Below are 72,089 nucleotides of genomic sequence, written 5' to 3'. Positions count from 1 at the left end.
AGAACTGTAAAGTTTGAGTTTATACATCAACCTAAAATAAGAGATATTAATTCAGTTAAAAGAAATAACATTACTATAATAAACCAAATAGATTTAAAGAAAAAACAAATTAATTTCATTAATAAAGAAATACATTATAAAAGAATAGATGAGCAATTACAATCTAAAAAGATACAAAATATAATTAAGGGTATACAAGATAACTTTATTAAAGATCTTTGTTCAGACCAGCCTAACGCTTTCTGGAAAAGAAAAATACATACGGTGTCTTTACCTTATGAACCCAACTTTAAAGAAACCAATATACCTACTAAAGCGAGACCTATACACATGAGTGAACAACAATTAAACTATTGTAAAAAAGAAATACAAGAATACTTAGATAAAGGACTAATTAGGCATAGTAAATCCCCTTGGAGTTGCTCAGCTTTCTATGTAGTTAACGCCGCTGAATTAGAAAGAGGAAGTCCTCGCCTTGTTATAAATTATAAACCCTTAAACACTGCTTTACAATGGATTAGATATCCTATTCCTAATAAAAGAAATTTAATTAATAGATTACAAAATAAAAGTGTCTTTTCTAAATTCGACCTTAAATCTGGATATTATCAGATTCAATTAAAAGAAGAAGATAAATATAAAACCGGCTTTGTAGTACCATTTGGACATTTCGAATGGAATGTTATGCCCTTAGGATTAAAAAATGCACCCTCAGAATTTCAAAATACCATGAATGACATATTTAATAAATATTCTGATTTTGTTATAGTCTATTTGGATGACATATTAGTCTTTTCCGACTCAATTAATCAACATATATATCACATGAATAAATTCTTCGAAATTATTAAATCTAATGGATTGGCCTTGTCAGAAAAGAAATTAAAAATTTTTCAATCAAAGATTAGATTCTTAGGATTTGATATAAGTCAAGGAACGTACACTCCTATTAGTCGATCTTTAGAATTTGTCAGTAAATTTCCTAATAAAATCACTGATAAAACTCAATTACAAAGATTTTTAGGATGTCTTAATTATGTGTCTGATTTCATACCAAATCTTAGAGTCATTTGCGCCCCCTTGTTCAAAAGACTTAAGAAAAACCCTCCATCTTGGGATGATACCATGACTACTAGTATTATTAATCTTAAGAAAATTGTTAAAAAATTACCTTGTCTAGGAATTCCTTGTCCTACGGCCAGCCTGATAGTAGAAACTGATGCTTCAGATCTAGGATTTGGAGGAATATTAAAACAAGTTTTACCAGGGTCAGAAAAAGAACAGGTTGTTAGATTTTATTCCGGAACTTGGACTGGACCGCAAATAAATTACAGTACTATTAAAAAGGAAATTTTAGCTATTGTTTTATGCATTATGAAATTTCAAGATGATTTATTTTCAAAATCATTTGTTTTAAAAACTGATTGTAAATCAGCAAAAAGTGTTTTACAAAAGGATGTTAAAAATTTAGTTTCAAAACATATTTTTGCCCGATGGCAGGCATTACTTGCATGTTTTGATTTTGAAATTATGCATATTGAAGGAATAAAAAACTCTTTACCAGATTTCTTAACGAGAGAATTCTTGCAGGGAAAAATATGAGTTCAAATGACAAAACCTCCAGAAAAGATTCTTATGGCCCTCCATTACCCATTACAGAAAAACAGATTGTAGTAGGATCCTCTCCTACCTACATATCAAAAATTTCTTCTCCTAGTTCCTCCTCCGGAACTAGAGCCCAAGCTGTGATGGTTTCACCATCCCAGTTTAATCAGAGAATTACGGCCTCTCAGAGGTCAACCGGTTCCCCATTAGCTTATTATTCTCCTCCTCCTTTGGAGAGAACTACATTTATTACTAAAGAAATTGCACTGCCAATTATTCCCCTGGAATCTCATTACTGCCCAGAAGGGTCATCTTTACTGCAAATTACTTCGAAAATCTTTCCACCAGGCTTTTGGTTTCTACCAAAAGATTTATTAAAAACTAGAGAATATTATGAATTCATTTTAGTTGATTCAGACTCTATTATTCTGACTCATCAAAAAGAGAATTCATCTATTAAATTTTCAAAATTCAAAATTAACAAAGTCTTATCTCCATCTGACTGGGGAATGGCTCCTTATACTAAAAAAATCCTTTTCTAGGGTTTTTTCTCCACAACATTACAATTACTTTGACTACATGGATGCCTGGAGCTCATTCTTACATTTACTACCTTTTGAACACACCTGGTTCATCTGGTTTAACAAGAATATCTCATTATCCTTTCCAAACTGGTTCGTACAATGGTTTGAAGTTTATGGTCTTAATAAAACCATATTACCTGATTATGCTTTAGCAGCCTATGAACGATTTTCACAAACCACTACTTGCCCTAAGCATAAAAGTCTGTTGGCATTTTGTGCTGTTTTTGGAATTACTTGGATTACTGCATGGTCCTTTGCCACCCAGCAAATTTGGCCTGAATGTACGGGACAAGAATTAGTGAAGAAAATAAGAATTAAATGGTGGGTTAAATTTAATCCAGCCCTTTTAAATACCTAGGTATTAGATGATTGGTTTAAAGCTAACCCCAGCAAATGTAGAGGAGTTTCTATATCAGATGAATCCGCATTTCTAGCTACCAAATCAAAATTAATTGCTTCATTATCCTCCACATCAGATCCCAATAAATTTTTAGAAAAATTACATGAGGCAATGTCCACTGTTTCGGCAAGCGACAGTGAATCAGCTACAGAAGAACAATTACAAGACAATGAAGACGACTGTTATGAAATTATTGATTAAAAGTGGATCACAATTATCTCTGCGGATATTACTTTTCCTTTATTAAAGTTAGTTGTCGTTTTGTATTAATTAAAGGTCATGTCGACCATTATTTTTACTTTTACTATTAAGGCCTTTTGTCTTTGTCGGCCACCTTATTTGCTTTTACTATAGGCCATTTATCTTTGTCGGCCATATTAAATCCGGTGTATTATTTTTGAAGTCCGGACTTCAAGCTTTTGCTATAAGTAGGCAAGCCTTTCATATGTTTAGGCATTCGAAGTTTTGCAAGCATTTTCTCTGCTAGCATTCTAAGATCCCTGAGCTTTGAAACTCTTGTAAGTTTTATTAAGTTTTATAACTTTTGTAAGCTTTAAGTTTTATGAAATAAAACCATGTTTATAAGTTTCAGTATCCATGTTATTAATTTTGTACCTAGAAATTATTTTTGTTTTACAATTGAAACAAACTCTCTGATTACAAGTATTGAACGCATGCATATTTCTATTGTTATTTTCCCAGAAGAACAAAGAGCCGTTTCTTATTTAAGCTTTCCGCAGTAACTGGTATCAGAGCCTGATACTGTTTGAAATTAGTTTAAATTCTTTAAAACTATTTTAGTTTTCTTACAAGTTTTATTTTCTTTTAACTCTTTGTAACCCTGAACTTTATCCTTGTTGTATCTTAGTGTGTGGTCCAGGTAGTAAGACCTAAGGGTAGGCAGTGAAACCGTTGGTTTAGCACACTATAGAAACAAAATAGGAACAAACTATAAGGGGGAGAGAGAGAGAGAGAAGAGAGAACTTTAAGAATTCTAGTTTGTTTAGAAAGAATTTGAATTATGTCTCAAATTTTAAGGGCTTTGAGTCAGTTAGGATCCAGTGGTAGAAGAAGTACCAGTAGTAGGACCTTATGTCCTGCATCATCTAGTAATCCTAACATAGACGAATTAAATCAAGATGAATATCAAAATAATGAATTAGAAATTCAAGAAATAGAAAACAAATTAGCTAACTGGTCTTTACCAGAAATAAAATTAAAAGAAATATATAAATTTAGTACTTTTGAATTTAATGCTCAAAAGATTATTCGTACTATTGAGTCGGCAACTTCAGTTATTAATAAGTACGAAGTAATTAAATTATTAAATAAAGAATTAATAGATAAACATTTAAAAGATGGATATAAATATATTCACTTAGGATTAATTCAAGTAGCTGTAAAACCATTACATCGACTAGGATTAAATACTCCTTTACTCTTAGTATTACGTGATACTAGAATTAAAGATTTTCATGAATCAGTAATAGCTACTTTAGAGTCAAATTTAAATAGTGGACCAGCATACTTTAACTGTCATCCTAATTTTAGTATGAGTTTATCTAACCCTTTTACTACCCACTCATTAGCCATTTGTGTAGTAACTCAGGGAGAAACCTTCATCCCAGGAGTTGCTAACCTCGATGTTATAAGTCGAATTACTTATAAGGTATCTAAGGTTAATTATGACTTTAAATCATTAAAAGCAACCCCTAAGAATGAAACTTGTATTATAGAAGCTAATCTAAATAAATCCATGGTAGTTACCCCTAAGATATTAACTGCTTCTGAAATAATAGAAAAGTTACCCGAGGAATGGGTTATACAAAATGTTGTTAAAAATGAAAACCCAGAATCTAGATCTATTAGTCATACTATTCAAGATATAGATGGATCTGTTATTATTAGAATGAATAGAAGCCAGTCACATAGATATTACGGAACTAGTAGTATTAGTTCATCTTCAAGCACGCAGCCCTCAGCGTCTAAAAGGTCTGTAGATTCAACTATTAGAGTAGGATTGTCAGGTGTCAATTTCCAACCTGCAGTTCCAATTCCTTTATACCAACAACCAAGGCCTAGATCTCCATCTAGATCACCTTCACCTACTAGATCTCAAGTCTGTAATACATTAACAAGAGAAGAACCCTTTGAGATAGATAAAAATTGGATTAAAATTAATTTTATGGGAGAACATAATAAACAAAAAAGAGATTGGTATTTCTCTACGTTTAATAAAGAATTGACAGATTATTATTTAAAAGAATTCTATGATTTTTTGACACATCATGAGATTAATATAAATTTCTTTACTTGGTTTGAACTATATTGTTTAGAATACGAAATACCTAATCCTTATGCTGATAAAATGTTTTTAGATACAAATACTAGAATGACCACGCAGTGGAAAACAACTAATAAACAAATAATTAGTTCAATACATCCACCTTTAGAACCTATTTTAATAAAGGTTGAAAATATGGAATTAGAAGCAGCCCCATTTAAAACAATTAAACATCCTGATGAACCACCTGCTCTTACAACTAGAAAAGATTTTTATCATATACATACTCAGCTAAATTACACAAATCAGACATTAAGTACCATAGCAACCCAATTAGGAAGAATTGAAGAAACCTTTCCTATTCCTCAAAAGGAAATTAAAACTGAACTTGATCCTAAAAGACCTATATATAAATATGAAGTCCCTTCAAAAAATATAGCAAACAAAATGAAATTAGGACCAGAAAAGTCAGAAGAGAAGATTAACCAATTAATTGAAAAATTAAGTAAAATGAATCTAGCCTCTACCTCCTCAATCAATATGCTTTCTCAAGAATATGAAAATAGTATTAATAAACTAGGTCCAGGTCCTAGGCCTAGAACTAGAAATTTTTATCCTCGACCTTCATTTGCAGATGTGCAATTTGAAGAAAGATTTAATTTTGTTGAAAACTCTTATACCGGTCATGCTATATCAGAATGGAATATAGATGGCGCATCTGAACAACATGTTTTGGATGTAATTCAACAAATGACAATGGCGGCAACCGCATTAAAAATTAAAAATAATTCAGATAAGCAAACTAAAGACATGTTAGTTATGGGTTTTACTGGGCAATTAAAGGGTTGGTGGGATAACATTATGTCCCCCTATATATATATATATATATATATATATATATATATATATATATATATATATAGGGGGCATATATATCACATGAGAATGACAATTATATGTGAGAATGATAAGAATAAATAGGAGCCATTAGATTGAAATACATGGCTGAGATTAAAACCCCTAAATTAAACATGTTCATGTTGGAACAAAATGTGCTTAACAATGAACCTTAAAAAGTTTTGATGATAACAAGGTATTAAAAATTGTAAATTGGACTAGCTAATATTTGTTCAAGTGTACAGGACCATAATTATAAAGTTACATCATCATTGGTTCTGAATGAGCAAATAAAGAGCAAAGGAAATGAAGCTTAGATGATTCTGAAGGCAAAGCGCTCCTGAAGTCAAGCTGCTCCTGAAGAAATAGCGCTCCTGAAGTAAGCTGCTCCTGAAGAATAGTGCTTCTGAAGACAAGAGGTCCAGAAGCCACATCATCAGAAGCTGCATCATCAGAAGCTGCAGAAGTCATGTCATCAGAAGCTGCATCATCAGAAGCTGCCTCATCAGAAGCTATTTCACCAGAAGCTGAATCTCAACTGGATTTGCAAAAGATTCAAGAATTGAAGAATTATCAATGCAAAAGCTATCCATTGGATTCGAAAACACAAACAAAGGATTAGTGGAATTTTGCAACGGTCATTTCAAAGGTGTTTGAAGGCTTGTGCTTGCATTTTGGACGAAAGCGTTGACATTGTACTTTGTACGAATTGTACAACCACGTTCTCCACTACTCTGTTTTGTGTCCACGCTACAAGACAAGAAAACAGCTCCAGAATACAGCTTCGCCTGCATAGATGTTCCTTTGGATAAGGAATGGATTTCAAATTTGTTCTTCATAGGACAACAACCAAATCAGGCAAAAGATCATTGGTGAAAGATCAAGCTTCAACAACGACTCTTTGGAGTGCTGGCAATTTCACAACGTCTCTTTCACACCTCTATATAAAGGAGTGAAGAATTAGAGTTTTGGTAATGCAAGAACGCTAAACGAAAGACTCACAAGATTTTCACAAGTACCAAACCTCTGCTGAAATTGTTCTGCATTCACTTAGAATTTCTGTGTCTCAAAGTCATATCTTAGAAATTCTTAAGTTCATTGAGTCTGTATCTGATTTGTATTGTGAGCACCTCTGATTGTATATCAAGTGTTCAACCTTAAACAATTTTCTGTGTAATTTTGTTTAGTTAGGAAGTCTCTTGCAGTTGTGCTTGAGCAGGAAGTCTCTTGATTGTGTTCTTGAGCAAAGGAAGTCTCTTGATTGTGTTCTTGAGCAAAGGAAGTCTCTAGCTTGTGTGCTTGAGCAAAGGAAGTCTCTTGCTTGTGTGCTTGAGCATTTGTAATCAGATATTACTCATAGTGAAATCTCCTTGGAAGTGCAAGGGGGACTGGACTACTTCCGGATTGTGGAAGGAACCAGTATAATTGCTTTGTGTCGTTCTTCTTCTCTCTCTCTGTTTTATTCCGCTGCATTTAGATTCTGATTATCACTTCAGAAGCTGTCTCACCTAGCTTCTGATCAGTGTGTTCAGTTTTTAGGAGAAACGAAGAATTTTTCAAAACACAATTCAACCCCCCTTCTTGTGTTTTTCTCACCTTCAGTTCACACGCTGCTTCTTCTTCTCTTTCCCTATCTCCCCAAATTCCATTGTCCTTCCTTTCTTTTGTTCTACAATTTTTACGGTGAATCTTCCTCCATTTTCCTTCAAAACTGTCTTCATCAGTGGCTACAACAAATTCATTTTCATTGAATACAATCTCAACAAATCAACATTGAATAAGCTACCAGATGAAAAATAAAGAAAGGGTTACATTGAAACTCAAAAAATGAAAATCTACAATTTCAAAAAAAGAAAATAAGATAGAACCCATAATCACACAGTAGATCAATTTCTCTGGTAAAAATAGATGATACTCGCCATGTGTCGAAGCTGGTGGTGGTGGAAGGTGGCGACGGCGACGGAGACCCTTTACGCCGGAACTGCTGGGGCGTCGCAAACTGGGGGTTGAAGGTCGGGGCTGCCGGAAGAGATGGTTTAAGGTCGGGGGAAGAAGAAGCAGCGTTTGAAGGAAGAAAAAACCAGAGAATTGGAACGCGCGTGAGAAACTGAGTGAGAATCAGTCAGCGTGTGGACATGTTTAATTTGGGGGTTTTAATCTCAGCCATGTATTTTAATCTAATGGCTCCTATTTATTCTTATCATTCTCATATATAATTGTCATTCTCACGTGATATGCTCCCCTATATATATATATATATATATATATATATATATATATATATATAATTTTGTTTGGAGACAGGGCAAAAAAAAAAATTATGTGAAATGAAGGCGGCTGAATTTTTGCCTTCCCACCTATCCCACTTCGAATTATAAGCATTCAATTCATCAAAATTAATTATGTTGTTTACCCTGTAGTCTTCCAATGGATGTTAATAACTAAAGAAGTGCATTGTATCATAATTTCAATCATCATCCAAAAGGCTTCCTTCTTAGATTACGTTCCAACTTCTAATACACTTTCCAACATTGCCCCTTCAATGTTTCAAATAAGCTCCTAACATATATAAATATATGGACGAATATAATTACACATACACTAAGAATGCTTCCCACTCTTCCTTTTGACGTCATTCCAGAAATTCTGTGTAGACTACCCGTGAAGCTCATGCTTCAACTCCGATGTGTCTGCAATTCATGGAATTCTCTAATTTTTTAACCCAATTTCGTTAAGAAGCATCTTCGTCTATCTACCACACAAAACTTCCACTTCCTAAGAAACACATGTTACCCATACAACTACACTCTCGTATCTTACCCTCTCTATTCAGTTTTCACCGACATAACCACTGAGTTCACGCAAAACCTCCACTGCCTACCAAAAACCGGTAACCCCAATTTTGTTGGCTCTTGCAATGGAATTTTGTGTATTGCAGATTATATGAAAGGCTTAGTTATATTGTTGAACCCTTCCATTAGAAAGTTGAAGGAATTGCCCCTTTTTGAAAAGCCAAAAGTGATTCCTTATGTTCGTACAACGTTTGGCTTTGGCTGTGATTCTTCTACAGATATCTACAAGGTAGTTGTCATTTTTTCCTTCCTTGAAAATTATTCGGTTCTCAAAACTGAAGTAAAGGTTCATACTTTGGGTACCGATCTTTGAAGAAACATTCAAGAGTGTCCTTTTGGTGGTGTTCCTAAATGGGAGCCATGTGGACAATTCTTGAATGGAACGATTAACTGGTTGTTCGTAAATGAACAGGGCAGGAAATATCCAGGCTTTATTGTTTCTTTTGATTTGGCTAATGAGTCTTGTCAAAAAATTTCACCTCCTAGCTTTGAAGAAGTAGGGCATGACTTGTCAGCTTTGACTGTTCTGAGGGATTGCTTGTGCCTGACCTCAGGTGATGATATTTGGATTATGAAGGAATTTGGAAATAAAGAGTCTTGGACTAAACTTTTCACTATTCCTTACATGCGAGGACCTACTAATTCTTATGTAAGTACAAAGGCAATATATGGGTTTGCTACAATAGACCCACTCATTTTCATGAAGGTCTATTTTAGCAACCAACACCTTTTCACTTGGACCAAAAGACCATGTTTTTGTTTTTGGGGAAAATTAAAACTGAAGGGCATAAATGTAATTTTAATTTAATTTTGTGTATAATGTTTTCTTTTGTTACGTAGGTCTAAATCAAACACTTATTATTTGACAAAAATAAAGAGTAAATGGACAAGTTAGGCCAAACCTACACATCTATCAACAAACAAAAAATTCAACAAAACAAATTAAAATCAAAATAATCCTCATTGTTTATTTGCAATTGTTTAAATTATCATTATTATCATTAATTATTTTTATTAGGGTCATTTTTAATATTAGTGCTGAGCCTCCAATTTTATTGGAACGGCCCTGTAAAGGATATACATAGTTTAGGTGGGGTACTTTTTCTTCTAATTGTGTCCTTAATTTAAACTATTGTGATTACTATTATCCTTTTTTATAATATTATTTAAAATTTAAATTAAAAATTAATTAAATCTAATTACCATCGGAACAATCTCACTATAATAGAAACAATATCTTATCGAAAAAAGAAAATAATCTGCACTTTAGGAAACTTATTTTGATCTATTTATCAAAACTTTTTCCGTGTGGCTTACAGTAAAAAAATTATAACCAATGCACTAATGTTTATATACAATTAAGCGCAACAAAGAGCTGATAAACGCTCACCTTTTTGCTCGTAAGAAGATAGAAAAATCCGCGAACACTTAATAAAGTTAGACTACATACAATGGTATGATGTGAAGTAGGAAATTATTATACGGTTATAAAAAATCAGTTGTGTTAATTGAAAATCAGAATATAGTCATGTGTAACATGTATTTATGTATCTTTTTATCTCTTTGCATTTTTATTTCAAAGAGTCTAGTGGCAATATTCGCACACATTAAGTGTGAACAAGATAGATATTGTTGGTTTGAACTCGCACTCCACCCTACCAAAACATAAAAAAATAAACCATAAAAAAAAACATCAAAGACGAATAAATGTAACATTACCCGCATAGCCAATAGTATATTGCTTTAAGTGAATATTTATGATTGCGTAGCATTGCTTCCTTAGCCAGCCCACCAAGAATGATTGTAAATGCAAAACCTACAAAAGAATGCATGCCAGCTTCAATTGTATCATCAATATTATCTTCAAAAGTTGTTACATTCTTCTTAGATGACAATCCCGTCAAACTCCACATAAATGTAGGTGTGAGCATGTATACGCCTGACCATTTTAATATATACTTGATCCTTTCCATAATGCTTTCCTTTTTCAATTCAATATGTAAGTGAGATCAGTGGAACATATATAATTTGCTTAAGCTTCACAACATAACCTTACCTTTATATAAGAGTGACAATCACTGTCACTCTAGTAGTCAACAAATTGATGGATAACATGTTGAAAATTAGACCTCAAAGAAAGATACATGCATCACACTTATGGGGTATTTTAAACAATTGGTTGTATGGTGTTAGCAAGGAGAGATGTAGGCAAGGTCCTCCTAGAGATTTTAAGTGTTATGCGCAAAGTATGATATAGCTGTCATGTTTTTTTTATAAGTTACACATGCATGCATGCATGCTCATACATGCGTGCACACACATTCATATAAGTGTCTCGCTATCTCTCCCTATTGTGTGTGTGCGCGCGCGTGCGTGTGCGTGTGATCATCAACCAGTAGAGTCCAACAACTTGGTGCTTTAAAAAATATGAAACTATAAACATGCTTAAGTTCGTCACTTCCCAATGTAATGGTTATCGTTGAAAAATGAATATTTATTATTACTATTATTATATGTGTGTGTGTGTGTTTTTTTCAGCCTAATAACATGTGTATACAACAATCTTCATCTTTTAGGATATTTTGAAGATATATATATATATATATATATATATATATATATATATATATATATATATATATATATATACACACACACACACACACACACACACATCCTTGTGAGCTTAGCTCAGTTGGTAGGGACAATCATAATATATCTAAGGTTCGAGGTTCAAACCTCGGCCACCAAAAAAATAATATATATATATATATATATATATATATATATATATTATTTTTACCTATACATAAAGGAGATACATAGTTTAGGTGGGGTACTTTTTCTTCTAATTGTGTCCTTAATTTAAACTATTGTGATTACTATTATCCTTTTTTATAATATTATTTAAAATTTAAATTAAAAATTAATTAAATCTAATTATAATCAGAACAATCTCACTATAATAGAAACAATATTTAATCGAAAAAAGAAAATAATCTACACTTTAGGAAACTTATTTTGATCCATTTATCAAAACTTTTTGCGTGTGGCATACAGTAAAAAAATTATAACCAATGCACTAATGTTGATATACAATTATGCGCAACAAAGACCTGATAAACGCTCACCTTTTTGCTAGTAAAAAGATATAAAAATCCTCGAACACTTAATAAAGTTAGACTACATACAATGGTATCATGTGAAGTAGGAAGTTATTATACGGTTATAAAAAATCAGTTGTGTTAATTGAAAATCAGAATATAGTCATGTGTAACATGTATTTATGTATCTTTTTCTCTCTTTGCATTTTTATTTGAAAGAGTACAAGTATCCCTATAAGAAAAGAAAAAATGATGCGTACAAGTATCTCACATCTCACAAAAACAATATAACTTATCTCTCAAAAAATCATGGAATTCAAAACCTATACGTATCCCTATAAGAAAAGAAAAAATGATACGTACAAGTATCTTACATCTCACAAAAACAATATATAACTTAATCTCTCAAAAAATTATGGAATTCAAAACCTATATGTATCCCTATAAGAAAAGAAAAAATGATACGTACAAGTATCTTACATCTCACAAAAACAATATAACTTAATCTCTCAAAAAATCATGGAATCAAAACCTATATGTATCCCTATAAGAAAAGAAAAAATGATACGTACAAGTATCTTAGATCTCACAAAAACAATATAACTTATCTCTCAAAAAATCATGGAATTCAAAACCCATACGTATCCCTATAAGAAAAGAAAAAATGATACGTACAAGTATCTTACATCTCACAAAAACAATATAACTTATCTCTCAAAAAATCATGGAATTCAAAACCTATACGTATCCCTGTTGCGTCATTTTTCGGAGATCAAGGCTATTTGATTAGCTTTTTGACTCACTAAATTTATTTCACGACTGAACATTTAATTTTTTTAAGAAAAGGGGAAAAAGTTCAAACTACCCCATTTTGAAAAGATTTAGGGTTCGGGGGTTAGTTACATAAAGGGAAGGTATTAGCACCCTTTATGTCCGTAGTACTCTACGGGAACCTCTTGGTTTCATTTAATTAATGTGCTATAACTTGCTTGTTTTGAAAAAAATATGGAGTTTGAAATGATAAAAAAGAAAGACCTAATTATCTACATTTTATTGATTTGGAAGGACATGGTCCTCTGCCTACGTACCCGTGAGGGATCAAAACCTCGTAGTTCGGGGTAGAAAATGACGTTTGATTGGTTGAGTGTTTTTTATTAGTTTTGAAAAAGGTTTTGAAATGAAAAGGCCAAGTGGCAAAATAAGTTTGTTTGTATTTTTTATGTTAAAAGGAAATAGACTTATGATAAAATTAAATTGATTGATGTTTGACTTAAGAAAATAAAATAAAAAGGACGGTCACTTGATTTAGGATCAAGGTTTATTATAGAAAAATATTTTTGTGAGTTTTGTAATATTTGCATGTTTTTGTTGTTTTTAAATGATAATTAAACTAAAATTGAAACTAACGGAGCAGGAAAAATAAAAACGTAGGCACTTTGTGGTGACGTTGGATCACCACAAAGACCATTAACCTAAAACTATAAAGCATAAAAATAAAGCATACACACACACGCACGCACACATGCACCTAAAGCTATTACATTAAGCCTATTATACATTCTAAAGTCTGCGGAAAAGGTAAATAACAGAAAAATAAATATGCATGATTTACATTAACCCTATATTTACATTCTAATATCCATGTAATAAAAATAAATGACGGAAGATAAATATGTAATAGGTGGAATAATAAAGATGCATGAGAATTAAAAAAATAAAATGCTAAGGAAAAGAAAAAAAATGCATGAAGAAGAAATAAAAAAAAGAAATGCAAAGGGGTCACCAATTCTCTTTATGATTGAATCTCTTTAACTTTGGAGAGCAGCCACGACCTTGCAATTGGAATGGAATAGAAAAGCCACTGCAAACACCTACAACAAGCTGTTAACGATGGATTCTCTAGATAAAAGAAGCGGTTGCTACCTGAAACAATTCAAAGCAATATGATATCGATAACAGTGCATCCACGCAGCAGTTTATGCATATGTATATATGTGGAACACGGCAGTCAAAAGTAACAACAGCAATAGTGGTGCTCAAATTGTAATATGGAACTAGAAAATTGAAAAAAAAATTGCCTCCAACAAGAATTCTAAAAAGTATATTATATTATGGTAGCTGGAAGGTTTGGAGCAGTGACGTAGTAGCAATGAAATAAAATAGGAGGCAATCAATTGAAAATAAAGCAGCGCTAAAGGGACTCAAATGAAATAAGGTGAATAGTAATCGTATGAAGTAGCAATTAAATTCAAATGAGTGTTGACGGCTGAATGGAAAAAATTACAGGTTCAAAATATTATACGATGGTTAGCAAATTTAAATTCGATGAATTGGAATCAAACCATGAACAATAGCGATAAAAATGAAGGAATCAATGCAAAACTTAAAATTGAAACCAAGTTAAATATTCTTCAGAACTCTCTTGTAAAGTGCGGTGGCTAGGGTTTTGAAATATTTTGTGTGTTGCAGCTTTATGCGTGTTTTTTTTCTTGGCTGTGCAGCTTTGGTTTTATAGTGTCAAGGTTTTGATTTAGGGTTTGTTAAAGAGTAGCAAAAAGTGTGGCTTGGAGAGGAGGAAAGCAGCTGTGTTCCTGCAGATGAGGCAAAGCTGTTTTTTTTGGATTGGAATGAATGAAACGTACAGGCTGTGTTTGGACTGAATTTGATTGAACCTGGACTATTTTTTGACTTAAACACTTTATAATAAAAATAAGTAAATAAAATGAAAGGTAAAAAATACCAAGAGATAAATATGCATATTTTTGGGTTTTTTTTTTATGGACATAATAACAAAATAAATAAAAACAAAATAAAATAAGAAATAAAAATGAGATAAATCAATATATATACATATATTTAAAAAGAAAAAGAAATTAGAGTCAATTAATTAAAGAAATTAAATAGAAGATGGAAATTAAAGTTAATTAAAAAAGTGAGGAGAGGGCCCGACTTGGAACCAAAATGAGGTATTTTAAAATACCTCTCTGCCGAAATTTTCACTGAAAAGTCAAAGACTGATCAGGGTTAAACGACGTATGAATGTAGGGTCCATCGACACGTGTCAGTGATATCTTAGGTCAAAAATTGGGGTATGACAATCTCTATAAGAAAAGAAAAAAAAGATACGTACAAGTATCTTTCATCTCACAAAAACAATATAACTTATCTCTAAAAAAATCATGGAATTCAAAACCGATTAACACAAAAAACCGTAATGTTTTTTTTGCATAAAAATAGCATACCTGAGACAACCTCTTCAGCTACTTTAGCCTGTTGTTTTACCAAAACTTCCTTGGCATTTATCTCTGTGTTTGCTGCTGACAGTTTTTCATTTAATTCATTGATCTCATCCTCAAGTGTTTGAACCTTTTCTTCATATGCCTTCACTTGATCCTAGGGTAGAGCTAGAGCACCAGTCGGGTTCGGTCGGATTCGGACCGGAAATATCATTCCGACCAACAACCGATGAGCAGAAGCTGACACCCATTTCCGTCCGTTTTTCATTTCGGTTTCATCGGATTTCGGTTCTATCGGTTGACGGGTGAGTCGGTCGGATCTAAACGGGGTGAGAGATAAAGAAGAAGAAGAAGAAGAAGAAGAAGAAGAAGAAGAAGAAGAAGAAGAAGAAGAAGAAGAAGAAGAAGAAGAAGAAGAAGAAGAAGAAGAAGAGGAAGAGGGAGAGGAAGAGGAAGAGGAAGAGGAAGAGGAAGAGGAAGAGGAAGAGGAAGAAGAGGAAGAAGAAGAAGAAGAAGAAGAAGAAAAAGAAGAAGAAGAAGAAGAAGAAGAAGAAGAAGAAGAAGAAGTGTGAGAAAATAAACGAAATATTTCTGGCCATTAAGTTTTTTTTTTTATTTTCTCACACTTCTTCTTCTTCTTCTTCTTCTTCTTCTTCTTCTTCTTCTTCTTCTTCTTCTTCTTCTTCTTCTTCTTTGAGCTTTTTTGTTGTGCTGGAAAATTTAATGTGAACATGGTCCATGAGAGCTGGTTTTAATATGGAATGGGCACTAGCAATTGTAAAAATAAAAGAGGAGAGATACGGTTGTTAATTTTTCTTTTTATTTCCATCAATTTAACAATTTTTCCAATATTAATATTAATAATGGAGAAGTAACTGGTTGTAGGTAAAGTGAGGTTCAGCTTTATTGAGTAGTGTGCGTAATTGTATGTCTCGATACAAATTGGAGCTGACATAATAAGAGAAATGATATTTGAACATCCATTTAGTGACAACTTTTGCAACAACTTTCTCTCTCATACTCACATTACTTTTTACTTTATCTCTCTATTGTTATGGTTTCAGTGTCAATACCACTTTTTTCTTTGTAAAATACTCCCTTCTCATATTAGATGACCTAGTTGACTCCGACACACGTACCAATGCATATGTTTTATCTTTGATATCTTCAATTCTCTACTAAAAAAAAATTATGAAAATTTAATATTTTAAAAATATTCATCGAGACGAATCCAACAACATCTTACATGATATTATTTATCTTTCTGAATTAGTAGAAAAATATGGTCAAAGTATGTTAAGTCAATAATGTATATTGTCAACTAGGTCATTTATTGAGGGACGGAGGGAGTAAAGTTTTCAAATAAGTTGTCACCAAATTGGTTGTTCAAATAACACTCCTCCTGACATAAAACTGTGAGTTGGTGTAGCCTTTATCAATAGAGATGTACAAGAAGTTTAACTCATGCCTACACAATGCTTCGGTCGGTTCTGAACACCGATGGGTTAGAGTCTTGTGACCCGCACTCGACTGTTTAAAACTGTGTATACTCGACTTTCTTCACAATTTTTACCCAACCACCGACTAGACTCGCCCGTTTCAGCAAAGTGTTTGTCTGTTAATGCGGTTTTCGGGCGGGTCACCCATCTTTGCTCAGCCCTACTTGATCCTCCAAACCCGTCAGATGCATGGTTTATAAGAAGCCGAACTAAAGTCATATTTAATAAAAAAAAGATGTGAATATGACTCTACAAAGATTTGGACATAGTTCGGCTTCTTATAAACATCCTGCTTGCATAAGCAAAACCAACAGCGCAGAGAATGTATGAATTCTTAGTGTTTAAATCCACAGTCTTTCGTTCATGATTTCATATAAATTTTAAATTTGGCGCTTGAAAATTCATACACAAAAAAGAACCAAAAAGATAAAAATGCCGTCAAAAAAGATAAAAGAGGACGAGTGTAATTTTTCTTTTTTATATTAATATTATTATTTAAAGCTTAAAATTTTAGACCCCCTGACTCAAGGTTCTGGCAACGCCACTGCGTAACTCTCATCCTACATGAAAGTATATTTTCAAGATCATATTTTTTAACTAAATATGAGAGGGTTGGGTTTGTTGTGTTGGGTTTGAAATATAATAAATATAATTATAATATAGAATATTTTACCTTTAAATACATAAATATACAATATTTTACATGAGGTTTTCAATTTTATTCATTATTATTTTACGTCAGAAATTATTTTTATGGATGCCAACAAGATTAACTACATCAACTATCACAAGGGAGTGGTTGGTTGATCTTGTAAAAGTTGGGAGATTGATTGGATATGATAATACCGTATGGTTTGGACTAGTTGTTGCTCCACGTGATGGAGCTCCATAAGTATCTAGTTCAAGATTCAAGGATTAAGATTTGTAAGCCCTCGGTGATGGAATGACCATGTGCCACCAAATTAGTTGATTCATCCTTCTTGGTGTGCTTGAACAATTTAGATTTTTTTTAAGTTGTTTTATGTTATAATAAATTATATAAACATAATAATTATATAAAGGGGGAGTGAAACATTTTGACAAAATGGCTTTGTATTTGACAACTGTGGTTCGGTGCATAGTCATACAGATTGGTTGGGATAGTAATAATTTTCTGCCATGCCATAAATGCAATTGGTTGGGGCATGGCTCTTTCACGAGTATAAATAGAATGCCCTTGTACCATTGTTCGATACACCATTTTAGATAGGGGTGGCAAAACGGGTCTGACCCGCCGGGCCGACCCGTTTGGCCCGCTATTTTTGGCGGGCTGAGTCGAAGTTTTGAACTCTTTTTCGATAGTTGGCTCGGCTCGTCTCGTCTCGTTAAAATACGGGGCGGGCACGGGACGGGGCGGGCCGCCCCGCTTAACTCGTTGGAAACGGGACGGGCACGGGGCGTGGCGGGGGCGGCCCGCTTAACTCGTGTTTCAATTTGTTATTTTAAGTCTTATTTTATGTTTTTGAATTTATTTTGGTTGTTAGATATATTTTGAGACTTATTTTATGCTTTTGAATTTATCTTGGTTGTTGAGTTTATTTATTTTGAGACTTATTTTATAATTTGGTTATTGGATTTATTTTATGATTTGTTTTATGTTGCGCATTTGCCTTATTTTGCTATTGGTTATGATGTTGAATTCGACAATTTGATAATTATCTTGTTTTTGACAAATTTACTTGCTACCTATTCTTTTATATTTTTTTACGATAAAAACAACATAGTTTTTTTTTGTAACAATTAAGTTGTAAAAAAAAAAATTTAAAAAGTTTTTGTTTGGCGGGCCGGCCCGCCAACTCGCATGCCCGCCACTAAATGGGGCGGGGTGAGATTTTGGACTCGGTCACAAAATTTGACTCGGCTCGTCTCGTCTCGTTTTTAGCGGGCTTAAACGGGGCGGGCCTAAATGGGGCGGACCGGCCCGCTTTGCCATCCCTAATTTTAGAGAAATCAAAATATATCATCCTACTTCCTTCTCTCTTGATTTACTTAGTTTGGTAAAGTGGTAATTTATATAATCTTATTAGTTCATTAATATCATAAAATAAGTATTTGAAATATCTAAATCTTTAACACGTTATCAGCACGATTGTTTCTACCAGAAGTTTACACTACTGCTAGATATAATCATGTCAAATGTTAAGCATCAATTCAAAATTTTAAACATAACTGGAGACAACTACATAACTTGGAACAACAACTTAATTGAGTATCTTGCATGTGAGGGACTCGACAAGATTCTTGAAGGAGACGATTTGGGAAATGTGCCAGAGGAATTGGCAAAGAAAAAATCGAAAGTAAATAGGATAATTAAGCACCACCTTGATGATGGATTACAAACAGAGTACTCAAATGCAAAAGATCCCAAGATCTTGTGGGACAAGCTTAAGGCAAGATTTGGGCATCAGAAGAAAGTCTTACTGCCCTCGTTGATGGATCAATGGAACAAATTAAGGTTCCAAGATTATAAAAGTGTTGTTGCATATAACTCTACCATGCACCAAATTATAGCACAATTAGAATTTTGTGGCATAACTATAACTGAAGAGGAAAAGTTGGAGAAAACATTCTCAACTTTCCATGCATCTCAGGTGTTGTTGCAACAACAATATAGAATGAGGGGATTTACTAAATACTCTGATTTGGTTGCAGCCCTTCTAGTGGCTAAACAGAATAACGAGCTTCTCATAAAAAACCATCAGTTGTGTCCTACAGGAACAATGGCATATCCTGAAATAAATGCCACAACTTTTAATCAAGGGCGTGGTGGTTATAGTCGCCAAAGAGGACGTGGTGGGCATGCTCGTTTTGGTGGTCGAGGCAGAAATCATGGTCGAAACCATTTTCGTGGTGGAGGCCGTGGAAGAGGTTATATGAATTATAGGCCTTTCAGATATGACCAAACCAACAAGAATCATCAAGGTAAGGGTAATTACATCCAAGAAGGTCCCTCTAGAAATCATGATGATCGTTGTTATAGATGCGGAAAGAAAGGTCATTGGTCCAAAGCATGTAGGACACCAGAGTATCTTTGTAAAAGATACAAGGAATCTGTAGGTGGAAAGGAAAGGAAGTAAATTTTAATGAAATTGAACCAAAGAATGATACTACCTGCCTTGAGGCTTCTGATTTCATAGAAGAAGAAATTAATATGGATTAATTAATTAGTTAAAATTTATATATGTATTTGAATAATGTGTGTTGTGTTTGAATTACTTGTATATTTTTAATATGTACTTAATTAAGAATTTGCATGTTGTGTGACTTGTGTAATACGTAATATTTTCATGATCTAAACAAATAATATTGTTAAATATGTTGTATTGTTTTACCCTCTCTTTTTCTTTAATCTTATTTTTATTTTAAGGTTAGAAATGGATCATAGCAAAGACATTAGCATTCCAGACAGTGGAACTACCCATACAATCCTCAAAAGTAAGAAATATTTCACCAAAATATTTCCTACTAAAGGTGTAATAAACACAATATCAGGTCCAGCAGATTTAATTGAAGGAACATGTAATGCTATGTTCATGTTACCAAATGGGACAAAGTTTGTCATTAATAATGTTCTACGCTCTCCGAAATCAAAGAGAAATTTGTTGAGTTTTAATGACATATATAGGCAAGGATATGATACTGAAACTACAACTGAAGGTAATATGAAATACATTAATATTACTACTAATATTTTGGGAAAGAATAAAATTTTAGAAAAATTACCAAAATTGCCTTCTGGATTACACTATACATATATACATGAAATTGAATGTAATTTAGTAGTAAAAGAAGATCCCAAAACTAGGACTTTATGGCATGACCGTTTAGGTCACCCTGGTTCAACAATGATGCTTAAAATAGTTGAAGGTACCCATGGTCATCCATTGAAAGTTTTAAAGCTTACAAGAAAAGATAGACCATGTGAAGCTTGTTCTCTTGGCAAATGAATAACAAAACATTCACCAGGTAAGATTCAGACAGAATCACCTGCATTCCTTGAAAGAATCCAAGGAGATATATGTGGACCTATCCATCCACCGTCAGGACCATTCATGTACTTTATGGTATTAATTGATGCATCAAGTAGATGGTCATATGTTTGTTTACTGTCAAGTCGTGATATGGCCTTTGCAAAATTTCTTGCACAAATAATTAAACTAAGAGCGCAATTTCCTGATTATACTATAAAGAAAATTAGACTTGACAATGCCGGTGAATTTCCATCTGAATCATTTAATAATTATTGCATGACAATTGGAATTACTGTTGAACATCATGTTCCTCATGTACATACACAAAATGGTTTAGCTGAGTCATTAATCAAACGTCTTTACATGCTGCAGCACTCATACGTCTAAGGCCAAGTGCTGATAATAAAAATACCCCTTATCAACTTGCAATTGGTAAGGAACCAAATATCTCTCATTTAAGGATTTTTGGTTGTGCAGTATATGTACCAATAGCTCCACCACAAAGAACAAAAATGGGACCTCAAAGAAGGTCAGGAATACATGTGGGGTATGAATCACCATCAATTATTAGATATCTTGAACCTTTAACAAGTGATGTTTTTCAGGCAAGATTTGCTAATTGTCATTTTGACGAAACAAAATTTCCAACACTAGGGGGGAAAATAAACCATTGGAAAATGAAATAACATGGCATGTACCACATTTATTACATTTGGACCCATATAATAAATCATGGGAAGAAAATGTAAAGAAAATAGTACACTTACAAGATTTAGCAAATCAACTGCCAGATTCATTTACTGATTTGAAAAAGGTGACAAAGTCACATGTACCAGTTGTAAATGTCCCAGCTCAGATTGAGATTTTGAAACTAAATGATGTAGCAAGTACATCTAAGGCACGCTTAAAGCGTGGCCGACCTATAGGTTCCAAAGACAAAAATCCCCGAAAAAGAAAAGGAACAGAAAGAGGGAATATGATTGAAAGTGATCTTGAAAAGACACTAGATAATGATAAATCTGAAAATGAAAAGTGTGCTCTCGAAAAAGCATAAGATGATGAGAATGAGATCATTGACAATGAAACTGAAAACAAGAATGATCTCGAGATTTCAATTAATTATGTTAATACAGGAAATTTGTGGAGCCGAAAAGACATAAATATTGATGAAATATTTTCATTCTCCATTGCATGTGAAATTACAAATGAAAATGATGATCCCGAACCCAGAACTGTTAATGAATTTCAAAATAGACATGATTGGAAAAATTGGAAAGATGCAATAGATACTGAATTAAATTCTCTTAAAAATCGAAAAGTATTTGGGCCTATTGTGGTTATACCTGAAGGTGTGAAACCTGTTGGTTATAAGTGGGTTTTTGTAAGAAAACGAAATGAGAAAAATGAAATTGTAAGATACAAGGCCCGTCTTGTTGCACAAGGTTTTTTCCAACGACCAGGAATTGATTATGAGGTAACATATTCTCCTGTTATGGATACCATTACTTTTCGTTATTTAATTGGTTTGTCAGTATTTAATAATCTTGATATGTATCTTATGGATGTTGTTACTGCTTATTTATATGGCTCACTTGATAATGACATATACATGAAAGTACCGGAAGGACTTAAGATGCTTGATACATCAAAACCAAGAGAAATGTATGCAATTAAGTTGCAAAGATCATTATATGGATTAAAACAATCCGGGCGCATGTGGTACAATAGGCTAAGTGAATATTTGCTTAAAGAAGGCTACGAGAATAATCCAATTTGCCCTTGTGTTTTTATAAGAAAAACAATATTTGGTTTTGTAATAATTGCTGTTTATGTTGATGATTTAAATATCATTGGAACTACTAAAGAAATTGAAGAAGCAAGAGAGTACTTAAAGAAAGAATTTGAAATGAAAGATATGGGGAAAACTAGGTTCTGCCTTGGTTTACAAATTGAGTATACTAAAAATGGTATATTAGTACATCAATCAAATTATACAGAAAGAGTATTAAAAAGGTTTAACATGGACAAGACAAACCCTTTGAGTACTCCAATGATGGGAAGAACACTTAACGTTGAAAAGGATCCCTTTAGACCTAAGGAAGATAATGAAAAGGATCTTGGCTCTGAAGTGCCATATCTAAGTGTCATTGGGGCACTCATGTACCTTGCTAACTGTACAAGACCTGATATAGCTTTTGCAGTGAATTTACTGGCGAAATCCAGTTCATGTCCTACAAATAGACATTGGAAAGGAATAAAACATATATTTCGATATATACGAGGTACATCTGATCTTGGTTTGTTTTATTCTAACAATACAAAACCAGTTTTGCTTAGCTATGCAGATGCATGATATTTGTCAGATCCACATAATGCTAAATCACAAACCGGATATGTGTTCACATATGGTGGCACTGCAATATCATGGAGATCTCAAAAGCAAACACTTGTAGCAACTTCTTCAAATCACGCTGAAGTAATAGCCCTTCATGAAGCAAGCAAAGAATGTAGATGGTTAAATTCGGTTTTACGACATATCCAAGGAGCATCCGGTTTAACAGTTGATAAGAATCCAACAATCTTGTATGAAGACAATGCTGCATGTGTTACTCAAATGAAAGAAGGTTACATCAAAAGTGATAGAACCAAACATATCCCCCCTAAGTTCTTCTCATTCACACAAGAACTTGAAAGAAACAAAGAAGTGGATATTCAATATATGTGGCAGACCTCTTCACAAAGGCACTCCCTACATCAATTTTCAAGAAGCACATACAAAATATTGGAATATGTCAGCTTCGAGATCTTTAAAGAAGAACAACATATGTTTAGTTGGGGGGGAGCATATTGTTGTACTCTTTTTCCCTTATTAAGGTTTTTATCCCAATGGGTTTTTCCTAATAAGGTTTTTAACGAGGCAACATATGTTCCAATCAAATTATCCTCAGCAAGACTCCAATGGAGCATTGTGATAGATATTTCAAAGGAGGAGTGTTATGATAAATTATATAAACATAATAATTATATAAAGGGGGAGTGAAACATTTTGACAAATGGCTTTGTATTTGGCAATTGTGGTTCGGTGCATAGTCATACAGATTGGTTGAGACAGTAATAATTTTCTACCATGCCATAAATGTAATTGGTTGGGGCATGGCTCTTTCACTAGTATAAATAGAATGCCCTTGTACCATTGTTCGATACACCATTTTAGAGAAATCAAAATATATCATCCTACTTCCTTCTCTCTTGATTTACTTAGTTTGATAAAGTGGTAATTTATATAATCTTATTAGTCCATTAATATCATAAATAAGTATTTGAAATATCTATAACATTTTACAATTTCTAAAGTTTTTTTTTTGAGAGGCTTTCTAACAAAGTTATCGCTTATGGATTGTGGTATAAATATAATAAATATAATAACATATAATATTTCAGTTGATTCTTTCTTTGTGGTGATTGGGAAAATTTAGTTTTTTTATTATTTGAATTTTATTGACGATCATTTCAACTTGCAATGATTTTGGTGTTTATAATAAGTCTCCTGCAACACTCTTTCTTACCTATACTAGATTTGATCCTTTTTTTTTTTTTTTTAATAATGGTGTTTGATCTTTTTTTTTTTTCTTTTCTTTTTTGATAATGGTGTTATTGGTATTGACAAGAGAAAGTTTTTAGGCACCGTGGAAGAATTCTTTTGCTTTACTCCCTCCGTTCTTCAATAGATGACCTAGTTGACTTCGACACACGTATCAATGCATATGTTTTATCTTTGATATCTTCAATTCTCTACTAAAAAAAATTATGAAAATTTAATATTTTAAAAATATTCACCGAGACGAATCCAACATCTTACATGATATTATTTATCTTTATGAATTAATAGAAAAATATGGTCAAAATATGTCAAGTCAATAATGTATATTGTCAACTAGGTCATCTATTGAGGGACGGAGAGAGTAATTCTTTGAATGGTTTTTGTCCTACTTGTAGGCTTGAGTTTGCCAACTCCTCTAGTTAGTGTCAGTGTTGTTAGACTTGAGTTGGACGACTTCTCTATTTGTATAGAATTCATTGTTTTAATTATCCTTATTCTAAAAATCGATTTCTCCTTATGAATTGTGAATTTCTCATCCATTATGATGACCATTACTATAGTTGACTTGTTCATTTTATTATTTTTACATTCAACTTTGAACGATTGAGATAATGATAGGTGTGGTTGAATACAAGGATGGAGAAAAAGAATCTCAATTAAGTTTGAGTGTGTGAAATCTTCTAACTAAGAATGTCATGGCACCAAAGAAGATGAAAAGGGTGGCGACGACTAAAACTTAGACGATTACGGTGATGAGTGGCTGATTAATTATGTTGTAAATTAGGCCTCATAGAAAGAAGTTGGCAGCTCGCTGGTGTGGGATTTCAAAAAAATTGGGTGTATGGTGTTCGTAGGGAGAGTTGTAAGCAAGACCATCCTAGAGATTTCGTGTGCCATGTGTGCGCCTGCATCCCCACACACGCCTGTGTGTGTACACACACATATATTGAGCCTTAACAAATACTCCCTCCGTCTCACAATAATTGTCACTTTACCATTTTTTTCTTTTTCTCAAAATAATTGTCACTTTAGAATACCAATGCAACATTTATTATTTTTTTTCCATTAATATACCCTTATTTATTGAATTTCATATAACTTAACTACTCCACTAACTACAATTAATAAGAGTGTTTTAGTAAATGACACTAATTTTACTATCAAAATCAACCCAACTAATCATTTCCTTAATAACCGTGCACAAACCTTAAACGACTATAATTTAGAGACGGAGGAAGTAGAACTCAATAATTTGGTGCCCTTAAAATATGAGGCCCTATGAGGCTGCACACCATAAACATTGTAAGGGTCACCACATCCCAATGCAACGGTGGTTATCGTTGGAAATTTATAAAAAATCTTGTTATTATTTAATGTAGCCCTTGTTAATATAATACTTTCGCTTTTCATCCATGTAAATAATCTTGTTTTTCTTTTCATCTCTTGTGAGTGGTATTCATTTGGATGTCGATGTCACATTCAATGCCATACAATAATGCTGATGTGTGACATCAATGGCTCATGTAACAATTATCCAATGCAGTGTTAGCATGTGGCTTAGGCATCCTACATTGAAATATATTTTTCATATCATCTTTTTTAACTAAAAGTCGATGTCTTAACAACAAAAAGGAAGACATTTGATTCTATAGGGATGTAAAGTTTTTTTTTCACGGTGTGACTAAACATATATTTAATGAAGGATGATATTGAAGGGTACAATACATGTGTAAAATGTCGAAGAAATTGAATATAAATATCATGAGATTGATGAAACCATAATTCAAATATATATATATAGCTCTAATACCACCTTGTTATTCCAAAAGAAAGAGGAAGAAGAACTCATCCTAGAATATTATCTTGGGAAAATGTTAAAAAATGTTACAACTAAAAGAAAAAACATTATCGAGTTGGTCAACCCAAAAAATTTGTCAACTACCCAAGGTTAAATAAATAACATACTAGATTATCTTTTATTAAATTATAACTAATAATACTTGTTGCTAGGACTGAGCAACGGTCGGGTTCGGGCAGATTCGGGGTAGAAAACGTCGTAGTAGATGAAACCGAAGACACCAAATTAAGAACCAAATTCGACCGTTTAAGGGCTCGGTTTGGGCGGTTTTCGGTTTGACGGTTAGTCGATTTACACGGTTCGGTTTGCTCGGTTATGGGTTTTCAGCAAAAGAGAAAAAACAGAAGAAAAAGCAGTGAAAGAGAGACCAAGAGAAGAAGAGGTGAGCAGATTAATTCAATTAACAACAAACTAGAAGCAATTAACCTTCTCACATACAAAGATCATGAACAAAGACTGTTCAATCGAACCAGTTATGAAAAAGGGCTGAGATGTTCTGTTTAGGAGAGAGTAACAAAAGGAGATACGGGGAGAGAGGGAGGGATACAGAAGTTTTGAGTGTTTGCAGTTTGCATCACACACAACATAGAAAGTCAGAGACAAAGTAGTATGATACTGTGATTTAAGGTTTGAATTTTGTAGAGAGAGAGATGAAAACGGCGGACTTGCAGAGAGAAGTGTTTTGCAGCAAAAGAGTAATGAAAACTTATGGTAAATTAGGGTTTGTTTGATAGAATAATTGGGCCTGGGTAAGCTATTTGGATTGGGCTTGAAGTGGTGGAATGCTCATTATATTGGGCTTGTAAACTAATACATAGTAATCGGTCGGGTGTGGGTATTGCAGTTTGGATATTTGTAAAACCGACCCCGACCGCTTAAACCCACACAAACCCAATTTTCCTGCATTTTCAACCCGACAACCGTTTAAACCCGCCCCGCAATACCCACGGTTAGTTCGGCTGATTCGGGTTTCGGGCGGGTTCGGATGACCTGCTCAGTCCTACTTGTTGCTACTTTTAACCGAATTAAATCAATTTCTTGTTTCGATGCACCCATCTTATAAATTTGACCTAAAAAATTGTTGACCTAAACAAAATTAATTTTTAGAATGATACTCCCTCCGTCCCGGAATAACTGACCCATTTTCTAAAAAAAAGTGTCCCAAAATAACTGACCCATTTCAATTTTCAATACAACTTTCATCATTCCCAATACAACATAACACTAAATAATACTACTTTTATCATTCTCAATACAATATATTCCACTTTCCCCTTTATTTATACACTTTTCTTAATCTGTGTGAAAAACCAAAGTAGGTCAATTATACCGGGACGGAGGTAGTATATTTTAAATTGATTGTTGAGTTAGTAGAGGTGATGCAAGCTTATAAACGATAACTTATGGAGGAGAATCAAGCATATTTCCCCCTCTGTCTCCCTCCCATCACCATCCACTTCAAAAATCTCCAGACAGTGGTGATCCTAAGTATGGCTTAGTTATAAGATCGTCCAAGCTTGATTTTTGAAAGAGCGTCAAAAAGTAATTTTTTTTGTAGCAAATCTAAGATTTTTAAGAATCATACATTAAAATGTTATTTATTTTTTTTGAAGGACATTAAAATGTTATATTTGGTAGTGTGTGAATTAAAATTATAACTTTATATAATTATTAAAAAAAACATAGCATTTGACGAATTTTAAAAAATACTTTAGAAACTGTTATAGTCTTAATATTAGTACATGATGGGCGAGGATACAAAAACAAATCAAATATAAAAGGTAAACATCAAAGGTGTACGGAGAAAATTAGTAGATATATAGCATATTATATTTATACGCACATGTGTTTTTCATAACTAGCAGGGGTTTACCATAAGTGATTGGTGCGTAATGTATAATAATGTTGTAAATTCAAAGACAGTTCAATTTCTGCTGATAAAAAATGTGGTTAATAAGACTTTTATGTCAAAATAACTAAAGTGCAATATATTTAATTTATAATGGTAGCAACTAAATATATTCATTTTTTATGCATAAATTATTTCTTTTTGAACAAGGCAAATATTGATGGTCTGCAACGACAAGAATATATAATGCGAACTATGCCACACCCCCAATGCACAGGTTTTACACAGTCTGGACGCGTTTCAAATCATATAATTCGAACCATACAAATATTGTTTTTAGGTTGTATAATCCGAAACAAGCTCATAACTTAGATAGTGTCGTAACCACCAAGGCTTGGAAGGTCAAAGGATTTTAGGTCAATAGTTGGTGTTTTACACGTTTATATTAAATGTAGACACAATTTACGTGTTCTTTAGACTATAAATAGCCTTTCTTTCTTCTATATTTTGCATTCTAAAAAAAACCATTTATTTCCTTCTTCCATTTTCTTTCTTACCTTTCTTTTGGACGATTATGATGTCATGATTTCATTGTTGACCTTTTATACGAAGGTTCAACATAGACCTTTCTGTCATCTTGTTGAGTTAGTGTGATTGGTCAAAGGGGGTTGTTCCTCTCCATCTTGTATTGTAGATTAGTTTAGATATCTGATTGTTCAGATCAGCTACTACCTTCTTCTGCTTCATCATCTTGTGTTACCATCTTATTCAGAGGGTGCACGAAAGGGATGACAAACATTCCCCCTCCTTCTCCCTTCATTTGTACTTCAAATTAAATTTAGCTTTAGTGCCAAACATTTTGTACTATATAGAGTTATGCTAATGTAAACATGTTCAAAATCCTATTCAATTAATAAACTGTGTTGAATTTATAAATTTTGCTATAAATTTTAAATTATGTCCTTTTAATGTGTTGTCAAGTTTAAATAATGCTTCCCTAAAAAAAAGTTTAAATTATGCCCTCTATAAATAAAATTGAATCTTTTATTTTGTTATGATGATGGGTCAAATACTGTCCAGATTGTATAATCCAAAAAATTATGAAATGCGCTTTAAATTATAAAATTTGAACGTAGGTAAAATGAGCAAAATGGAGAATGGACGAGAAAGATGGAAGGTGGGATAAGTAATTCTCTAACGTAAATACTATTTGAAGTGACCTTTTAAAAAATATGGCCCACGGTTAACAATGGCCTAAGAAAATTGCTTTTCTGACATAGGAAACTTCACAATGACACAAGTAAAATACTTAAATACCCCCAACGATAGTTAACTACCGTTGAGGACCCGGCAGCAGTTAACTGTCGCTGGTGCCAGCAGTAGTTAACTACCGCTGAAAAGGTTTGCTATGTTTACAATTCACACACGAGCACCGGTGTTTCAGCCACAAACTAACATTTTTTAATTAATAATATTAAAGTTCTCTCTTCTCTTTCATCTCCTTCCAACAACCTCTTCTTCTTCCCTTTGCAATTTGCTCATATTATTGGTTTGCCATGTTCCTCTCTTCCAATAGTTCTCTCTTCTAAACTCTACTGAAGGCATGCTTTTCACGGAAAATAGTAATTTTGGGTTGGCTTAATACATCATTTGGTCCCTTAACTTAATTCTTTTTTTCAGAATGGTCTCTTAACTTAAAAACGTCTCAAATTGGTCCCTTATGTCTTCTTCCGTTACCTCTTTTGGTCCTCTCCGTTAATTTTTAACATCAAATGTCTAAGGTGAACCATGTTTAAAGGTGGTCCACCATATGCCTTATTAATTTTTTTAATTGCAACCATTTTATTTTTTCTTTAAAAGAGGACCGTTGAATCATGTAGGGTCTATTGTATTTTACTGTGAACCACTAACACCTAATAAAATTCATTCATCTCTTCCCTCATCTCTTCATGAACTTCAACAACAACTTCATCAATAAAATCCAGAAAATCCTAGATGAATAAATAAACCTACTCTTTAATCACCACACAACCATCATTGTCATCTTTATCTATCATCATCAACACCCTCCTTTGTCATCATCAATTCATACCCAAATTCATTCACTCCACCATAACCATAACAATCCCAAAATCAAAAGAAGGGTTCAAATCCATTATTTTCAAAAGAAACAAAATCGGGTCACATCATTAGGAGTATTAAGTTGTTAACTCACAATTTTGAAGATCCACACCCGCTTTCTTGCAATTCTTCCAATTCCAAAGTTTACAAGTTCTTAAACACGAGACTATGTTATGGACTTGTGGTTGTTTTGGAGTTCTTGTTTGCTGGATCGTATGTTGAAGCACCATTAGTCTTTTAAAAATTTTTAGATTTTACCTTTTCATAGTTGTAGTTAACCAACGTGATCTTTTTTATCCCTCAAGTGTATTATAAAAAAAAAAGTCACAATTTTGACAATTGTACATTTTATGTGAAAGCCACGAATTCATGATGTTGTAGAAATGAATTGACGTTGAATTTGAGTTTTATTTGTTGGTTAAATGTTGATTTTTTTTGGATTTTTTTGGTATATTGTATGAATGTGTATGAATTTTGTATGAACATGAAGAAATGGTGAGAAGAAGATGAAGAAAGGAAAAAAATTAGGTGTTAGTGGTTCATTGTTGTATACAATAGACATGCAATCGAATGGCTGAAATCAAATCAAAGATATTAGATATTAAAAAACTAACGGACAGGACCAAAAGAGGTAACAGAAGAAGACTTAAGGGACCAATTTGAGACGTTTTTTAGTTAGGGGACCATTCTGAAAAAAAGAATTAAGTTAAGGGACCAAATGATGTATTAAGCCTTTTGGGTTTCTTTAAAAATAGTAATTTTGATCACTGACCATTTACAATGGTTATATACATTCAACAACCTTCAACACCCATTTTTTCAATTTTCAACACTCCACATTATTTTCTCTCTCTTAATCCAACACCCATTCAATTTTTACCTCTCCAATAGTTTTTTCATTCAACACTCTACCCCACCACCTTTTATTTCTTATCCTTATTTAATTTTATATTTTTGTTTTTATACTTACATAAAAATCTCAGAAACCAATCAGCAAGCAACACCTGTCCTTAATCATTCCAGAATTCTTCTTCTCTCTCCGTCTTCTGCTTTCCACGCGACATGTCGGGGAGTGTTCTACACGCGCTAGATTCGATCCATTCAAGCTTCGACACGTGGCGGTTCGGCAGGTTTCAATTGTGTTGAATGGATTAATCATCTCTCTCATCCATGTCATTATTCAACAGACTTTCAATACACCATTGGAAAGGCACAACTTGTTGAAACTCAGATTAAATAAGCCATTGCAAATGGTCTAATAATTAGATATGAGAGTGGTGCTAAATTCTTAAGAAATTGGAGTTTGATAAAGAATTGGTTTTCTTATTCCCCTTCTCTCTCTAAACAAGAGTGCTCCTGTATATTTTTTTTCTGGATGAGCATGTTTTGGTTTGAGATGCACTAATTTGTTTCTTCATTTACAATTCTTTTCTTTTTAAGAGCTCAGATCCACCCTCTATCGTTTTTGGTCGTGTTTAGCATGATTCTCGTAAGTATATTTTATGGTCTGCATCTTACTTGCCATCTTCGGTCTTCCTTTCTTTCAAATAAATATTTGAAGTTAGGATGGATCATAAAATACAAAGGAATTTTTCAGCGGTAGTTAACTACCGATGGGGGTATTTAAGTATTTTACTTGTGTCATTGTGAATTTCCTATGTCAGAAAAGCAATTTTCATGGCCTAATTTGTAGGATTTTTTTTACTTAATCTTTTAGGACGTTGTGAGCTAGCTCAATTGGTAGGGACAATGCATAATATATGCAAGATTCGGGGTTCAAACCCCGGCCACCACAATATATATATATATATATATATATATATATATATATATATATATATATATATATATATATATATATATATATATATATATTCTAAAACCTTAAATTTTTACCTATACATACAGGGTCGTTCCTTGCCAATTGCAAGGAGCTCTATGGAGCCGAGCCTCCAATTTATGGGGGCCTCAATTATTTGCAGAGGTACAAGTATAATTGTTGGGATGTAGTATAATGTTTTCTTTTGTTACATAGGTCTAAATCAAACACTTATTATTTGACAAAAATAAAGAGCAAATGGACAAGTTAGGCCAAACCCACACATCTATCAACAAACAAAAAATTCAACAAAACAAATTAAAATCATAATAATCCTCATTGTTTATTTGCAATTGTTTAAATTATCATTAATTATTTTTATTAGGGTCATTTTTAATATTAGAGCCGAGTCTTCAATTTTATTGGAACGGCCCTGTAAAGGATATACATAGTTTAGGTGGGGTACTTTTTCTTCTAATTGTGTCCTTAATTTAAACTATTGTGATTACTATTATCCTTTTTTTTATAATATTATTTAAAATTTAAATTAAAAATTAATTAAATCTAATTACCATCGGAACAATCTCACTATAATAGAAACAATATCTTATCGAAAAAAGAAAATAATCTACACTTTAGGAAACTTATTTTGATCCATTTATCAAAACTTTTTGCGTGTGTCATACAGTAAAAAAATTATAACCAATGCACTAATGTTTATATACAATTAAGCGCAACAAAGAGCTGATAAACGCTTACCTTTTTGCTAGTATGAAGATAGAAAAATCCTCGAACACTTAATAAAGTTAGACTACATACAATGGTATGATGTGAAGTAGGAAGTTATTATACGGTTATAAAAAAATCAGTTGTGTTAATTGAAAATCAGAATATAGTCATGTGTAACATGTATTTATGTATCTTTTTATCTCTTTGCATTTTTATTTCAAATAATCTAGTGGCAAGATTCGCACACATTAAGTGTGAACAAGAGAGATATTGTTGGTTTGAACTCGCACTCCACCCTATGAAACGTTTCAACATCTTTTTACCATTTGAAATGCACTTACAAGCAGACATCTCTCTTACTTTTTATCTTCGACAACCTACAAACATATAAAAAAATACTTACAAAAATCAAATGAAACATCATTTCTCTATCAAATATACTCAAAAGGTAGAATTATCTATTTTTGTCAACATTCAACAAAGTGAAAAACGTAAACAAAACAAAAGCGATCAACTAGTAAGTTCTAAAAAATAAAAATAAATAAACAAAGTGATTATCATCATTGATAATTGCTAACCCTAAATCAAATCACCTGTTTCTTTTCTGTGAGAGCACTTAATTTTTTTGATTAAAAGAAATATTAATTTGTTTTGCATGTTTATGCTTTTGTTTAAATGACTTCGGTCCAAAATGATCATGATGACATATCCTTTGGTGCATAAAACTAACAGTGACATTGGTGGTGTGAATACTCTTTTTTGGGTCACGTAGTAATCCAAAGTTGGCACATATTGAAATTGTGGAGAAAAAGAGGAACACGCTGGGACCTCCACGTGATAAAAAGGATGGCACATATTTTAAGCACGATCAATTATTGATCTCAAGCAGTAACTGGAGTTGAAGAATGTTTCATTCTTCATTCAATAAACTCAATTGAAGTGACAATTTGGCTTTTAGGGAGTTGCACATTCCCACAACAAAGCAATAAACCCATGTGGGTTTCACAAGTTGGGACTGAGTTGTGACTCTCATTAACATAAGCATATGATAAAATGAACACTGCAGAACATGTTTGTGGTAGAAAATGAGTTCTACATGACTAGATGCATTTTGGGGAAATTGATTTTGAACAAACTTCATAGGAAGTGTTGGCTCTAGAATTAGCAAGGCAAACTTCAATATAAAGAAAGTGTTACATATTGGAAGCTAAAAAAATCTTATGAATTGGACCACATTAAAAAATTTGAGCATGTCCCAAAACAGCACTCGATCCTTTCAAGTATGGAGACCAAATAGAAGCTCACAAGGTTTTTAGAGTACAACAAGTGCTAGAATGAATGTTTTCCAAAACTAGACCGGCGATTGAAAAAGTGAGACTTTCGAGCCATGGTTCAATTAGTTCATCAAGTGAACTACACTTGAATCAAATGACTATGAATAAATAAAAGTACTAAATGTATTTTAAAAACTAGAAATAAGTGAAAAATTGAATATGTTGTATCATATGCAGTTTAATTTGGTTCGATCTGATTCTTATAAAAAAAATCAAAAAAACTAAACGATGGTTATACCAACCGGCTCTCCATTTACGAGTATAAATTGATATTTCTAGTATATGGTATCCAACTCATCAAAACTAATCATCAAAATATCGAGTTTAAGCATCATCGAATAGATCATAATATTAACTCATTTTAGTGAAACCAATAAACTACAATTGATATAGACACCGAGACTGTTGTGGAGGAGACTCTGGAACTGGAAGTTACCTGAGGACTGCAAAACCCTCTAGAACAACAAAAAGTCTCAAACTTTTCTCTGATGTGGCAACTGTCGTAATGTGTATCAATTCAGTTTGTATAGGATGGATGTTATTCATAGTAATAGTAGTCTTTTTTTAACGTTTAAATAGACCCAATTATCCAGAATTGTAAGGAGGTCACTGTTTATGTTTTATCTTTATGTTTTGGTATTTGGCTCGTGCACAATAAGTCTTGTTCTGAATGTCATGGTGTACAATCGATGAGCACAAATCTATGTTGAATACACATGTAAATGTTGCCCCTCCTCAGATTTTCTCTTCTCCAACTACTTGTGCCCTCCCTACTAGATCGCATTATAAGATTGACGTTAATATTGGTCTAGTGAACAATTTATAGGGCATTGGCATTATTGTTAGAGATGCATTGGGTTTGTGTTAATTAGCAGTAACCATCTGGTCGGTTAGTGTTTTGCATGACTCTGATATTACTGAAGCTATGTTGTTGAGATTAGACCTTCAATTTGCGTTGGATTTAGTTTTCAAAAAGTTGAGGATGGAGGATATTCTCTTAAGTTGATTAGAGGGATGCATGACAACTCAAAGCATTATTCTTACTTTGGTTTGTTAATTACTAATGGTCACATAATTAGTTGTTCTTGTCATATTTGTATGCTAAATCATGTCAATAGAACCACTAATGTTGACGTGGCTCATTTAGGTTTTTATCTTTCATTAATTTTATTTGGATTGAGGAATGTTCTCTTGTGTTTGTTTCTTTGTTGCAACTGATTTAGTTGCTAAATAAAATCTTTAAAAATAGTACTAGTAAATCGGGAATTCTTTGCGGTGCACGCAATTGCAGAGATTAATTTTTTGAACCGGACTGTATTTTTAAGGTTGTGTTCGAACCTAAGACACCTGATTAAGTTGAAAGAGATTTCATACCATCGATTGAATTTTCAAACTTTATTATTCTATATCTTTTAAAAAAAATAGTGCTAATAGATAAAGTTTGGTTTTTTTGTGGGAGATAAAGTTTGGTTGTTGTTAACCAAACGATTGAACTCAAGTGATTGATTAGCTTTAACAATGACAGTTTGTTCGAGAGAATCCGAGTTATTCCTAGGTGAAACAATGTTTTGTCCGACTATCTTTATCTCACGATCGAACTCTGGATTACTAGAGTCTTTTTCCCTTAAGATCGAAGAGTTAATGCCAAAAAAAATTGGTTGTTATTATATTATTAAATTCCAGTAATATGAAATGGCAATTTGGTGATCTTTAATTGAAAGTCATGTAAAATATTTTTACCCTAACAATGCATACTCAATGCACTCAAATTTTAAAAACAAAGAAGCCCGTAAACTGCATCAAAAGAGAAACGAAAGAAAGAAATCATCAAATATAGTTAACAACGTTTAGCACATCTGAAGTAGTTAAATAGTTCTAACCGTACCATTTTCGAGTTGTCATACTCAAAATCCTCATTCACCAATGCTTCGTCAATAAGACTCCCATTGTTTATTTATATAATTTTGATTAAGCTTTTCTTGTGAACAATTTTTTATTACTAATGAGACAAGATAGTGACAATGCGTATATCATTCTTTAGTTTTATGTTCCGGAATTTGGTTGGTGCAATATAAGAGTATGAGAAATGATATTTTGACAACCACTTTTTGACAACTTTCTCTCTCATGCTCACATGATGTTGTTATCCGCTCTCTTCCTTTTTCTCTCTCCATTGTTTTTGACCAATAAGAAGTGAGAAAAACAAGGTTGTCAATAAAGTTGTCATCAAATGGATGTCAAAATATCATTACTCTAAGAGTATTATTTGACATGCAAGATTCAGACTGTTGTTCATAATATTGAACTTGCTCATTTTTAGTATTAAAACATAAAATATGATATATGATGGTTTTTGCACTTGTGCGCTGTGTACATGCGGCTCACGGGCGTGCAGAGTGGGACTTGGAAGTCCAGCACTCAATCTTCAAATTATGCGATAAGCTAAACATAAATAAATAAATAAATAAATACTCCCTCCCGTCCTATTTACAAGAGAAAGTTGACTTTTTAGATACATTGAATAATGTATGTATCTACTCAAGAATCTAAACCAAATACATAAATTATCTAATGTATCTAAAAAGTAAATTGTCTCTTGTAAATAGGACCGGACGGAGTATATAAAATTGAAGTGACACCCTGTGTACACAGTTCACATGTTATACAAAGAAACAAAGTAAAAACCCAAAATAATTTCCACCGTTCCCCACTTTCACTCACGTGAATGCTACTAGAAATAATCCAGCTGCTCCCCACTACTTCCTACTACCCATTAGCATTAGTAGCACACCACTTTCAACCTTACTCCTCTTTACACTCTTCATTCACACATAGGTCACTCTCCCTATTCTATCTTACACCTTCCTCATTTTTCACTACCATCACTACAAATCATGTTTCTGTTTTCACACCCCCCTCAAAACACTCAAAACCATACACACTCCGAATCACAAAGAGTACCACTGCCAGTACCTCACATTTGCATACACTAAACAATGCCTCGTTTAATAACAACACCCTTCTTCCCTCTCTTATTTTTCTTCTTCTTCACATTATCTTCCTCTACTAACTCTACACTATCACAAGACGCAGTATCTTTATTATCGTTTAAACAAAACGCAGACCAAAACAACAAACTACTCTATACACTAAACGAACCCTATGACTACTGCGAATGGCAAGGAGTCAAATGTGCACAAGGCAGAGTTGTACGCTACGTCGTTCAATCCTTAAACCTCACCGGTTTTTTCTCACCAAACACCTTAACCCGGCTCGACCAACTCCGAGTCATGAGTCTCCGTAATAACTCGCTCTCAGGACCTATTCCAGATCTTTCTCCACTTACAAACCTCAAATCACTCTTCCTCGACCGGAATAATTTCTCCGGTTCATTCCCTCCTTCTCTCATCTTCCTCCACCGGCTCACCACTCTTTCTCTTTCACATAACAACCTTACCGGTTCACTTCCGGTCCAGTTAACTCTCCTCGACCGTCTCATTATTCTCCGCCTCGACTCAAACTCGTTAACCGGTTTTCTTCCTTCTCTTAACCAAACTGATTTAAAAGTTTTCAACATCTCCGCTAATAACCTCACCGGTCCGGTTCCTGTTACGAAAACTCTCTCACGGTTTAAACCGGCTTTGTTTACAGATAACCCCGGTTTATGTGGTGAGATTATTCATAAACAATGTGGTCATCGTTCTAGATTCTTCGGTGGTTCTTCAAACGCCACCGCGCCGTTGAGTCAAAGCGAGGAATCACAGGGAATTGTGGTGGTTCCTTCTTCAAAGAGAAACAAAAACCACAAAAAAACCGGTTTGGTTATCGGGTTCATAGTTGCTGGTTTCATATTTCTAGCTGTTTCTATGGTCATTGTAATTGCATTGGTTAAAAAGCATAACACAGGAGAAAAATCTGAGTCACCAGAGAATTTACCGTCTTCTACTTCACCGGCTATGGAGGTAATAGAAGTGAGAACAGTGGAAAGTGATATGAAGGTGAAAAAAATGGAAGAAGCTCACAAGAGTGGGAAGTTAGTGTTCTGCTGTGGTGAGGTGCAGGAGTATACGCTGGAGCAGCTGATGAGAGCTTCGGCGGAGCTTTTAGGAAGAGGGAATGTGGGGGCGACGTACAAGGCGGTGATGGATTCGCGGTTGATATTGACGGTGAAGAGGTTGGATGCCGGAAAAACTGGTGGGACAAGTGGGGAGGATTTTCAGAAGCATATGGAGATGGTGGGGAGGCTTTGTCATCCTAATTTGGTTCCTTTGAAAGCATTTTTTCAAGCTAAGGGAGAGAGGCTTGTTATCTATGAGTATCAACCTAATGGAAGCCTCTTCAATCTTGTTCATGGTATTTGTTTGTTGATTGATTAATTTTTTAAGCATTTGTGTTTTTATGGTATTTAGTGCAAGTTTGGTTTTGCGGTAACTCATAATTTTAGATCAAGTTAAAATCAACTTTGAACACAAAATCAATTTTACTCGAGAGCAACCAAATGTAGGTTTGGTTCCACTTAAGCGACCAAAATTGATTACATAGGTGTATAATTGATTTTAAGAGCATCTCCAATGGGGGGTCCTTACTTAACAAGGACCACTCCCCGTTAAGGACCCTCCATTGGAGGAAGAAAAATTGAGTCCCCGTTAAGGAACGGGCAACTATATAAGGACCTTCTCTCTCCTGAGTAACTAACGGGTCTCACGTTTAAAAAAGTAATAAAATGTGTACTACTTGGTCCCACTTGCATAAAGAAGTAATAAAATGTTTACTACTTGGTCCCACTTGCATAAAGAAGTAATAAAATGTGTACTACTTGGTCCCACTTGTAAAAATGAGTAATAGATAAATTATTTTTGTTTAATATGTAAAGATAGTGGGACATATTTAAATACTTTTCATTGGAGTCCTTATTAGTGTATTGCCATTGGAGTCATTGAGTCCTTAATAGGTACTTTTATTAAAAAATTATAAATAAGTGATGTGTCACGTGGGGTCTATTTAAGGAGTCCTTGTTAGGGAACTACCATTGTGGATGCTCTAAGAGCATCTCCAATGGGGGGTCCTTACTTAACAAGGACCACTCCCCGTTAAGGACCCTCCATTGAAGGAAGAAAAAATGAGTCCCTGTTAAGGAACAAACAACTATATAAGGACTCTCTCTCCTGAGTAACTAACGGGTCCCACTTTAAAAAAGTAATAAAATGTGTACTACTTGGTCCCACTTGCATAAATGAGTAATAAAATGCATAGTTTTCAGACTCGGCTCGGACCGGCCGGTCGGACCGGTCGGACCGTGAACCGGTGGGTAAGCCGGTTCGAGCCAACATTTGGATCGGCCATGCAGTTAACTCGGTCAAAACCGGTAAAAACCGGTGACTCGGCCGAGTCATGGGTCAGACCAGTTTTTTGCTTTTTTTTTTTTTTCTTTTTTTTTTTTTTGCTTAACTGAAAGTCTGAAACGACGTCGTTTTGCTCAATCAATCTTGACTCCTTGGAATTAAATGTTATTGATGATAATACTTGTGTTGGAATTATACTTTTTTGGGATCTTTTTGGATTTTTATAACTGGGGCAATCTCAGCTTACTTGAATTTATGTTGGAATTGGAATCATACTTTTTTGGGATCTATTTGGATTTTTACTACCAAGATGTATTGAGTTATGACTATGTTTTGAATTTGAGCAATTAGCCTATGAAATTATTATTGTTGGATAGTTTTTATCTTATTTTACAGGGGTCATTATTTTAGTTTTTAAAGTGACCGAGTCACCGATTCAATCCGAGTTAATCCGAGTTAAGCCGGTTAAATAACTATATAGATTTAATCTAAGGACCGAGTTATCTAACCGAGTCATCCGAGTGGTTCCGGTTCAGTCATGCGGTTCGACCAACGACCCAGTGGTTCGACCATTGACCCAGTGACCCAGTACCCCCGCCGAGTCGATGACCGAGCCGAGTCTGAAAACTATGATAAAATGTGGACTATTTGGTCCCACTTGTAAAAAGGAGTAATAGGTAAATTATTTTTTTAATGATGTAAAGATAGTGGGACATATTTAGGTACTTTTTATTGGAGTCCTTATTAGTGTATTACCATTAGGGCATCTCCAATGCAGGTTGCTTATTGCCTAGCTGGATGTGAAGGTCCCGTCCCTTAAGTTCTGCAGCGTTGGAGGAGATCCAGCTGGAGTTCTCATTGCTTATTTCTCTGTGTCAGTTGCTTATTTAAGCAATGCATTAAGTGTGTTGCTTGCCATTAAAAAATAATAAAACCTTGTTGAAATCTCAACAGAATTCCATTGATCAGGAGGCGAAAATACTTATTAATCTATAACAATGGAAAATCTGAAAAAATAAGAGAACAGAGACATGAAAATGTCTCAAATACACACTTTCTCCATAGATTAATTCACGAATGCTCAAAAATACAAAAACAAATGGTAGATCTAAAAAATGGAAGAAGGAAACTAGAGATCCAGAAAAAATGAAAAGAAAAATCGAATTAAAATTTGCTGGTGAAGTAGATTGATTCAAAGAGAGTTTGAAAATGGTGAGAGATTGAAAATTGATTGAAGGGTGATGGAAGTGAAGTCTATATTGTGGGTTTGGATTGGAGTGGGTGGGTGGGGATTGCTATGGAAAGGAAAATGTGTCTGGGTATAGAAAATCACGGTGGTGGGTTGGAAAAATAAAGAGTGGAGAGTTCTAGAGAGAAAGATAGGTTGGGTGGGTAGAAAATGGTGCAAGCTATCCAACTATTCCAATTTGTTTTTTTATTTTAATGATTTTTTAATAATTTTTTTTTATAATGGTGTAACGGTTATAATTTACTAATTTTAAGGTTTTTTTTTACATATTAATAAAAAATATATGAAGTAAAATTTAAATTTGAATCAAATTAAGTGAAAATGAAAAAAATATTAAAAGAATACAAATTAGTGGGGTCAAATATAGGTTGCTTATTGTAGTTACCATTGGAGTAAAATTGGTTAAGATTGCTTAAAGATTGCTTAGATGCAATGTGGCAATTTGGGCCCACAAAAAGTAGATTAAGCAACCAAAATTAGTTCTCCCATTGGAGATGCTCTTAGAGTCATTGAGTCCTTAATAGGTACTTTTATTAAAAAATTATAAATAAGTGATGTGTCACGTGGGGTCCATTTAAGGAGTCCTTGTTAGGGAACTACCCTTGTGGATGCTCTAACATGTTTGGTTGCTATCGAGTAGAATTGGTTCTGACTCCCCACCGCACAACCAAACATACACTAAGCTTACTATTTTTATGGTTAGGGTCATGCTAACTTTTACATGAATGTAAATATGATGTTATTTTCTATTTCTGCTGGGTTATTACATTTATGATATTCGAATTTGTACTGTCAAATTGGGTAATTTGGGCAATGCAGCGGTGGAAACGGGAGTTGGGTTTGGATTCTGATGAAGGAAGCAATAAATTGGAAGAAGAGTGTGGACAAAAGTTGTGGGGCCTGGTGATGGAATTAGAGTTTGATTTTATGGATCATGTGCTGTCTTGCTATTGGTTGTTCTTTGATATGTGATGTCATGTGTTTGGATTGGCCAATTTGTTTTGTGTGTGTGCGCTGTTAGCTATTTTTTTATTGTTTCTTTTATCATTGCATCTACTGTTTATCTGGTTTTGGGACCCAGGTTCCTTTTTTAGGATAACCATAGTCAAGGAATCTAGGTTGATGGATGATGAATGAATGATTGTAGGGTTTGTATTTGAATTTTATCAAATTGGCTTTAATTTCAAAATGTAAGCTAATATATTTCAAAATGTAAGCTAAAGTCAAGATTGTGACAGGAGAGAATTGAATTCAGCTTGCTTGATAAGTTGTATGGCATTAATACCTACAATCTTAGGGTTGGGGTCGCTTTTGGTACAATGTTTGACTATTTAGGTTAAATGTTTCATTGATTTTGAATGTTTGGCATGTTTAGTGGACTAACATGTTTTTCCCATTGTTGATTCAAATTTCTTGTTCTTTTTCAGAAAAATCAACTTTAATTCTTATTAATGATCATTACGTTGGCATCAATCAATTTTGATATGGCCCATTTGTTGTTTGGTGATTATTTCTCAAAACTAATGTCAGGTGCATGTGCAGGTTCAAGATCAGCGAGAGCGAAGCCGCTGCATTGGACATCATGCTTAAAAATTGCGGAAGATGTAGCCCATGGACTTGCTTATATACATCAAGTTTCGTCTCTGGTTCATGGCAATTTAAAATCCTCTAACGTCCTTCTAGGCAGGGACTTTGAAGCTTGTGTTACAGACTATTGTTTAGCCTTCCTTACAGATTCTTCATTGACAGAAGATCCTGATTCTGCAGCCTATAAAGCACCAGAGGTTCGAAAATCTAACCGAAGGGCGACTTCAAAGTCTGATGTGTATGCTTTTGGTGTGTTACTGTTGGAGCTTTTGACAGGTAAACATCCTTCCAAACATCCTTTCCTTGCGCCAGCAGATTTGCAAGATTGGGTTAGAGCAATGAGGGACGATGATTTTAGCGAAGATAACCGGCTAGAAATGCTCACCGAGGTTGCCAGTATTTGCAGTGCAACCTCCCCGGAGCAGAGGCCAGCTATGTGGCAAGTCCTTAAGATGATACAAGGAATAAAGGATAGTGTTTCAATGGAGGAGACTGAACTCACTGGACTCTCATAGTTTGTCAAAATCTGAGTAGATTTTATGCAGAGAAACCAATCGCAGCAGTTACTGTCAACTCCTCTTGTTGAAGATTAAAGAAAATTTCTCTTGGAGCAACTTGGGGGAGTGACTTGCATGGCAAGTTTAAAGGTTAAATAGTCATTTTCTGAGGGAATCTCAAGAGTTATACAGCAAAGCATGAGGAACCTTTATGGTTTTAATGTCTGCTGTGGTTGGTTAGTGAGGTGTTTTACTTTTACTAGTTCTATAACACAAGAAAATGAAATTTATATAAATGTATTTGAGCTTAATTCAAATTTTACACGGTCTATATCTGACAAGCAACAAATGTTTGTATTAAGCATGATGGTTAAGATGATTGTCAGAGACATAAATGCGTACAACAAGAGCATGACCATATCAATTCCAGTAATTCAGGAAACCAGCATTCAAACAAACTCTACACACCTGAAATTTCTTATAGGTAAGAAACATGATGGAATAACAAAATCCGAGATAGAGAACCTTCAAAAATTTATCAACAATGTCAAAAACATACTCATAGTAACAATGAAAACTAAATCATAGTAACAATGAAAACTAAAATCATAAAAAGGTACATAAACACCAAGTGATAAGAACCCTTCAGCAATAAAAGCTCTCAACCATCACAAAGAACACCTCAATGAAACATTTATGACTCAAGTAATGGTGGCCAACATCTTTATTACTATCTTGACTAGTATTAGCATAAAATATCCAAACATCATACCCAAAATCCCTCTATAATTTGCACACTTTGATTGCTCGTCAAGATCAGGAGGTGAAAGAAGCGTTGAAAAGGATGAGTAATGGCAAGGCAGTTGGGCCGGACAACATACCTATCGAAGTGTGGAAAAGTCTTGGCGATAGAGGAATTGTGTGGCTCACAACTTTTCAACGAGATTATGAGGACGAAGAAAATGTCAGACGAGTGGAGAAGAAGCACCTTAATTCCAATCTATAAGAACAAGGGGGATATACAACATTGCGCGAATTATAAGGGAATTAAGCTAATGAGTCATACCATGAAGTTATGGGAAAGGGTAATTGAGTGAAGACTAAGAAAAGAGACTCACGTTACGGATAACCAATTTGGTTTTATGCCTGGGAGGTCGACTATGGAAGCGATCTACTTACTTCGACGCGTGATGGAGCGATATCGGACGGATAAAAAAGACTTACACTTAGTTTTCATTGATTTGGAGAAGGCGTATGATAGAGTACCTAGAGAGATTTTGTGGAAAGCCCTGGAGAAGAAAGGGGTGAGGATTGCCTATATAAGAGCTATCCATGATATGTATGAGGGGGCTTCGACTAGTGTGAGGACGCAAGATGGGGATACCGTAGATTTTCCCATAACAATAGGACTACGCCAAGGGTCAACCCTAAGTCCTTATCTTTTTACTTTAGTTTTGGAATACTGACGGAACACATCCAAGAGTTAGCACCGAGATGTATGCTTTTTGCAGATGATGTAGTCTTGCTTGGTGAGTCGAGGGAGGAGTTAAACAGGGGGCTAGAGACTTGGAGGCAAGCCTTAGAAGCGTATGGCTTCCGCCTGAGTAGAAGCAAGATGGAGTATATGGAATGTAACTTCTGCAAAAGGAGAAGTGGGTCTACCTTGGAGGTGAAAGTTGGAGATCATATCATACCCCAAGTTACGCGGTTTAGATATCTTGGGTCCATAGTACAAAATGATGGAGAAATAAAAGCTAATGTACATCATCGTATTCAAGCTGGGTGGTTGAAATGGAGAAGAGCCTCAGGTGTTTTGTGCGATAAGAAAGTACCACTTAAGCTGAAAGGAAATTTCTATCGGACAGCAATCAGACCGGCAATGTTGTTGGTACGGAGTGTTGGGCGGTTAAGAGCCAACACGAGAGTAAAGTAAGCGTAGCGGAGATGCGGATGTTGCGTTGGATGAGTGGTAAGACTAGACAGGATAGGATTAGGAATGACACCATTAGAGAGAGAGTGGGGGTAGCACCTATAGTAGAAAAGTTGGTAGAAAATAGGCTTAGATGATTTGGACATGTAGAGAGAAGACCCGTAAATGCCGTTGTAAGAAGAGTAGATCAAATGGAGGAGAGTCAGGTTAAAAGAGGTAGAGGAAGACCTGAGAAAACCATTAGAGAAACCATCAGAAAAGATTTAGAGGTCAATGAGTTGGATCCAAGTATGGTTTTTGATAGAACACTATAGCGTCATTTGATCCATGTAGCCGACCCCACTTGGTGGGATAAGGCATGGTTGTTGTTGTTGTTGATTGCTCATCGAGATCAATATGAAGCAATCACCTTGATTATTTTGATCAAGAAGTTAGATTTTTTTTTTGTAGGTTATAAAGTTATTAAATGATTTAAAACAATGTCCTCAAGCTTAGTTTGCAAAGCTGAAAAAATTTAACACAGAAATTTACAATCTTGTGTGGTTCAAGATTTGTGGTGTTCATGTTTTGAAAACACCAGTATGAGTATTTTTATTACTGTCTTCAAATTTTAGTTCAACCACTCAGTAGTTTCCAGTTTCAGTTGGGGGTGTCAATGTATATATATTCAACAGAAACACTGATTATGAAGACAATCAGATAATATCACAATACACAAGTTATTTTGGGAAATACTTCATCTGTACAACAGCAGTCTCAGTCTATGTCGATCACAATTTACAAAATTTGTTTAAAAGGAAAACTACCGAACTCAACAATGAACAACTTCGTCGTATTCTAGTATATGCAAGAGTGCCGCATTTTCCCTTTTAACCTTCTAAAACCAATTCTTTCCTCTGATATTGTCAATGTGATCATACGCCTATTGTGTGTACAAGCTACCGAAAACCAAGACAACTTTCTTCAACTGCCAAAATTTCCCTGACAAATAACAGGAAACTCGTGCAATTTACATCATGCCTGCATGGAAACTACAAATCGTAAGAATAGTTTCATTATAAAAGTACAGCCAGAGTTTCACTTGTGATTGGTTTATCTTTCTTTTGTATCTTTCAGATGAGAAACTTCAGAATATTTGGAATGATGAGAATTGTGCACATCACACATTATGAATCAGTCGGTTTATTCACATATATTCATGCAATTCTCTCTGTTGGGGCACCAAAATAATTATGAAACACATTTGTAGAGCTGGGATGTCTTAGAAGTCAAAAACATTTATAAAAAGTTAGAAACTGTAAACTCAATACATAATAGGCATGACAAACAACACGGTAGAGATTACCTGTAATTACCCGAACTCTAGTCAAGCCATGCTGAAAAAAAGTGGTCAACATTCAGAGATAGAAATGTCCTTTCATTTGAACTCGTCATCACATTACATTAATCAAAGCTTGTGCTCGAGGTCTTGACCGCATGATTGTCTCATCACTGTGTTTGATCAATTCTGAGAGTTTCCAGGGCTTTTGCCACTTCCATTTAAACTGTAGCAGCCACTGATGATGACTTCTCTTCCACCTCCAAAGTTTTCCAGCTTGTCCTATAGCTGCTAGTCTCTTCATTGACAAATCTCCAATGGGTACCATCTGAAAATAAAATCATTGCTACTTAATTGAAAACAAAAAGATGAGTATCATCAGAGAAACAGAATGAAGCAAAAATATACCTTTCGTGCGTCATCTAGAAATGTAGATGACTCCCTGACTGACCCATTAACAACTCCAGGGGTGAATTTGAGTTGCTTTGGTGCAGGAAGTGACATTGGGGACAATGGACCACTCATTTCATCCGCAAGGTGTTTCAAGGACCGCGAGCTTTCCTGTAATTTTCAATTAAAAATGAATGAAAGATTAAGTTCAAAACACTATAACTAATTCATGTTAAAATCTAAGTAATTTATGTACATGATTTGGGTGCAGTTAAGTTACAAGACAGTCATTTCTTCCTCTTCCTCTCCATTAGAAGTTCATTATCCCACATACAACTTAATATCTTGTGTCAAACTACTTTTGCAAACACCACCTAGCGGGATAATGCTTTGGTCGTGGTGACTGTTAAACTAGTTCAAATGATAATCTGTAGCTGACTAGCTGTGTAATGTAGGAGCTGAAACATTTTACTACACAAGCTTATGCCAATTGCTGATAAAATGAGTAAATCTTACCGATGCTGGTGTATTCAATGTGCTGACAACAGCTTGTTCCCCAATTTCTCTCTCTTTGACAAGTTCCTTCCTTTGTGCTTCACTTTGTTGTAGTAGTATAACAAGCTCATTAAGTTGCTCTTTTAAGTCCTTCAGTTCTGTATTCTTTTCCCACAGTTGGCACCTGTTAAAGATGAAGCAGATTACCATGAAACAAAAAGCCTCTGGATTTCCCCCCTGAAAAAAGTTACATTTAATGTAGCTAGCTAAAAAAGTATCCAGGTAAAACATAAGAGATAATGCACATTTGACAAACGTAAATTATCTCAAAAGAAAGACACCATCATATCAAATATAAACAGCATCCGACAAACTGCTTAGATTTCCTCCACATACTTACCAAATAGTTACTTTTTCATTGAATTACTTAGAAAAGTTCATATTTGCAAATTGACTACCCTGTATACTCTGTATTTAATTACATAAATAAAAACTAGAAAAATTTAATCAGATTATTGGAAGGCAGGGAGCACCTTGCTTCTGCTGTAGCATTGAACAAATACTGAAGCACATTCTTTGCTTCTCCCATTGAGCGTAACTGATTCCAACGTCCACGGCTATTTAATGCACGTTCTCTTTCTTCTGCCTCAGTAAGTTGGGAAGTCATGGCTTTCAAAGCAGCTGAAGACATTAGTAGCATGTTCTCAATAGAAGCTATTCTCGCAACTTTTGCATCTGGTGACATGGATAACAGTCTAACAAATGGGAAACAAAATAAAAAAAAAATATGTTAAAGAAATAATGATTTACACCAAAACAGCAATAGAAAGACACCATGCATCTACAGATTCATGAAAAAATTCTACCTTGAATATCGGTTGTTTCCTGTGGGGATACTCTGCCTATCTGAAAACTGATCTGCTTGCTTCAGGAAAGCCAATTCTTCTTCCAGCGAAGCATGACTAAATATAATATTCAAATCATAAATGGTAAAAGAAAATACGGTTTTGGAATATGATTAATCCAAGAAAAAATTGTAATAACATACACTTGGTTTTGTTTATCAAATTCAGCACGAACTTCATGCACATGTACCATCACCTCCAGCTCCTGATCAAGCCACCTCTGGAGGGATTTTTCATTGATCTGGACATACAAGTTAGGTTAAATGGTTTTAGATGTATTTGAAATAGTAAATGAGAAAAGTCAGTTCGGAGGGTGTGGTAAGGAGGTCTAAATCATCCTAGTTTTAATGAGTAAGATAGGAAATTCAACATGGGTTTTCTACAATGCATATAAATTCCCAGTCCGATTTAATACGTTGAAAGAATACCAAATTCTGAACAGATTCATAAGGATGGCATTGTTTCAATTATCGTTGGTTTAAAGGTAGCAACTGCACGCATACCAAGCTAAATTGTTTTATTGAAACATATTTTGTTGCCTCTTATGTTGTCAAATTGCATAACACACAAGCTAAGTATAGGTCATTACCTGCCCAGGCTGTAGATGTCCATTTGAATAAGCTGAAATGGACAGATAATAGTTAGTAAACTCAAGTATTTAATAAAGAGAAAACATTACCAAATACAAATTCAAGTTCTACCAGAGTGGTCACGCGGAGAAGATTTGCGGGCTTCCAACAATTCTTTTAGCCTTTTGGTAGCCATCGTTGCTTCCTCTGTCTTTCTATGAAGAACCTGCAAATAAAAGTTCAGTGACAACGGCTATTATAGAATCCTGTTAATCTGAAAATAATAGGTAAAAGAGAACATTATAGGTAGGTATATCTTCACAACAAAATGAGCACCAAAAACAACAAACTTTAGTTCTTTAACTTACCATTTTCTGGCGCTGATTTAGAGCCTCAAGTTTATGTCTTTCATACTCATTCCTTCTTCCCTCCTTTTTCAACTGTTTTAAATTATGACCAACAAGATTAAATAACAGTTGTATCACACAAGCACACAAATAAAGCCAAGTTTCAAGCATAACCACAACTTGATTAATTTTTAGAGGACAACAACCGTAGTTGCAAATCTACAAAATTTTCTACAGATCAATAGCCACACAAAAATGTTTATAATAAAATAACAGATTAGGAATCACAAAACTGAGAGAAAATAATTGATACATAAGAAAATACTAAAATTCCAGAGCTTTGAAAGACAAAATGTAGACTTTGAAAGACAGAATCATCCAAATTCAAAACTGAAGGTACAATGTGGAAAATTACATTTCCTCTGAATTTTTAAACTAGAAAACACAATTTTTATGAATATCTTAAGCAAACCACCTGAAGTAACTCCTTTTCACGGGAAGCTTTCCATTGTCGAAATTGTTCTGCCTCTTGCTTTATTTTATGCTGCAACTGAACCTGCAATGTATATGAGGACAAATTTCAGATATGTATATTAAAAGTAAAAAATAAATAAAAATAATAAATAATAATAATAATAATAATAAGTAATAACAATATTAATTAGCGCACCTTTTGAGCCTTGATATACTGTATCTCAGCTTGCAGTTTTTTGGCAGCTTCTTCACTCTTCTCCTTTTGCTTTAGTAGCTGCACTTGGTTTTCTTGTTTCTTCTTGAGGTCTAAAATCTGAGTTTCAATATTTAACAAAATAAATATACAAATGAAGCGAAAAATATTTGTCGAAATTGTTAACCATGGGAGTTGAGAGAATGGCATCGATGTAATTTAAAGTTTACCTGTGCTTCCAATGCTTTCAATTTTTGGCCACGAACATCTTGCGTTTTATGTGCCAAACCATTTGAATTAACTGCAAGATTCTCTACTTCATGCAACAGTCGGTCTCTTTCTTGCTGCCATTATTAGTCCAAAATCCGTCACTACACTAAAAATAGAGACCTTTTGTGTGACGCTTAACAGCTATTTAAAATCAAAATAAGTTCAGTTTTACCTGCACTTTTCTTTTCTCTTCCTCGAGTTCCATAATTTTTTTTCCAAAGTGTAGCCTGAGTGCTTCGGTATCAACTCCCACGAGCTTCATCTCAGTCTGCAAGGAAAAATAAGGATAAATTCATCTACACTGTTAAAATTTCATCTGTCTGTTTTCATATGTGCTTACGAGGATTGGTTTTGCCATCCAAAAAGACCTAGCGGCACAACTTGTTGCCCGCTCGCCTTCTATTCATGTGTAATTAATTGAATCATATTCCATATATTCTTACTACTATCATAACAGAAAATAGACTTATTTTCACCAAAATAAGAAACAAAGTCAACACTGCATTTACAGATATATTCTCTCTGTGGTCTTGTGATCTTAGCATATAGATCAATCAAATAAACAACTAGCACATTTCCAAAATCACTTTTTTTTTTTTCTTCATTTTACCCTTCCTGGATTATTTTCATCGGATAAAAAGAAGCTGGTAAGGTTGCTTCACAAGTACACATGTCTACCACCAATTTTGAAGTCTGTGGCATAAATGAGTTATGAGAAGTACATATTAATTAGCTTCAAAGTTATTAGAAGACATTATGATCACACTAATAAATTTGATTTTAAAACAAATCATAAAATGAAACCTCTTTCTGCTCCAATTGCTTATTTAACTCGTGCATCTCTTTATCCATGGTATTTAGCAGGAGTGTATGCTCCAACTCTTTTTCTACTTCATCAGCTTCCCTTGAATCCTCACCTGAAAAAAGAAGGTAAAAGAGAGATTGCCTCAATATTTAAGACTGAACCATGACTATGAGAGTTTCTCACAGAAAACCCAGACCAACAGAATGGGAAACTATTCAATGTCTCGAACACGTAATACAACAACCAAACATAAAAAAGGAAGCTTTTCGCTAGGTTTCAAATTTCAATTTATCAAAATTCTTAAATTATAAAGTTGACTACAGCTCCAAAAACACGGCCACAAATGTCTACCTGACATGCTTGCAGCTATTAGATGGTCAGATAACTCTGAACTCCGAAACCGCCTCTCAAGCCCATCATTTTTCAAGAAATAAGTCTGTCCATCCTAGGAAAAGAAAAAATGACATATACGGTTTTTGAGGAAGCAGTAGTAACATATCCACAACCATATTTAATCAATGTTGTGCTTTTAAATGCACCTAATTATGTCAATGATTTTTGCTTAAACAACAGGAAAAAGAAAGAAAAAAAAAAGACCGACAAGCATTTGAAGACTTTTCCTATTCACATACTGTTTCGTCAATAGAACATCTTTCTACAAAAGAACATCTACTGCGATATTTATGAAGTTCTCGACAGAGTTCCTCGTTAGTTTCCTCAAGCCAAGCAATCCTTTCCTTAAGAACCTATACAAGAAGAGCATCATGTTATATATTAAATTCATCTAATGACAATCCAAAATGCAAATTTCAGTTAGGAACACGGTAAACACCTGCATTTCATCAACTGAACCTCCTCCTCGAGAACAGAGCTCAGACTGCAAGTACTTTAATTGCTGGCGCATTTGCTGCATCTCATTTGATATCAGATCTCGATTAGCCTGTAAAATTAATTAAAAATTAGATTGTAACATTTGACCAAGATGAATTTCCTCATCTTTCTAAAGTGAAGAATGGGACAAGAACTTTAAGCTACAGAGAATCATGGAAACTTACAACAGGCTTATTTTGAATGTTTCGTGCACGATTCGCATACTTAAGGGTATTAAGAGTTTCATCAGCATTAATGTCAGCAGGGCTAATGCAAGCTGAAAAGGATGAACCAGAATGTGATTGAAAAACATGTAGAAATTTTAGTTCTAACTAAGGAAACAATATTGTATGTATCTGTATCTTGTAAATTCGATGCCTATTTAAGTCTTGATAAGCACAGCACAATGTTGTAAATTTTAGTTTTGATACGCGCAGTACATTGTTTAATAATAACTATGTCTAGAAGAAAGCAAAAAAAAACTATTTCATCATAGAGTCCAAACCCAACAAATGCTTTGACCTGCATGAAGGATATTCAATTCAATCTCATCTTGTTTTTAATGGACTTACCTGATATTTTGTCAAACTGTTCCTCAACCAACATATATGTAAAAAAATAAAAAGTTCTCTTAGCCTCCCGCAGTGTATTTTTCCACGTGAACAATTTAATCTTTTCTTAACTGTGCTCTTGTTATACGTCCAAAAATATAGTATACAGAATGTCAAGGAAACTATTGGGTTTTCTGAAAATATAAGAAAGATGACAAAACTAATTTAATTTGTGGAAAATATTATGAAGAAACCCTACAAAATTAGTTAACAATGGGTCATACGTTAATGGAAGGAAAAAAAAACTATTTTTCCATCCAATAGGCTGGCTTAAATTGAAAGGAAATGAACTGAAGAACAGAAACACCTCATATTTTCAGTGGATTGAACTCAAGGGTAAACACGAAAACGCTTAAACATTTGTACCAACGAAGCAACTTTCAGTAGCAATAGACAATAGTTACCTATCATGACAGTTCTGCTGTTTCCACCAAGCGAATCCTGCAACAAGGACGAGTAACTCTGGATCAAAAGATTCTTGCAGACTGACATCAAGAAACTAAGAAATATTTAGTTCCTAATCTATACCTAAGATCCATTACCACCTTGTCAGAGTATCAAAACTTGATTCTTATATATGGAGAATCAAGATTAGTAAGTAAATTAAAGATCACATGAATTTTAATAAGAGAATAATATATTGTGCTTTGTTGATGACATCAAGCCAAAATGTTACTCTAACCTGTAACAGCCGAGTGAGTTTGCTATCTCGATAAGGGACATGAACGCCCTCCTTTCGCTTTTTCTCATCTCCCAGTGCACTTATGACATTACCAAGTGCGAGAAGACCTCTATTAATGTGTATACCTTTTGACAAGAAAAAAAGATAATGTCACCAAAATCATTGTCGCTGTCATTATCAATAACCGAAGCACTGAAGCTGAAAATTATTTTGAAACAAATGTATACTATGTATTCGGGTTAATCAGTATTGACAACCTTCTTTTAAACGAACACCATCTGAACCAGTTCTTTTAGCTCGCTCAGATCCAGCTAGATCTACCAAATGGAGCTTTGCTGAAAGATATTCTTCACCCATATCCTCATCCGAAGTGTCATTGCTGGGAGAAGATGAATGAAGTTTGCGCATCTGTTCTAATGTAATTGTGAAGATGGCGTGTGACCGACTGATACAAGCAAAAGGAGAACCACAAATTATTGGATTGTAAATATCAATTCTAGCAGAAACCATAAAAATAACACTTTTCCATCACTCAAATTTGTTGCGTGAGTCTAGAACCTAATGGAACTTACAGTAAAGCTAAAATTGCCGCTATCAAGGATAGCAAGAAGAAATAGTACAAAAAGTATCTTCAAGAAAAATCGGTATATAGAAAGAACTCCGACCAAATTATTGATTATCAATAAAGAGAAAAGGAAAAAAAGGCTACACTCTTTGATGAGGTTGGCCCAAGTTATTTTTCCCTCCAATCGAAGTACTTCCATTTAGAAAACATCATCTAATTTTCCAATATGAAGGATGATTTTTCATTCAATGTTTATATATTTGGTAAGATTAAGAACTCGTTATTTACCTGGATTGGTTGTTCATATTTGTACTTCCTGTCGCCCTATTTAGAGAACCCTGCTCCAAGTAAGAAGCCATCTCCTGTAATGTGCTTACAGAAACTTCAGTTGACCCTGCCAGTGTTATAACTCCACTCGAAGATTCACGAATTTGTATCGGTGACTTCCCAGGAATATTTAATTTTCCAGAATGGCCATTAGAACTAGAGTTATCTGATTTGCCCATAGACACCATATCCAACAAATCCCTTACCTCTTCCTTCAAAATCTTCATAAACAAATGCACAATCAAGTACTTGAAAAGAGTTATAATTTGTGACAAATTTTCTTTTTTTTGATATGAAAAGCAATGTAACTATCATAGCTAACCAATTGTTACATAGTTTAAAAATAAAATTCATTTCACATGGAACATCCTAGGATTCAAAATTTTGAAACAAAAACATATTTACATGTTGGACAGAAGTGTGCAATATACCTCAATGAAGGAAACATGCAACTGAAATTCTGTTTGATGCTTTAGAGTTTCAATCTTGTTGAACAAGGCATTCATAACCTGAGGAATTAACCCAATCCCACTATTGTCATTGTAGGCAGTTCCCATGGTATATGTTTTGCCGGATCCCGTCTGCAGCAAATATGTGCTTCAAATAAAAAATTTGAACCGAATTGCAAATATGTGCGCATGAAATGAAATACTATCTTTGTTAACTTCAAGTACATGACATGAAATATCGACCTAACCTGACCATAAGCAAGTACAGTAGCATTGAACCCTTGGAATAAGCCATCAACCAATGGAGCAACACATTCCTCAAACATTTCAGATGAAGGAGATCCACCATTTCCATAAACATGATCAAAAGTAAAGGAATGAGACCCAATTTGAACCTGATCATTGAAATATTATCAGAAAATATAAGTCCATATTTACATTTCTCAAAATAGGTGGATTCTATCTGAACTTTCACCGTAAAATACAAGTAATGTAATTGATCTATGGCAATAATCATTTTAACATTCTTCTAGCACTCAGTATTTTGATCCAAGACATTACATAAATATTTCGATTATCACCTGGCGGAAGAAAAACCCACCTCCGCATTTCTAATACGTTTAAATAAAAGTCGTACTTTCTAAGTAAAACATTCGAATCAAAATCCAAGACATTACATTTCTCAGATTGGTCAACTAGGAATAATATCAAAATTCAATTAGGGTTGAGAGGAATACTTTTGTCTCAATTTTTCCAAAAACATTATGATATACTATAAATTTAAAATTCCTAGAACTAAATTATTATGCAGTTGAGAGTAAAATAACAAAAATACAAAAACAACAAAACAGGAAGAAGGTATGTGAAAGGAACGTTGATACAGCATGAAAGAGGAAAATGTGTCACTTACACTGACACACTGACACGAGTCATATGAGTCATGACTCATGACAAAGAACATATTCAAAAAATAAGTCATAAATAATTTTTAATAAACCCAGTCACTATGATACTACTTTCCACCAACAATTGTATTAATACTTTTTTTTTTCTTCTTTAATTTCAGACTTTGCATATACTACCAACTGAGTTAAGGTAAGAACAAGTCCACAAATTTAATTAATACTAGTACAACACTTTAAGCACGACCTATGAAATTGAATTCATGATTACCTTTTTAAAAAAGAAATACATGATTTTCTTTTTTGACAAAAAAAAGAAATTCATTATTATTACTATTATTAGTATTAGTTTTTTTTTTATGGAAATGCTAACCAGTGTACTTGGAGCATTGTTTAAGCAATCAACAGTAGTAACTTTTGTATAAAAATATGTGTGATTATTACTTTTTCATGTGTTTGACTTATGTTTTCAAGAAAATATTTCTATTTAAGGTTTCTTTAAACAATGTCCTTAGGACACCTGTTAGCAGGACCCTTTCTTTTTACTGTGTAAATTAATTTAAATAAATTAACATTGTAATAAGGAATCAAGCAGAAATAAACTTGATGGTAAACGACAATAAATTAATGATAATAAATCAACCCCCACACCTAAAAAACACACTGAACACTCAATTCATTAATGAAGTCATAGCTAAACGACAAACATAAGTAATAAGAAGTTAACAATAATTAATTAAAAATTAGTTAGAAATAAATAAACTAAAGAAAAAGATGAAGATGAAGAAGAAGATTAGTTACCTGAGGTTTAGAAGGGTTAACAGAAACACATTGAGTGCAACCTTGTTGTTTTTCATCAGAAATGAGAGGACGAATGTGAAGAGCAACTTTGACTGAACAATTCTCCGATGATGATGATGATGATGGTGATGTTTCCATCGGTTGTTAGAGAGAAGAAGGAAGAAGAAAGTTGTTAAGAAACAGAAACAGAAGAATGTTTGTGTTGTTGAGAGCGAACAGTTAGAATTAGAATGTAAGAAAGAAAACGATGTAGCAGCAAGAGAGAGAGAGAGAGAGAGAGAGAGAGAGAGAGAGAGAGAGAGAGAGAGAGAGATTTAACAGCAAGAGAGAGAGAGTGTGGAGGTTGTTGAGAGAAAATGAAGAAGAAAGAAAGAAACAAAAAAGAAAGTGTGGTTTGAAGAAGAGTAGCGGAACAGAAAACACTAAGCAACAAACAAGAAGAGAGAAAAATAACTAACAACAAACAAAAAAAAACTATATATTCATTTATCTTAATCACTTTTCTTTTCTTCTCCTTCACTACTTGTATTCTATTGAATCACGCTATCTCTATCTCTCTCTTTGTGTATATATTGGCTCTGTTTTTTGTTTTTTCATACATATACCATACAGATAGCTAGCTCCATAAGAATTGTATTTTATTTTTTTATTTTGATTATTTATGGCTCTTGTTTTATTAATTGGGTGAATTCATTTTCTACTCCTCGTGCGTGGCAAGTCCCAATGTACAACTGTCTTCACTTCTATATTGTTTCTTACCTTCCTTCTCTGTCAATCTCTTTTCCCTCCATTTATTTTTTTTACTAATTTACTTTATTGTTTTTGTCTTTCTTTTATGACAAAAATAAAAAAGCACCACCTCGAAATGCAAAGGGACAGTTTATTAGTATTTTGTTATTTATTAAAAACACCGTTGAAGTCCACGGGATCTTAGTTCAAGAGAAAAAATGTTAAAATTATTAGGTCATACGTTTTGATTGGGGTTTAAACTCTAATACCTCTATTTATGAATTTATAACTGTTTTTTTCATTTCGTCTATCTAAAAAAAAAATGTTGAAGAGTTCTCTTGCAATATTCACAAAATAAAAATATTTTTTGTGTAGGAAAAATAGTGAATACAACTTAAAAGTTCAAAAATATTGTGTTAAAAAATAGTGAATGCAACATTGAGAAAATATTTTAGCACAGCCCGTAAAAAAATCCATGTGTACAATTTTTACATTTCCTTTTGCATACAATAAATTCTTTCTATTTTTACAACAACTTAGACGATGATTTTTTTTTTTCTTTCGAGAAACTTAGACAATAAATTTCTTTTCACAAAACAACTTAGACAAATATTTTGTCAACTATGATAGAAAGTATTGTCGCCATATTGATCGATATATGACCTTGGTCCGCGACAGCTCTTCTCTACCTGCAGTTATTGGGGACAGTCCTTCACATCTCTTCCTTTAGCTCCATTTTTAAGTAGATCCTGTTTCAGCTTTTGATTTTCTCAATAGATCTTCTTCTTATTTTATTAGTTTTTCTATTGTTGGAGAGTTTATCATAATATTTGGTAGATCTAACTCATTATACAAAATTAGTTTTCGGATGAAAAATAAAAGTTCTTCCCTTGTTAGCTAACATATGTTAGTCAAGTTTCCCTCAAAAAAAAAAAAAAATATCTTGGTCAAGTTGATAAAGACTCAAGTCAAATTTTATAAGATTTTTTTTTAGGAACTATTCTTTTAGGACTCAACTAAAGTTGGTAATTTTTTATTTTCGCTTATTCTTTTAGGAATTTTTTCCCACGTATAAACACTTTAAAAATGGATATTACTTTCTCAAAAAAAAAAAAGATAACACCTGTTAATATTAATATACTCCCTCCGTTTTAAAATGAGTGTCGTTTTAGGTGTTTACACATATATTAAGAAATGCAATGATTAAAAGAAAGAGAATGGTTATTTTACCAAATTATCCTTATTAACTATTGGTTAGTTTTAAAAGTAATACTTTGGAAGTAGTGTGCAGAGTATTAATTGGAGGGTACAATTGAAAAGAAAAAGTTATTATTGCATTGGAAACTGAAAGTGACATTCATTTTGAAACAATTTTTTTGGCTAAAGCGACACTCATTTTGAAACAGAGGGAGTAATAAGAGCATTCATAATGGTGAGTGTTTCACCTATTTAACACTAAATTAAATAGGAAAATGCTAACTTGTACCCTATGGGTATAAGATAAGGACCTAAAAATAGAATTAAAAAAAATAAATGTTGCATTGAAAAGATAAGTTTTTAAACTTTTTAAGATTATAAATGCACAATTTTCAATATTAAATTTCTACATTTAGTTTCTTATCTTGTGCCCAAGTTAGCAAAGACTCAATTAAATATACACCCTTATTATGGAATAGTAAAAATTTGAGGGGCCTTCAAAGTATGGTGATTGTATAAATCATATATCTCTCTTGACTTTTCGCAAGTCTCGTTCATAAAATCATAATGAAATAAATAATTTTTACTTAAATTTAACAATATAAAATTATGAGCAGGGGATTATTTAATAAAAAAAAACTGATATGTGGGGTTGATGAGAGAGTATCCAAAATGTGGATCCTCTGAGTGTTTGTTTAGATTGGTTGTGAATTTGACAAAGAGAAATGATATTTGTGAAACGTTGGTGATAGTCATGTTCGCTACAAATAGCAATGCTCTTTGACAAATTACGGTGACATGTAATTCTATTGGGTAATTTTTGCACAAAATACTACTCCCTCCGTCCCGGTATATCTGAGCCAGTTTGGTTTTTCACACAGATTAAGAAAATGTATAAATAAAGGGGAAAGTGAAATATATTGAATTGAGAATGATGAAAGTAGTATTAATTAGAGTTATATTGTATTGGAAATGATGAAAGTTGTATTGAAAATTAAAATGGCTCAATTATTTTAGGACACTTTTTTTTAAGAAATTGATCAGATATTCTGGGACGGATGGAATATAAACACTTAATCTAACCATGCAGTAAATGAGAGCAGTATGTGGAAGAAAAGATGCCAATGAAATGGAAAGTGGTATCTTTGCTTTCTGATCGAGGACCAGCTGTGGAGTCCCATGAAGCAGAGTCAAGATGCAGCTTTGTGCAGAAATTAAGATAGATGACCCTAAAAAGTTAAGGCATGAAAGTTGAAAGGGATAGCAACCACAAACAAACGTAGTATAAAGGCAAGAACCAGCTTTTGGGCCCTCACTCACATGTTCATCAAAATACATACAGACTTTCCAAAGTTTATATATGTAACCCTCCTGCCTATGGTCCCCTTCTTAATTTCAAGCTTCTAGTATAGTTTATAAATACTTGACCAAAAAGAAACCGATATAGATGTACTCCTATAATCTCATTTAATTCATTTTATAATAATAAATATAACTTTAACAAAATATCCTTTATTTTTATAAAAATAAACGATGCTCATTCATTCAAGTTTATAGAGTACATCGATACAATATAAATTTAAAACCATTAAAAACATAAAGGATGAATCTGCAAACAAACTCACTACATCCATGTTAATAACGTGTATGCTTACAAATATGACTATATTCAAATCTTTGGATTATCTGTGCCTCCGGATCTGCAACACTAATGACGCGAAAGTCATTGATTTGTTCTACACTCGATCAAAGTTATTCTTTCAACATGAATCAAATAAACACAGTACTAAGATGAGAACTCAAAAATACACTGCACAAAAGACGGTAAATCAACACAAACAACGACAAAATCATACGAAAGAAAACTAAAAATGGAAATCACCTATTTAACAAAAAGAGAAAAAGAAAAAGTAATTTGGAGGAATGATTTCAGGTCAAATTAACCCTAAAGTACCCCTCTTGAGTAAATCAAAGATGAAGAAAAATGACGATGACTAAGGTTTGATAAGGAGGAGAGAGAGGGGGAAATTTTTATAAATGTCCTTTATAGAAACATGATTAATAAAAATAAAATATGTTGATGAAAAATAATGTCTAAGTTGGTATTTATTGGCTAGCCTTTTTTTATTCTTTTTTGGGACTTGTACTTGCAGTTGGATTGTTTACCAATTCTTTTTCTATTTGTTCATGATGAAGATTTAACTTTTTATACGCGAGAGGGATCCTAAGTTAGGAAGAAAATTAGGTGAAACAAACCTCCATTTTTTATTTTTGTAATGTACCTCCAATTTGTGATACAAACAAACCTTCAGATATAAGTTAATGATAAAATGTCTCTCAAAAAAAAAGTTAATGATAAATGAGTTTTTTTATAAAATAAGTTTTGTTTACCAAATTAATAATAAAATGATTAATAAATTGTGCATTAATATTCTAAAGAGATAAATAACTTGAGACATTGAAAAATATTGCAAAGAAACATTTAGAGAGAGAGTTATTGCAAAGAAACACTTATAACGAGACCGAGAGAGTATTTGTTGAGATTTAAACGTGACTCACTAACTTATGTGTAAATTGGATTACTCTGCGCGCAACTGTAGTTATTAATCTTTTAAGTCGGATAAGATTACAATGAATGACAAAACTCTTTCTCAAAAAATTTAACATGGTTGTATTACTATAGTTGGATTCAAATACACTACCTTTGATTAATTATGCTGAAATTTAACAAAGTGGGCATGAGTTTTAATCAATGAAAGGAGTGTATTAAAAAATATAAATCGTTGCTATCAATTTTCATTTAAGTATTGCTTGGATTTCAATCTTGTAAAATATAAGTCAAGCAAAGCAATTAGCTTCCTTGGTCAATAAGAGTCGGTGAAAATAGTTTGAAAGAGCCAATAATATTAAATAAATAGTTTAGGTGAAGCACAATATAACATGCAAAAAAAAAAAAAAAACAAGGGATATTAACATGCAAACTTAAAAGCGAATCTATTAAAAAAAAGTGAAATGTCATAGTTTATTTCATAAAAAAAGATACTCCCTCCGTTTCAAAATGAGTGTCGCTTTAGCCAAAAAAATTTGTTTCAAAATGAATGTCACTTTCAGTTTCCAATGCAATAATAACTTTTTCTTTTCAATTGTACCCTCCGATTAATACTCAGTACACTACTTCCAAAGTATTACTTTTAAAACTAACCAATAGTTAATAAGGATAATTTGGTAAAATAATCATTCTCTTTCTTTTAATCATTGCATTTCTTAATATGTGTGTAAACACCTAAAACGACACTCATTTTGAAACAGAGGGAGTAGAATTTATTTAGTATGGAATAACGGTGTAAAATTATTTTACACATGCATCCAATGATTGAAAACACATGAGTTGTGCTCACCAACAAAAAAATAACATATGAATAATCATATTCATCAATTAACGTGACAAGACATCATTAAATGTATGTATAAAATAATTTTACAATGTCAATGTGTAGAAATTCATCTAAAAAATGTATTATAATTAAAAATTATTAAAAATACGGATTAAATGGTTTTGGGAAAATTACATTCATCTCCTTTGGGTTTCTTTAAGGCTCTCTTGGGGAGTTTGGAGGGAAGGAGAGAGGAGAGTTTGGAAAATAAAGGAATAGAGAAGTGGCAAGAATGGAGGGGAGAGCTTTGAGAGACTTAGTTTTCTTTATAATACAAAATCTTCATAATTTGGGATAACTAAAATATTGTATTGGAAGAGAGTTTTGGAGAGCTTTGGAACATTTGAGTAAATTTTCCTAAAAGTATATTAATTATAAGTATTTTATAAGTAAAAGTATATTAATTACACTAGAAACTCTTTGAATTAATACTCGGTAAATTAATAAACTCTCTAAAATAATAAATTTGCCCGGTCCCGACTTGGGCCAATGTAAAAAATTGAAAAACTCGATAAAATAATAAGATAATAATTTTTTGGGAGATCCCTTTATAATTTTCGGTCCCAAGAAAATCATAAATTAATAATTCATAGAAACTGAAAAAAAAAATATTAAGAATACATTGAACACATTTGTTCCTCTTGTTTACATTTACTGTACTTCAAAAGTCATTATTGATTTCCAATGCATATGAACACAGTAGTTACTAATTTACGTTGAGTCCCAAGGTTCGCTGCAACGTAATTCTAAGAGACAAAGACTAATTTGCCTTTTTGTTTGATATGTACAGTATACTTAAAAACTTTTTAAATTAATAATTATTAATTTATCGATAAATTAATAACTCTCTAAATTAATAAATTTCTCCGGTCCTGACATTATTAATTTATAGAGTTTTAACTGTATAAGTATTTTTCATCATTCACTAAAAAATTATAATTCTTTCAAAAAAATTGAAGGAGTTTTTTATTCTTTTTCTAATCTCATTCCTCCAAAGTCTTTACCTCCCATCTTTTCCAAACTAAATGACACACACCCCTTCTAGTTTTTTAATATACAGTAACCTGGTTAATTGGCTTGTTAACGTCATTTCTTTGTAATGTTGCACCTCTTTATATTGCGACTTTGATTATTAATTAAAAGCTATAAGCTACTTCCCCTAAAAAAAAACGTCGTTTCTTTGCTTCCTTAAAAAAAAAAAAAAAGTCGTTTCTTTGCTGTTAACATAGCAAATTAAGAGGAGCGCATTCTATTCATTTGAGACCCTAGCTGACCAAAATTTTTATAATGTTTCGTGATTTTTATTTTTTGCAAACACATTCTCTATTGTGATCAGTGTGTGTCTATCTCTCTCCCAATAATTTTATCAAATCCAGCAATAACTCCTACTCAATGGAGCTGAACAGGGTTCTCATGATTCAGTCGTGGTGGCATATGTGTGGTAAATACAATAGTTGTAAATCTATATGGACCACCAGCAATAGCAAATTCATTCCTTGTGCAGATTGCTAATAAATATTGTAACGAATTGAGTACAATATACAGCTATGAACTATCAATGAAAACCACACAATAATCAATTGTTTCCGAAAAAAAAAATTGAAATGGAGTGTTGCCGTATTGGTATTAGTCAGATGCTGCATTTGTTCTCCCATTCTTTATTTTCCAGAAAGAAAAAAAAAAAGGAGTTGTCCTCGTGAGCTTAGGTCAGTTAGTTGGATATGCAAGGTCTAGCGTTCAAACTACTGCCACTACCAAAAAAGAAAAAAAAAGGAGTTAGTGGACTGTGATTTTTTTATTTAAATTAACACTTAAGAAAGACCTAAGACGATCATCAACAATGTAACACCCTATTTGAGTGTTTAAACGAGTTCCAATTACACACAGCACTTGTTTATAATCTATCAAATCAAGTATCCAAAATAAATTATTAATAAGTCGTAGTAATAATTATATATTATTAAATTTTAACAATAATTTATCTATTCTTTTATAATTATATAATTTCAAAATATTGAATTCAGTTAATTATGAATTATAAAAAGTGAATTATTTTGCTAATTTTATTAATAATTAAAAAAATAAATAAAACTTTAAAAAAATATGAAATGGTGATAAAATAGATATGTTTGATTTCTTTTTTAACTTTCTAATTGTTAAATTATTTGTTGTAGTAAAAAATTGTTTTTCATTGAAAATTCAACGTTGATTGATTAAATATAACACTTGTAAGTATTATTTAATTTTTTTAATATTAAAATAATATAACAATTGAAAATATAAAAAAAATTACAATTAATTGTGTATGCGGGACCCATATGTACAAGAGAGAAAGGGTGTCTATAAAAGCAATCATTTGTGTATGCACTAAATTAATTGATGTCACAATGGGAGTTTATATTTAACATCAGTATGATGCTAAATAGGGAAGAACCCCCATTGTAGATAGTCTAACTCCGTTAAAAAAGAGGGGAGGTGAGTGTGTTTTTTTCAAACTAGAGGGGGTGTAACTCACCGTGTGAGTGTCATTTAAAGAAACCTTAAAGGAAATTAGTGTAATTTTCTCAATAGTTTTATATATTTTTTGTTATAGTCTTTGTTTACATATTATTAATTTTATATCTCTAAATTTTAATAAAGATATACATAAAGCCCGTTTGATTTGCCTTATTTTTTAAGTTTATAAAAAATAGCAAATGAAAATAAATAAGCTTTTATGTTAGTTCATAAATTCTCACTAACAAAAATTGTATTTTTATAAGTTTTTTTTTATAAACTACCTTGACAAAGTTATAAAAAATATATAAAAACTTATTTATTTACGTATGTTGTTTTGTATAAACTCAAGAAAGGTGGTAACAAAAAACCAATACCCTTAATCTTGAATGTGCCATTGCAGCTGTAGCTATATTAAATTGAAGAAGCTTACTGGCCGGTTATTGTGACTCTGTCGATAAATCTGCTTACCGAGTTTCTCACATTTTTTCTAAGTTTTATTTCAATTAAAAAAAAAGTATAAACTCAAAAATATGTCAACCCAAACAAGCACATACTCTATTTTAATTTTAGTCGCTTATAAATTAAAACCTAATAACAAAGTGTGTTTTTCTTTTAAAGACTTGCAAACAAATTTAATAATTACTAATTATTAATAATGATATTTCATATACTAAAAAACATATTTAACTCAATTTAAAATGAATTTATCTATAGTTTTCATTTGAAACAAATTTATCTTAGAATTTTTATTTTAAATTAATCTATTAGTTGTCTTTTCTTCTTATTTAAATAGCTTAATAGTTAGATTCACAAAAAAGAATAGAATCCCAAATTTAAATCCAGTGAATATCAACATCTCTACGCCTATAATATCAAGTATTAACTAAATGTTACTCCTAGCAGCTTATTAGATGTTAACCTCACAATATTTCTCTTTCTCTACCTGACTCATTCTCACTAGATTCTTCATTCTCATTTCTCAATGAGACCCCACTTGTGGACAGGGACGCTATATTAGATTTGGTTATATATAAGATTAATTAAGTAAATTGTCTTTATAAATATTTAAAATTTTGTTTTTTTAGTTTCTTTAAAATATAATTGCATTTTTTAGTCCTCGTAAAATTTTCCACCAACACATTTAGTTCTTATAAAATTTGCCATCAATATTTTTAGTTACTGTAAAAAAAAATTGGTTCCTAAAAACAAATTTAAATATTTATAGAGACCATTTATTTAATATATATATATATATATATATATATATATATATATTATGTTAAAATTCAAAACAAAACATTTTGTCAAAAAAAAAAAGGTTAAAATTCAAAACATTTTTTAGGTGGTGAAACAGAAATTTGTTAGAATTTTAAAATGTAAGTGACTTAACTAATTGACCACATTCATTCAATTTAAAAATTAAATTGTTTTTGTTGTAGGAAAAAAATAATAAAGAAAAATTACTTTCAAGTTTTAGTTTTATATATGTCCCATGGCAACTTTGTCATCCGGGTGAGCTTAGAACGGACAATACTTGTTATGTAATACATTCGTCTTTAAATATATAATCATTTGAGTAAATTACAAAACTAAGTCGATTGTAGTATTAAATTTGTTAACAATTGATACTCATTTTACAAGTTTTCCTTCATGAGAAAGAATTAGTCAATACTTTTTCAGAGTATTTTTCTATTTTTAGAGGACAAAGTATTTATTATATGTTGGAAAAAAAATCTAGCATAATTATAGATATGGTGATATAAATAAATAATTAATGTAGTTGAAAATGTGAAAGAGATGGGTAAAAAAAAACTTACAATTAAGGATGGTGATGACAGTGCATCAACATTAGTTATTTAGTCATATTTAGGTCTTTATTATAGCATTTAGAGAGTCAACTGCAATGAATTCATGGTGAAATCAAACCAAAACAGGAACAAGAGCTCAAGAGAAGAAACAGGAAAATATTGCCCAAGTATAAGCGAACATGCCACGTTGATAACTGGTCGTGGCACGTTGGAACGATGTGGAGTTCATGGTGACAATCTGGAAATTTCGTGGCACGAAGGAAGACACAACGTGCCACGATGGGTTGATGAACTTGCTGCCACGTCAGATTAATGAAGGTATCGTGCCACGATGGTCCCGTAACGTGGCACGATGGTGGGCTTTTCTGAAACCCTAATTTTCTTTCTATAAATATCCAGCTGCTAGCAAGGGTTTTGGGACTGATTATTATTACGATTTTGAGCATCAAGGACGACAGGAGACCAAGGAACGAGCCCTGAATCTCATACCAACACTCCGTTGGTTAGATTTATGTATGTCTTCTCTTGTTATTTCTTATGATTGTTTAGCTATGAGTAGCTAAACCTTTAGTTTGGTTAAGCCATGATGAAACTTTTGTAATATATGATTTTGTAGTTGAACTCTCTCTATAATCAATGCTATTCAGTTTTTATTCAGAATTACTTGTGTTTATTGCTTTTCATGATTATTGTTTTGTATGACTACTAGCCCTAGCTTCTTGCAATCACATGAATTGATCTTAGGAATTGAATGACTACTAGCCCTAGCTTTTAATCCTGAAATAGTAATTGTGTTTAACTCAACACTAGGAACCTAGAGATAGGAAATTGAGGGTTATGATACATGAATTAACGTTCCAATATTGCTTCCGCGGTTATTCAATCACGTTAAGAGATTAATAGGGTTATAACTTAGGAAAGGGCTTTGATGCGAGAGATTGATCAAGTCACTTAGTTAATTTATCGTAAAAACTGAGTAGTAATTGAGAGTAGAGAGAGGTAGACTTTTTCATATAAAGCAATAGTGGATTCACCGGCTTAACCATTCATCTCGACATAATTTTCTTTCAAACTCTTTTAACTTTAATCTACTCTGATTAAAACAAACTTTTTCTGCCTAGGGCAACCAAATATAATTTTTTACACATCCTAACGTATAACGTAACTTGTTATAATTGAAACTAACACAGTCCTTGTGGATCGATATTTATTACTACTTCGATAGTTTTTGGTACACTTGCCAGATATCTATCAAGTTTTTGGCGCCGTTGCCGGGGACTGTTGATTTATTTCAACAAGGCAATTACGTTATAATTTAGGATTACTGCAATTTTATTTTCTGTTTTTAGTTTTATTTTTCTGTTTCAGTATTCATTTGATTACTTTGTATTGTGCAGTGCTACTAAGGTATTTGCTGTTTATGCGAGGTAAAGGGAGCTCCAAAGATCTCGAATTCAATCCGGAAATAGAAAGGACTGCTAGAGCACTCCGGAAAGCTGCCCGGTTATAAAGGTTGTCTCATTCTGTTCCACCGGGTGTTCGAGAACAAATACCTGAGCCACTCTCACTTGAATCTGAAACATCTGCTTCTCCTCAATCTGCTATCATGGGAGAACCTGCACCAAGACCAAAGCTAGGGGACTACGGGTTAGCAACTCATCGCGGTCAACTGACCCACACTTTTCAACCAGCTAACCCCGTTGCTTTCGACATCAAGACAACTGTCCTCAACGATTTGAGGGACAAGCAGTTCGATGGGACTGAAGCTATGAGTCCTCATGAACACTTGAGCCGCTTTTCTGAAACTTGCGAGTTTTATGTGCAACCAGCCACCGTGACTGAAGCACAAAAGAAACTAAGGCTGTTCCCTTTCACCTTGACGGGAAGAGCAAAAGATTGGTTGCTAACAATTCCAAACGGGACTGTCCAAACATGGGAAGAGTTAGAGCTGAAGTTCTTGGAGAAATATTTCCCTATGTCTAAATATTGGGAAAAGAAGATGGAGATCTCTAACTTCAAGCAAGGAGAAGGTGAATCATTGTATGATGCTTGGGAGCGATTCAATTTGCTTCTGAAGAGATGCCCTAATCATGAGTTCACCGAGAAACAATACCTCCAAATCTTCACTGAGGGGGTGACACCAAACACTAGAATGTTCTTAGATGCTTCCGCGGGAGGAAGTCTTAAGAGCAAGACTGATCATGAAGTTCAAGCCTTAATTGAAAATATGGCGGGCAATGAATATCGTGCTGAAGCTAAGAAGAAAGAAAGAGGAGTGTTTGGGGTAAGTGAACAAACAACAATCCTAGCTAACCAAGCAGTCATGAACAAACAAATAGAGGCTCTAACTAAGGAGTTTCAAGGGTTTACTTTGGCTCATAAGCAACAACAGGTGGCTGCAATCAAATGTGACTTATGCGGTGAAGAACATCCCAATGGTGAATGTGTTCCAGAAGGATCAAGTGAGGAAGCTAATGTCATGGGAGGTTATCAAAGGCAAAATCAATACTACAACTCAGGTATCAACAAGCATCCAAATCTCAGTTACTCAAATAACAACGCTTTGAACTCTCAGATGCTTAATCCTCCACAACAACAACAACAACAAAGGAAGCCTTCAGCTCTTGAGGAAACTATGATGAACTTTATGAAGATGACTCAAGGCAACTTTGAAGAGATGAAGAAGAGTCAAGAGGCTGAGAGAAAGAACAATGAAGCCTCCAGGAAGATGCTTGAAACTCAACTTGGGCAATTAGCTAAACAATTGGTTGAACAAAACAAAGGCGGATTCTCAGGTAACACACAAGACAACCCGAAAAATGAGTTTTGCAATGCTATTGAGTTGAGGAGCAAAAAGGTATTGACACCTCCAGTTCCAAAAGTTCCAAAGAAAGCTGATGAAGTAGTAGTGGAGGAAGAAGAAGAAGGTGAAGTTGAAAAGAATAATGAGGTTGTAGTTGAAAAAGATAATGATCAAGGAGTAGTTGAAAATGAAAGGAAGAAAAAAATAGAGGGAGAAAAAAGTGAGAAATTGATTGATGAAGATTCAATCTTGAGGAAGTCTAAGAGTCAAATATTGAAGGATGGGGATCAGCCACAAGTTGTTCCATCATATGTGAAGCTTCCATACCCTCACTTAGCCAAAAAGAAGAAGAAGGAGGAAGGTCAATTCAAGAAGTTCATGGAGCTTTTCTCACAACTTCAGGTGAACATTCCCTTTGGTGAAGCTCTTGATCAAATGCCCATGTATGCTAAGTTCATGAAAGACTTGCTGACTCGAAGAAGGAAACCAAAAGATGATGCAAACATTGCAATTTCAGAAAATTGTAGTGCAATTTTTCAAAAGAAACTTCCACCCAAATTAAAAGATCCATGTGCTTTCACTATTCCTTGTTCTATTGGACCGATAGACATTGGTAGAGCGTTGTGTGATTTAGGGGCAAGTATCAACTTGATGCCTCTTTCAATGATGAAGAAGCTTGGATGTGGGGAGCCAAAGCCAACAAGAATGACCATTACTCTAGCTGATCGGTCAATCTCTTACCCTTTTGGTATACTTGAAGATGTGCTAGTTAAGGTCAATGAGCTAGTATTTCCTGCTGATTTTGTAATCCTAGACATGGCTGAAGATGAAGACATGCCACTCATTCTTGGAAGACCTTTCCTTGCAACCGGTCGAGCTTTGATTGATGTTGAAATGGGCCAGCTTATGTTGAGATTCCACAACGAGCAAGTTGTGTTTAATATTTTTGAAGCCATGAAACATCAAGCTGAAAATCCTAAATGCTACCGAATTGATGTTGTTGATGAGATAATTGAAGATGATTCTCGTAAGCCTCAACCAACACAACCTTTAGAGAGAACATTAGTTAATTCTATAGAGAATGATGAAGATACTGAAGATATTGAGGTAAAGGATTGTGTCAAGCAACTTGAGGCAAGCAAGCAACAAATGCACCACCCGCCACTTGAAAACATACTTGGTGAAAAATATGGGGGATCGGAAACATTGAACAATGAAAAAGAAAAAAATCCAGAGTTAAAAGAACTCCCTCCACACTTAAAGTATGTCTTTCTTAGTGAGGATTTTTCCAAACCAGCAATCATCAGTAATACATTGACACCTTTAGAGGAAGAGAAACTAATAAGGGTGTTGAAAAGTAATCAAGGCGCATTGGGATGGAGCATTTCTGATCTAAAGGGTATTAGTCCAGCCTATTGCATGCATAAGATACATATGGAGGCTGAATACAAACCTGTGGTTCAACCTCAAAGAAGATTAAACCCAACAATGAAGGAATTTGTCAAGAAGGAAGTATTAAAATTGCTCGATGCAGGTATGATTTACCCTATTTCTGATAGCTCTTGGGTAAGTCCTGTTCATGTGGTGATTAAGAAGGGAGGAATGACGGTAGTGGCTAATGAAAAGAATGAATTGATACCCACACGTACCGTCACTGGTTGGAGAATGTGCATAGACTACCGGAGGCTAAATTCTGCAACAAGGAAAGATCACTTTCCATTACCATTCATGGATCAAATGCTAGAGAGATTGGCTGGTCAAGCCTTTTACTACTTCTTGGATGGGTATTCAGGGTATAATCAGATTGCAGTGGCTCCGGAAGATCAAGAAAGGACTGCTTTCACCTGTCCGTTTGGTATATTTGCTTATAGGAGAATGCCCTTTGGGCTGTGTAATGCGCCGGCGACCTTTCAAAGGTGTATGCTCTCCATCTTCTCTGACATGATAGAGAAGAACATTGAGGTATTCATGGACGACTTTTCTGTGTTTGGTAAGTCTTTCGACCAATGCTTGTTCCACTTAAATGAAGTACTAAAAAGATGCACCGAAACTAACCTTGTTTTAAATTGGGAAAAATGTCATTTTATGGTTACCGAAGGTATAGTTTTGGGACATAAAATAAGTGCTAAGGGCATAGAAGTGGATCAAGCAAAGATAGAGGTTATAGAGAAACTTCCACCACCTGTTAATGTTAAGGGAGTTAGGAGTTTCTTGGGGCATGCCGGTTTCTATCGGCGTTTTATAAAAGATTTTTCAAAAATTTCTAAGCCTCTTTGTAACCTCTTGGTCAAAGAAAATGATTTTGATTTTGATTCTGAGTGTTTAAATGTTTTTTCTTTGATTAAAACCAAGTTGGTGACTACACCAATAATCATTGCACCCGATTGAGATTTACCGTTTGAACTTATGTGCGATGCAAGTGATTATGCTGTTGGTGCAGTCTTAGGCCAACGAAAGAACAAATTTTTCCATGCAATTTACTATGCAAGCAAGGTTTTAAATGAAAATCAAGTTAACTATTCCACTACTGAAAAGGAGTTGCTTGCAGTAATATTTGCATTGGAGAAATTTCGTTCTTATCTAATAGGCTCCAAAGTCATTATTTTTTCAGATCATGCAGCTCTTAAATATCTCTTGACAAAAGGTGATTCAAAGCCTCGGCTGTTGAGGTGGATCCTATTATTGCAAGAATTTGATCTAGAGATTCGTGACAAGAAAGGAGTGGAGAATGTAGTAGCTGATCACCTTTCAAGGTTGGAAAATGAGGAGGTGACAAAGAAAGAGAAGGCTATCACAGCAGAATTCCCGGATGAAAAGCTGATGGCGATTGAAGAAAGGCCTTGGTTTGCCGACATGGCGAATTTTAAGGCCAGTAATATAATTCCGGATGACATGGAACAGCACCAGAGGAAAAAGTTTTTCAAGGATGCAAACCACTATCTGTGGGATGATCCTTATTTATTTAAGGTAAGTGCTGACGGTTTGATTAGACGTTGTGTTGCAGGTACGGAAGCTAATAGTATCATGTGGCATTGCCATAGCTCAGCTTATGGGGGCCACCAGAGTGGAGAAAGGACCGCTGCGAAAATCTTGCAAAGTGGCTTCTGGTGGCCCACTCTCTTCAAGGATTGCCAAGAGTTCGTAGAGGTGTGATGAATGCCAAAGAACAGGTAGTATCTCAAAGAGGAATGAAATGCCCCTAACTGGAATCATTGAAGTTGAACCTTTTGATTGTTGGGGCATAGATTTTATGGGACCATTTCCCTCATCTTACTCTTATCTCCATATACTTGTGTGTGTTGACTATGTTACCAAGTGGGTTGAAGCGATACCATGTGTTGCTAATGATGCTAAAACTGTGGTTAATTTCTTGAAGAAAAATATTTTCACTAGGTTTGGAACCCCTAGAGTTTTGATCAGTGATGGGGGGAAGCACTTTTGCAACAATCTTCTTGAAACTGTGCTTAAAAAGTTTAATATCAAACATAAAGTTGCAACTCCCTATCATCCTCAAACTAGTGGTCAAGCGGAGGTTTCAAACCGTCAGTTGAAACAAATTTTGGAGAAAACTGTAGCGTCTTCTAGGAAAGATTGGTCTAGGAAGTTAGATGACGCTCTTTGGGCATATAGAACTGCGTTTAAAACACACCTTGGGATGTCCCCTTATCAGTTGGTTTACGGAAAGGCTTGTCATCTCCCGGTTGAATTGGAACATAAAGCTTACTGGGCTATCAAAGCCCTAAATTTTGATCAAACTTTAGCTGGAAAGAAAAGGTTATTAAAACTTAATGAGCTAGAGGAGATGAGATTGCGTGCGTATGAGAACGCCGTAATTTACAAAGAGAGAACTAAGAGGTATCATGACAAGGGGTTGGTGAGGAGAGAATTTTATATTGGACAACTTGTTTTGCTGTTTAATTCCAGGTTGAAGTTATTTCCCGGGAAGTTAAAATCCAAGTGGTCCGGACCATTCGTGATTGTAGATATGTCTCCTTATGGAGCAATGGAGCTTAGTAAGCCTGGTGAGCAAGAAACTTTCAAGGTAAACGCACAAAGGCTGAAACCATACCTTGGAGGTGAACTCCCAAAGAATAGAGCGGAAGTGGTGTTGAATGATCCTTAGGGGTCATCATAAGTCAAGCTAGTGACGGTAAAGAAGCGCTAGATGGGAGGCAACCCATCGGATTTCGATCCGCTCAGGTATTGTTTATATTTATTTATTTATTGCATTTTCATAAACCAAAAACAGCAAAAATATT

At 33.7% G+C, this 72,089-nt stretch overlaps 3 protein-coding genes, 2 non-coding genes and 2 pseudogenes across 5 annotated transcripts; 5 read left to right on the top strand and 2 right to left on the bottom strand.

Moving 5' to 3' along the window:
• Positions 1-8,236: 8,236 nt before the first annotated feature.
• On the top strand, positions 8,237-9,457 carry LOC146901087 (F-box/kelch-repeat protein At3g23880-like; annotated as a pseudogene).
• A 9,119-nt stretch (positions 9,458-18,576) lies between these two features.
• On the top strand, positions 18,577-19,875 carry LOC146901086 (uncharacterized; annotated as a pseudogene).
• Positions 19,876-22,491: 2,616 nt separating this feature from the next.
• On the top strand, positions 22,492-23,282 carry LOC146901085 (secreted RxLR effector protein 161-like). Its single transcript, XM_085737016.1, has 3 exons — positions 22,492-22,753; positions 22,835-23,095; positions 23,200-23,282. Exons 1-3 carry the CDS (start codon positions 22,492-22,494, stop codon positions 23,280-23,282), a joined length of 606 nt encoding a protein of 201 aa, XP_085593142.1.
• Positions 23,283-36,547: 13,265 nt separating this feature from the next.
• Positions 36,548-42,818, top strand: LOC146901084 (Leucine-rich repeat protein kinase family protein). The gene is made up of 2 exons (XM_085732731.1): positions 36,548-38,135; positions 41,916-42,818. Exons 1-2 carry the CDS (start codon positions 36,779-36,781, stop codon positions 42,473-42,475), a joined length of 1,917 nt encoding a protein of 638 aa, XP_085588857.1. The 5' UTR covers positions 36,548-36,778; the 3' UTR covers positions 42,476-42,818.
• Positions 42,819-45,017: 2,199 nt separating this feature from the next.
• Positions 45,018-55,931, bottom strand: LOC146901083 (kinesin-like protein KIN-4A). The gene is made up of 26 exons (XM_085735606.1): positions 55,361-55,931; positions 53,906-54,052; positions 53,640-53,789; positions 53,170-53,429; positions 52,574-52,761; positions 52,317-52,441; positions 52,039-52,075; positions 51,209-51,300; positions 50,986-51,093; positions 50,786-50,899; positions 50,505-50,598; positions 50,153-50,265; positions 49,521-49,616; positions 49,309-49,422; positions 49,082-49,198; positions 48,887-48,967; positions 48,433-48,504; positions 48,197-48,290; positions 48,085-48,116; positions 47,639-47,736; positions 47,457-47,552; positions 47,124-47,345; positions 46,612-46,774; positions 46,114-46,266; positions 45,733-46,033; positions 45,018-45,407 (listed from the first exon to the last, which is right to left on the bottom strand). Exons 1-25 carry the CDS (start codon positions 55,496-55,498, stop codon positions 45,821-45,823), a joined length of 3,117 nt encoding a protein of 1,038 aa, XP_085591732.1. The 5' UTR covers positions 55,499-55,931; the 3' UTR covers positions 45,018-45,407; positions 45,733-45,820.
• A 7,685-nt stretch (positions 55,932-63,616) lies between these two features.
• LOC146901082 (small nucleolar RNA snoR109) lies at positions 63,617-63,703 on the top strand. The gene has a single exon (XR_015024435.1). It is a non-coding gene; the product is annotated as a small nucleolar RNA snoR109 (small nucleolar RNA).
• Positions 63,704-67,018: 3,315 nt separating this feature from the next.
• On the bottom strand, positions 67,019-67,124 carry LOC146901081 (small nucleolar RNA R71). The gene has a single exon (XR_015024425.1). It is a non-coding gene; the product is annotated as a small nucleolar RNA R71 (small nucleolar RNA).
• Positions 67,125-72,089: the final 4,965 nt, after the last annotated feature.

This window comes from Medicago sativa, chromosome 8, assembly GCF_051527215.1.
Source record: "Medicago sativa cultivar Bolivia chromosome 8, Bolivia_mono, whole genome shotgun sequence".
NCBI classification, from domain to species: domain Eukaryota; kingdom Viridiplantae; phylum Streptophyta; class Magnoliopsida; order Fabales; family Fabaceae; genus Medicago; species Medicago sativa.
This window is presented reverse-complemented; position numbering and strand designations above follow the sequence as displayed.

What these genes read in the sequence shown, in the direction of transcription:
- LOC146901085 (XM_085737016.1), top strand. Translation starts at nt 22,492, where the DNA reads ATGGACAAGACAAACCCTTTGAGTACTCCAATGATGGGAAGAACACTT. An exon ending in TATATTTCGATATATACGAG is followed by an intron (nt 22,754 to 22,834) that starts GTACATCTGATC and finishes GATATTTGTCAG; the next exon opens with ATCCACATAATGCTAAATCA. An exon ending in TGTTACTCAAATGAAAGAAG is followed by an intron (nt 23,096 to 23,199) that starts GTTACATCAAAA and finishes TATATGTGGCAG; the next exon opens with ACCTCTTCACAAAGGCACTC.
- LOC146901084 (XM_085732731.1), top strand. Translation starts at nt 36,779, where the DNA reads ATGCCTCGTTTAATAACAACACCCTTCTTCCCTCTCTTATTTTTCTTC. An exon ending in CCTCTTCAATCTTGTTCATG is followed by an intron (nt 38,136 to 41,915) that starts GTATTTGTTTGT and finishes GTGCATGTGCAG; the next exon opens with GTTCAAGATCAGCGAGAGCG.
- LOC146901083 (XM_085735606.1), bottom strand. Translation starts at nt 55,498, where the DNA reads ATGGAAACATCACCATCATCATCATCATCATCGGAGAATTGTTCAGTC. An exon ending in AATATGAACAACCAATCCAG is followed by an intron (nt 52,762 to 53,169) that starts GTAAATAACGAG and finishes TGCTTGTATCAG; the next exon opens with TCGGTCACACGCCATCTTCA. An exon ending in AGTATATCAAGGCTCAAAAG is followed by an intron (nt 48,968 to 49,081) that starts GTGCGCTAATTA and finishes TATACATTGCAG; the next exon opens with GTTCAGTTGCAGCATAAAAT.